Here is a 60,948-nt window from a genome sequence, read left to right as displayed (position 1 = left end):
CCAACGTGACATACCGAAATACTCATCATAAAACATTTTTGAAAAATACATGGTGTATAGCAAATGAAAGACAAAGATCTTGTGAATACAGCCAATATTTCCGATTTTTTAAGTGTTTTACAGCGAAAACACAATATAGCATTATATTAGCTTACTACAATAGCCTACCACACTACCGCATTCATTCATCAAGGCACGTTAGCGATAGCAATAGGCACGTTAGCGTTAGCGAATAAACCAGCAAAAGATATTAAATTTCACTAACCTTCATAAACCTTCCTCAGATGACAGTCCTATAACATCAGGTTATACATACACTTATGTTTTGTTCGAAAATGTGCATATTTAGAGCTGAAATCCGTGGTTATACAATGTGCTAACGTAGCATCTTTTTCCCAGAATGTGCGGATATTTCTATTAGACTCTCACCTATTCTGACCAAATAGCTATTCATAAACATTACAAAAAAATACATGTTGTATAGGAAACGATAGATCCATTAGTTCTTAATGCAATCGCAGTGTTAGAATTCTAAAAATATCTTCATTACGACATAAGACTTAGTTATGGTAAGGGAATAACCAAAACCTGAGCGCAAAGCTACTAGTACACAGTTCGACAGATATATGAAATAGCATCACAAATGGTTCCTACTTTTGCTGATCTTCCATCAGAATGTTGTACAAGGGGTCCTTTGTCCAGAACCGTCGTTGTTTGGATTCAGAACGTCCTCTTTCCCTCTTGAATTAGCAAGCACACTGGCCATGCGGCGCTAACCTCTCCTTCGTGAACAAACGCAAACGACGCAACACGCCTAACGTCCCGAATAAATTTCAATAGTCTAATAAAACTATATTGAAAAAACATACTTTACGATGATATTGTGACATGTATCAAATAAAATCAAAGCCGGAGATAGTATTCGCCCATAACGACAGCTTTCCAGTAGGCAATAACAGGTCCCACCACGCGCCTTGCAGAGAACAGAAAATGGGGGACACGTCGTTCCAAGAGGGTTTATTCAACTTCAGACCGAGATAATCAACTCCTTTCTACTCTCACTTCCTCTTGACATCTAGGGGAAGGTGTATGACGTGCACGTATAGTCATACGTATCATGCCCATTTATAGGCAGACACTTGAACACAGCATCAATTTCAGACTTTCCACTTCCTGGTCAGAAAGTGTGCTGCCAAATGAGTTGTGTTTTACCCACAGACAAAATTCAAACGGTTTTAGAAACTAGAGAGTGTTTTCTATCCAATAGTAATAATAATATGCATATTGTACGAGCAAGAATTGAGTACGAGGCCGTTTAAATTGGGTACGATTTTCCCCCAAAGTGAAAACAGCGCCCTCTGGTCCTCATTGTGCTACTTTAGAAAAGAAAAAAAACGGTAAAATTGTTCCTTCTTTTTCCTTTCCCATAATGCCTTGATGTGAGACGAGTTCTCTTAACTTGTGCCCTGTGAAATGCTCTCACTGAATGGGGTGAATTAATATGGCGACCAGCAAGTTTTTTTTTATTGTAGAGAGGTGCTTGCCTCCAGTTGAAGTTCACTTGATGCTCCAATTATGTTTGTTCTCGACTTATCACTGTTTTCGTCACAAAAACGATGGTCCTCCGTGCGTAAAAGTCAGATATGGCATTAGCTGGCTTTATGATTTGCGATATAGCAGGGATAGGCTGCACGGACCATTTGCATGGGTATATTTTGAGTACCATGTATGAGCCTTAACAAATAGCCATTTTTGTCCTCAAAATGGTAATATGAATGAGTCCATAATGGGCCAAGGGATCTGACGGTGTCTGCCAGGTGCACAAGAAGGTGAATATTTTCAGTTTGGTAATGCTCACCATAGAGATTACTAATTTGAGAGCAAAAGTCCCATAGCATTTTCCCATGTGATGGTTGCAGGGACGAGGTTGAAAAAATCCTCTGTGACAAGGGAACGATGGAGGAAGTAATTTTGAGAATAGGTAAGTAATTCATATCATGCCACCTATCAAACTTTATTTTGTGAAGTTGAATTGTAATTCATTTTGAGAAACTTCTCCAACCCCATTTCTGTTGTGGTTCTTTTTGTTGACATTTGGAACAGTGATTGGGCCTTGAACACATAATAATGAATGACCTGTATGTGCTATTGTCTCCTCTCAGACCCAGTCCAGATCCGAGAGCTGCACGCTCTCATTGACATCGTTGGAGAGCAACACTGTGAGCTACAGGAGAGAAGGCCATCGGTGCCGTCCGGCGAGCAAGAGTTGTTTCCTGACAGTGGCATGTTCTTCTCATCGTTCCGCCTTGCTGCCATCCATCAGGCATCTAGGCAAGATCACTTGCATCTGTTTCATTTGCTTTTTGACAATTTCTTTCTCAGTGGAAGAATGTGTCAATTCAGTTGCCTTTGGACGCCATGGCAACATCCCCGAGGGGAAGCGAGTCCTCGACCGGAAGGTCAGCCGAATTCTAAGTAAGAATTTTCTCAAAGCTAGGTTACTTAAAAACTGCCGACAGCAAATCAGGATTGATTCTTGATGAAAAGGATTTACGTATGTTATTTGCTAATTCATCACTGCAATCAAGTCAAATCAAGTTTCTGAAAACTGTTTCTTAAATACCTCTAAAACAAACCAAAATCCCCAATGTCCTTTTAAGATGTTTGTCTTTCGCATACTGTGAATTGTCACGTGTTATTTAAGTGTTATTTGTCAAAATATTCATAAAATGTTTTATATACTTTATTTCAGCCTACGTCTTGCGATGTGCTACCTTGGATGGTTGGACCGGAATCGATGAAAGGCATTCATGAACAAATGTAGGACCAGAGCAGGACAGAGTAGTGACTCAAATATTTTTGTTTGTGTACAATGTGTAATGTTCAAATTTGCAATACGGTTCATTTAAGAACCTACTGTTATGTGCTTGGTGTCACATGTAGGTTAGACTTTTTGTTGACTACATCTGGTGGGTGACAAATGCCTATTTTCGTCTCTACAATATTCTTTTGGGGTTTACCTAATGTTTCAAATCAGGTACACGAGCATATGCTGTATATTCACTTTATTTACGTTCGTACAGTTAATGGAACCCAATCTGTGCTGGGAATGAAAAGTTAGATGCTTTGTTAATATAATAAGCACTGTTGAATACTTTTGTTGAACTGTATCAGTTTTCATTCTTGTTTTTAGCAGCTAATCATAATTAATACTACAAATTAATGCTAACAAATTAAATTCTCAATTGTGTCTCATATCTCATTAATCAAGCTCATGTATAGCTTCTGTGGTAATTTTAAGAGAAATAGATGAGACATGGAGGAGATGTTGCACATACAATGTAAGATATTTCTGAAATGATCACCACAGACAGATCCTTAGCCTAATAAATGTCTCAAACTTGTCTCAGGAACTCATCGTTATTGCTCCAATAAAATAACAGAGGCAAGAATGAGCTCAACGGTATACAATGACGAGACCTCCTCTGCTGATCGTACTTCCCGAATACCGCTAAAACGATAATCTCAGTTCAACTTCATGTGTCCTAGACATGTCTCATAGAAGTCTCTAACTTCGTCTCAATATTTCTCCTGAGGGGCCTTTAGGAGCAATAACCCAGACACAAACGGTCACAGAATGATTCGAAATTGAGAAGCTCTAGGTAGTCTCAAAAGATCTGGAGGATATCCGAGTGAGCAACATATTTTTTTCCTATGGGTTAGCTCCTCCCTCTCAAACATTCATTCTCCTCCCTTCTAAAGGGAATATTATTCAGTATACAGTAGAAGTCAGAAGTTTACATACACCTTAGCCAAATACATTTAAACTCAGTTTTTCACAATTCCTGACATTTAAACCTTGTAAAAATGCCCTGTCTTAGGTCAGTTAGGATCACCACTTTATTTTAAGAATGTGAAATGTCAGAATAATAGTAGAGAGAATTATTTATTTCAGCTTTTATTTCTTTCATCACATTCCCAGTGGGTCCGACGTTTACATACACTCAATTAGTATTTGGTAGCAATGCCTTTAAATTGTTTAACTTGGGTCAAACATTTTGGGTAGCCTTTCACAACAATTTGGGTGAATTTTGGCCCATTCCTCCTGACAGAGCTGGTGTAACTGAGTCAGATTTGTAGGCCTCCTTGCTCGCACACGCCTTTTCAGTTCTGCCCACAATTGTTCTATGGGATTGAGGTCAGGGCTTTGTGATGGCCACTCCAATACCTTGACTTTGTTGTCCTTAAAGCCACTTTACCACAACTTTGGAAGTATGCTTGGGGTCATTGTCCATTTGGAAGACCCATTTGCGACCAAGCTTTAACTTCCTGACTGATGTCTTGAGATGTTGCTTCAATATATCCATATAATTGTCCTTCCTCATGCCATCTATTTTGTGAAGTGCACCAGCCCCTCCTGCAGCAAAGCACCCCCACAACATGATGATGCCACCCCCGTACTTCACGGTTGGGATGGTGTTCTTCGGCTTGCAAGCCTCCCCCTTTTTCCTCCAAACATAAAGATGATCATTATGGCCGAATAGTTCTATTTTTGTTTCATCAGACCAGAGGACATTTCTCCAAAAACTACAATCTTTATCACCATGTGCAGTTGCAAACCGTAGTCTCGCTTTTTAATGGCGGTTTTGGAGCAGTGGCTTCTTCCTTGCTGAGCGGCCTTTCAGGCTATGTCGATATAGGACTCGTTTTACTGTGGATATGGATACTTTTGTACCTGTTTCCTCCAGCATCTTCACAAGGTCTTTTGCTGTTGTTCTGGGATTGATTTGCACTTTTCACACCAAAGTATGTTCATCTCTAGGAGACATCTCCTTCCTGAGCGGTAGGACGGCTGCGTGGTCCCATGATGTTTATACTTGCATACTATTGTTTTTACAGGTGAACGTGGTACCTTCAGGCACTTGGAAATTGCTCCCAAGGATGAACCAGACTTGTGGAAGTCTACAATTGTTTTCTGAGGTCTTGGCTTATTTCTTTTGATTTTCCCATGATGTCAAGCAAAGAGGCACTGAGTTTGAAGGTAGGCCTTGAAATACATCCACAGGTACACCTCCAATTGACTCAAATGATGTCAATTAGCCTATCAGAAGCTTCTAAAGCCATGACATCATTTTCTGGAATTTTCCAAGATGTTTAAAGGCACAGTCAATTTAGCGTATGTAAACATCTGACCCACAGTGAATTATAAGTGAAATAATCTGTCTGTAAGCAATTGTTGGAAAAATGACTTGTGTCATGCACAAAGTAGATGTCCTAACCGACTTGCCAAAACTATAGTTTGTTGACAGACATTTGTGGAGTGGTTGAAAAACGGTATGTAAACTTCCGACTTCAACTGTATGTTCTGTTGATGATTTCCATCTTAATAAATTTAAAAAAAATTAAAAAATGTAATAAAATGTGAGCCCAGACAAATCTTGCTAATGGAAACAGGTATGCCTACATTTTTCAGCTTACTTTTTACTTGTTTTCTGTTGTATTTTGCTTTGATAAAGTTGAAGAAACTGATGTTTTTATGTTGAGGTTTCGGTTAATTGGTTAGAGGTGTTGGGTTACAATCACACAGTAAGTCATTATCAAAAGGGTGGAGGGAGACCAGTCGTATTATTGATGATACAGGTACAAGCCTTTGCTTGCAGTCTAGTTCACCTTGATCTGCTTAAAAATGTTGTACATATATGTTTTTACATATTTGACATGGGTATTTTACAGTATTTGGGTTGTCGTAATTTCTTATCAACCTCATCAATACTGTGCTAAAGGTATATGGATGATTCAAGATACAAAATAATGTAATAATAACATACTCCCTCCCCCCCAGAGATTTCATCATTGAATGTTGACAGAAGCCTTCTGCCAGAAGAGCAGTTCCAATGCTCTATCTGCCTGAATGTGTTCACTGATCCAGTTACCAGTCCTTAAGGCCACACGTTCTGCAAAGCCTGTATTGGTGGACATTGGGATGACAGTGAGATATGCCAATGTCCAAAATGTAAGAAACGGTTCTATGTGAAACCTGAGGTCTCCACAAACACTGTTAAATGGCTGGTGATGTTTGTACTACAAGGAAGCTCAAGGCCCCTAAGTCCTGCCTGGCGTGTCTGACCTCTTACTGTGAGATTCACCTGGAGCCTCATCAGAGAGTGGTGACTCTGAAGAGACACGAGCTGATTGACCCTGTGGAGAACAGGATGTGTAAGAAGCATGAAAGACTCCTGGAGCTTTTCTGTAGGAGTGGCCAGAACTGTGTGTGTATGTTTTGTGTACTGAGACAGACCACAAGTGTTACAATACCGTGCCCATTGAGGAGGGAGTCAAACAAAAGGTAAGAAATGTATTAGATTTATTCAATCATTATTTTCTAGATCTCTCCTTAAAGATAAAATGAAGGCAAAAAACAAGTTATCTGGTAGAAAACGGCATATGTTGCATCAATGTTAGTCAAACATTCTAGTATTAAAATTGACTACAAAGTGTAAATAGGATAATTTTGGTAACAAAGTCAATCTCATCCAAAACGGAGATTTGTAAAATGATTAGGAATAACTTATATGTCACAGAATGAAGGGGACCATAACAGTTTTCCTTAGGTTGGGTTTATTTCAAACCTGCCCACAGCTGGGGGCACAGCTGCACCCCATCTGATCATAATGCCCATGGTTTAAAAAAATAATAAATGCCAATAGCTCCAAATGTCAATTGCTTAAAAACCCCAAACCATCTATAAGTTGTAGAAATGCATATACAAATGTTGAAAGCATTTGAGACAACAAAAAGATGTGAAAATATTATCCCATTTACACTGTGTAATTTATTGTCCGTTTCTAACTAGCCCCAGAGACAGGCTATCCAAAGTGAAACCAACTTTGCCATGGTTGCACAGCGGCCGGCTGAAACTGGCGAAAAAAGTTGGCTAGCTTGCTAGCTAGTCTAAACTCCTTCCAGATACAAGACCTGGTTAGACTTGTTCAAGTTATCTGGAAGGATGAGTGACTGTAACTGTGTAGTGTATTGGTAGAGTGAAAGTACAAGCGCTTCCCACATCGAAGAATGCCTCCAAAACCCAAATCTCGTTCTCAGTCGCATTTCCGAATGAGAATTGAAACCAAGCATAAAGCAAGAAATTCAACCCTCTAACAGTTGTCTTCGTGCATAATTTACATGCATTTCCCACAGGTTGACCATAGGTCCACGAAGGCAGAGGTGCATTAGATCATCCAGGAAAGACACGAATAAAGTAAACCAAAATATCCCAGACTGTGTCTGACAACCCAAAAGGTTTTGACTAACAACTCAGCGGTCTTGGGAGAGAAGGGCTTCAACTCTAGACGCCGTTGCTGGGAGGCGGGAAGTTGGAGTTTCCAAGAAGAGTTGGGGTTTCCAAGAAGACTGTCAACCGGAAGAAGGCGGTCAAAAAGACTTACCACCACCTACCTGAACCCCAAGCCGAGAAGATTCGGTGTGTGTGTGTGTGTGTGTGTGGATTACGAGAAAGGACAGGTGTCTTTTTTATGACGTGCTGGAAAAGTCACACATCTACTTATTCTTTGGCATGTTCTCCGCCGGGAATCTTTACCCTTGTGTTTAACTCTACAGCATGATAAAGAAGTCTGAGACGTTGGTCATTTTCATAGATTGGATAAAGAAGTACAAATACAGGTTGAGAGCTCTATCTAGTACTGCGAAGTGAAGATACAGACACCATAAAAGGTGTTAACTCAATATCACACAAAATTAAAGGACGTGGCACACCTTACTAATTTCCTCTTATACAGTATATTGAAATCCGGAGGTGTAGAATCTGTTTCCTCATAACCTAACGTAGCAGACGTAAGAGAAACGCATGAAACTAGATCCTGTACAAAACCCGGAAAATCCAGTTGTTGGTGACTCGGCAGAGGTTAGTTTCCTCATAACAAGCAATGATAAAGGTTAGAAAGGAATTACAAGTTGTCACTGCTGAGATCACATGTGTGTGAAATGATGCCTTATTTACTTTAAAAAAAAATTTGTATATGTAAGATTTGCAAGAGGGTAAAGTACAACTGATTAGAGTGAACAAGGAAGGAACAACTCCACTTTAGGGAATGTTTACAAGAACATGTTTATAAGAATGTGGGATAAGGATGCTGCAATACTGCTCGTTCAGAGTCCAAATGTACCTCCCCTTTACCAGCAGTGACAAGGCGTACCCTCGCCTTGTGAGAGCACTAGTTTATAGCACATACACACTTGTGCCACTGTAGGCCTAGGACCTGACTTGACAATTCGTCATCCTTGGTACAGAGCTGGTAGGTAAAATGAGTTTTGGATAATTTATATTATTAGATGAATATCACTAGTATTAATAAATGAAAGTACTTTTCATTTTATGTTTTTCTACACTGTGGTGTCATGCTGTGTGTGCCTGTAGAAGGAGTTAGAGCCAGAGGTGGAGGAACAGTTGATAAAAGTAAGCTGTCAATCTAACATGTGTATGTGGTCATTTGGTTCTATTGTGGTTGATGATGCTGTGCCTTTTTTGAAGCCTAGTTCAGAACTAAAATAAATGTTCTGTGGAGATTCTCCATTAAAAGTACTACTTAGTCCAGGACTCGGTTTAATCTGTGTTCGGGAAACCTGCCCAAAAAGTGTTACTATTAAAGTAGTCTCAAGAGTCTCAGCGGTTCTGTGGTATGTTTTGTTTGTATGAATGGCTATGGACAGTTTACTGTACAATGGCCTCTAGTCACTAATGGGTTAACTATCTCTGTTCCAAGTCACAGAGGAAGCAGCATTATCACTAATGTTCAGATTACACTGAGGATTTATAAAGTGTTACACAACGCACAGTTCCCGGGAACACTTTTTCTTTATATGGGGCTGCATGCATCCTAAATGGAACCCTATTCCCTTTATTGTGCACTACATTTGAACAGGGCCCATAGGGAACAGGGTGACATTTGGGACTCAGCCATGGCGTTTTATAACCATCACTATGATGACATTGTGATCTTGCACTCCTGTGTATGAGTGTGTCAATTCCCAGATGCCGCCTTCCTTTATTTATCTGTACAATAACTATAAAAATGTAGCCAATATCCTCCAACTGATATGCTTCCAAACAGTAATTTATCCCGGAAATTGTTTTCTATACCCATGTACCATACCATTTCCTGATTTCACTCCAAAAAAATAAGTTCCTCCACGGGAAAAATCCATTTATTCTGTTCTATTCTCAGGGATGTCTGCACTGCCTCGATGCTGCATCTGTCTAGATGACTTCACCAGTCCAGTCTCTATCCCCTGTGGCCATCGCTTCTGCTTGGGCTGTATCGGGGAGTACTGGAGACTCCATGGTGCCTGCCAGTGTCCCCTCTGTATGACATGTTTCCCCATAAGGTAAAAAGCACAAATTGACACACACACACAAAACAGTAGGAGAGGTGCTGACTGAAGAAATAGTACAGTATATAATAAAAAGAAAGTTGCACACTTAATATAATGCTCAACTCCCAATAGTTGAATGTGTATAAAATGGGTACATAGCTATAGAGTGTGTACAACTTTTACACACTTTTACACCATTTCCCCTATCAGGCCACAGCTAAAAACGAAGCCAACCCTACATAATGTTGCCCCGTGGGAGGAAAACCAAGCCGCACTCAGAGCAGGTGAGGTGCCCTGCGATATCTGTCCAGAAAAGCGGTGTAGAGCAGTGAAGTCATGTCTGGTGTGCCTGGCCTCGTACTGTGAGATGCACCTGGAGCCTCACTACAGGGACTCGGCTCTAGGGCGCCATCCACTGGTCACTGTGTGGAAGAACCTGGATGAGCCTGTCTGTAGACTCCACGGGAGGAGGTTGGCCAGGTTTTGTCGGAGCGATCAGACCTGCGTCTGTGCTATGTGTGTCCAGACTGATCACAGGGGTCATCGGGTGGTCACCATCGCCATGGAAGCAACAAAAAAGAAGGCAAGGCAAATACATTAATACGTTTTTTTGTGGAAAATTATAGTTAGCATGTTGAGTTTTCACATTGCATTCATTCAACAGTTGTATGTACCAAGTCTGTCACGTAGAGTAGGCCAGAAGGCTAAACTGAAAAACCTTAACTCAAACCTATATTTAACTTAAACTCTACCAAATAAAACGCTGGCTGAGCCGCAAAAGCACTTCCGTGCAAAGGGTGTTTGTTTACATAGTGATTCCGAAAGAAAACAGTACTGCCACAAAAGTATACATTATGGGGACAGCTAACCAGTACTCAATGAACAGCTTCATGAAAAAGGTCCACCCCTTGAACTGAAAGAGAGGCTCATTTTGTAGGGGAAGCCCCTCCCATCAGAACATACCGAACTCGTTAATTAATTAAGCCTACATTTTCCACTCAGCTAAACATATCAAGAAATATCTTCATTGAACCTTTGCAATTCGTTTATCATAATACAATATATCACAATATAACACATTTACATAACCCTATAGCTACTGACATTTCAACACCCATTCACATGAATCGGGCTGGCACTACAAAGCCAGCCCGATTGCCGTAGTTCAGGTCATGGAGTCATGTATTACTGGGTCTTAGTTATTGTGGTAGTACTACAATGGAATGCTCAAAGCCTGTTGGCTAATGGGCAGGAGTTCAAGCAGTTCATTGTAGACATGCCTGATGTGATTTGTGTGCAGGAAACATGGCTCAAATGTACTGTGGAGTTTATCATACAGGGATATGTAGTGGTTCGTAGGGACAGAGATGTGGGGAGGGGGCACCTTCATAAAGCAACGACTTCCTTACAGGATGCTAGGCAAAGGTATTGAACAGGAATATGTGGTGGTGGAGGTGTGGTTGAGATGAGGGGTGCTAGTGGTAGTGAACTACTACAATCTTTGTCAGATATTGGACCTGGAAGTGCTGGAGAGGGTAGAGGGCCAGGATATAAATAAGGTCATGTGGTGTGGAGATTTTAATGGGGGGGGGGGGGGGGGGTGGAAATGGCCAAGTGATGGAGAATCTGGTGTGCCTGAATGATGGCTGAGGGACCAGGATGGAGCCAGGGGGGAAAAGTCTGTCTTGGACCTCACTCTGGTATCTAGTGCCATGGCAGGAATCTGTGAGTGGGAGGTATGGGGAGGAGTTGACAGTAGGGAGTGAGCATTACCCTATAGTATGCACAGTAGGCTGGAGGGAGCAGGTGCTGTCAGTGGATGGAGTAGGCAGGTGGGTGTTTGGAAGGACAAAGTGGGATCAGTTTCAGGAGTTGAGTGAGCAGGTGATGGCTCGGGTGGATGTGAGAGGGGATGTGGATAGTATGAATAATTGGGTGAGAACAGCTTTAGTGGGGACAGCTACTGAGGCTATACCTAAGAGTTCAGGGAGGACGAGGAGGAAAGCAGTCCCATGGTGGATGGAGGAATGTGGGGCATTGGTGAGGAGTAGGAACAGGGCATTTAGAGTACTGAAAAGGACACATAACTTCCAACATCTGATTCAGTATAAGCAGGCCCAGGCCCCGGTGAGGAGAACTGTCCATCAGGCAAAGAGGTCACGTTGGTTCTGTGACACCATTGAAAGGGCGACGGGTAGATATGAGGGGGGGAAATTGTGGGGGGATGATTAAGAGGATGAGTGGGGTCAGAAGGGCGTAGGATTATCCAGTGTTGACGAGAGGGAAGGATGTGGCAGTAACAGACGAGGAGAAGGCAGAGATGACAGCATAGCTTGGCACATTTGGCAGAGGAGTGGTAGGCGGAGAAAGAGAACGAGAGAGGAGCATCCTGGAGTGCTGGATAGGAGAGAGGATGTAAATGATGCGTTGAATGCACCATTTGACATGGCTGAGATGAAAAGGACAATAGGTAAGGCTGGGTTAACTCCACCTGGGAAAGATGAGGTGTGCTATGTTATATTGGCCCATCTTAGTGATGAGGCACTGGATAAGGTATTGGTGTTGTACAACAGAGGGTGGGAGGAGGGGAAACTACCAGGCAGCTGGAAGGAGGCAGTAGTGGTACCGATCCGGAAGCTAGGGAAGGAGCCAACAAGGCCAACAACCTATCGGCCAATAGCTTTAAAATCACATGTATGTAAGACTATGGAACGTCTGATTACGGAGAGCCTAACTTACTTCCTGGAGAGCAGGGGGCTAGTATTACCAAATCAGAGTGGGTTCAGGAAGGGTAGGGAAACTATGGACCCAGTGCTCTGCTTAGAAGCGGAGGTCAGGAAGTCTCAGGTGAACAAGGAGACTTTTGTAGCTGTCTTTTTTTTATGTGGAGCAGGCATATGATATGATGTGGAAGGAGGGGTTGTTAATCAAGCTTGATATTATGGGGGTAGGAGGAAGAACATACAACTGGATAAAGGATTTCCTGTTTGGAAGGTCTATCCAGGTGAGTTTGGGGAAGTCTCTATCAAAACAAAGTTTATTTGTCACGTGCACCGAATACAACAGGTGTAGACCTTACAGTGAAATGCTTACTAACCAATAGTGCAAAAAAAGTGTTAGGTGAACAATAGGTAAGTAAAGAAATAAAAACAACAGTAAAAAGGCAGTGAAAAACAGTAGCGAGGCTATAAAAGTAGCGAGGCTATATACAGACCGGTTAGTCAGGCTGATTGAGGTAGTATGTACATGTAGATGTGGTTAAAGTGACTATGCATATATGATGAAAAGAGAGTAGCAGTAGCGTAAAGAGGGGTTGGCGGGTGGTGGGTGGCGGGACACAATGCAGATAGCCCGGTTAGCCAATGTGCGGGAGCACTGGTTGGTCGGACCAATTAAGGTAGTGTGTACATGTGTACATGAATGTATAGTTAAAGTGACTATGCATATATGATAAACAGAGAGTAGCAGCAGCGTAAAAGAGGGGTTGGGGGCAGCTACCTGGTGGACAACGGTACACCACAGGGGAGCATGATTAGTCCTCTGTTGTTCTCAATCATGATCAATGACGTTTACTCTCAGGTACGGCCAGATATTGGGAGGTCGTTATTTGCAGATGATGGGGCCTTATGGAAGAGAGGATTTTTTCCCCCCCATACATAGTCAGGAAGGTACAGGAAGCAATTGATGAGGTAGAGCGGTGGGCATTAATGTTCTGTACCAGGAGGAAGGTGAGAGATGAGGTATGCTTGAGGTTATATGAGGAAAAACTTGGAGAGGGCGGTTTCTTTTAGGTTCCTTTGGGGTATAATTTGACACGAGACTGACCTGGGCAGAACACATTGAGAGAGTGGTGGGGAAGTGTAAGAAGGTGCTGTTTGATGGGGAAGGTGTGGGGGGCTGGGCGTTCCTCATCGAGAACCATGTATGTTGCATTGATCCGATCTGTAATAGACTATGGCAGTATAGCGTATGGTTCGTCAGCCCGCACCTCATTGGAAAGGCTAGATGTCATACAGGGGCAAGGACTCAAGAGTATGTGGTGGGACATTTCAGACCTCCCCATTGGCTGCACTACAGGTGGAGATGGGGGATATGCCATTGCAGATTAGGAGACCGCAGCTGGCAATTTAATTATTGGGTCAACCTACCGGGACAAGGGGTGTCTCATCCTGCGAAAGGGATTTTACAGGCATGCAGGGAACATGAGCGAAGACGGAACACAAGCTTTGGGTGGATGGGTAATACCCAGGCGAAGGAGATGGGACTGTATGGATGGGAGTTTAGTCTAAAGGTAGCTTTTCCTATCAATCCGCCACGGCTACTCCCACCTCCGGTAGTTGATCTAGAAGTGTTGGAGAAACTATAGGAAGATGAGGAGGGTGTTGATCTGTCTGATTTGTATAAGAGACGTCTGGATACTGTGTATCAAGATTTTGTAGCCATTTACACAGATTGCTCAAAAGATCAAAGGACAGGACTCACTGGGTCAGCATTTGTATTAGTCCTTATTCCAGCATACCCGGAAGCTACAGAGACGGAGAGAGAAACCGAAACAAGTAGAGCGGTGATCCAAAACATTGAGTACAAAAGTACAAAAAAACATCACTTAAATTAAACATGAAAGCTTGTCTGCGAATTCTGTATACCATACCAAACTGTTACTGAAGGGAGGTAAGAATGATGTGTGTAATGAATGAACTGAGATCGCTAACTTAACTTGTGTCGACCCACATTGCTAACGTAGCAGGGATGGGGAGATGAGTGTGGGTGTGTTAGTTGACCAAATCCTGCCCGCTGCCAGTGACGAACTTCTCCGTCACAGTCATTACATCATTTTTTATAAACATACAAAACATACACCTAACATTCAGAGATACTGTATCTGTAAGAATCTGTACATACATCCGTACATACAGTATGTACTGTAAGCAATTCAGGGTTTTTAAACATTAGGCCAAAATGCAGATTTGATTTAACTGAGTCCATAGATATTTTAAATGTTTTTCCAACTTAGAGGGTTGACTGATATTGTATGTTTTTCTGATTGAATTGCACTGATTCATCCACAGGTTAAGCTAAAGAAGTCCATGATGAAGTTTCAGCAGATGATCCAGGAGAGACTGAAGAAGATGGAGGACCTCCAACAGTCAGTGGAGCTCGTTGAAGTGACTGAAGAGAAGCAGAAAGCAGCAGAGAGGCGGGCTGAAGGGTTCGTCAAAGAGATGGAACAGGAAATCACTGAGCTACAGAGGAGAAGCACTGAGCTGGAGCAGCTCTCACACACTGAGGACCACCTCACCCTTCTACAAGTCAGTGTCCCCATTTCCTGTCTTTATAAATCAAATGTTAACATTTTTGGCCAACATATATATAGAGATTTAATTTCACAACACAAACAAGCCCAAACAACAAGTTGTTACTCTTTTTGACGGGTTTCCCCCCTCTACATATAGAGATTTCCATCACTGTCCACTCCTCTACACTACAAGGATTGGTCACACATCATCAAGTCCCTGATCCAAGAACTACAGGAGAAACTAGAAATATCCTCAAAAGATAGTAGAAAACTACATTGAGCCTCCTCTAAAATAAGACATGTCTTTTTACTCAGGAACATTTTTGATTGTTTAACGTGATTCAACCTTTTTGTCTGTCCTCAAGTGATTTTTACAATGAGAAATATCGGGAACTATTTATTTATTGTGACCTTGACTTTTTTACCAAAGGAAGTGCGACTTTAATGGGTATCGTTTATGTTTATGTCGAGTTCATCATTGTGCCTATCCTATCCACAGTGTACAGTCATGGTTGATTATTTATGTCTTGTTACAATTTGACCAGAGTAAAAGTGAATGTGATTTATTCAAATATATATATATATATCATTTATCTTATAATTTATTCAAAATGTTTAGTACTGTGCCAGAGAAAGTATAAATCAAGTATTATGCAGGGTTGTACCAATTTGTGATTGTGCATTTTTGCAGAGTTTGTCATTGGATTAAGTAAATAGTGTAGCCTGTCGTTAACCTAATGGAAAGGTGTTTGACTTTCAATTCTCAAGTAAAAGAAACAGAGGAAACTGATGGAAGTAGCTATAGGAGGACGGGCTCACTGTAATGGCTGGAATGGAATACATGGAATCGAGTCAAACGTGGTTTCCATATGTTTGTGTTTGATACCGTTCCATTTAACTCCATTGCAGGCATTACAATGAGCCCGTGCTCCTCCCACCAGACTCCTCTGAAACACACACATAAACAGGTTTTCCACACAGACATGCATAGGCCAAGTCTACTACCGATGAAGACATACCTCCTTCACGGAAAGGGAACTGGTCATTATTTTAGCTGAAATGAAACTCGAGGGAGAAAAAGAACGTGACAAAGTAAAGGATGCCCATATGAGCCCAGAGTGAAGGAAGTTCACATCATCTGAAAGGTACTGGCAATATTTTTGTTGTTGTTGCATATATAACAGATTGTATTACTTTTAAGTGTACATCATGCTACTGTCAAGAAATTAGGTATACATGTCATTTGTAATTGATTGTTGTTGGTTGATGATGTACAATGTAAGTATGATTGACATGTACAATGCTTATACATGTAATAAATGAGATGAAATAAGGTACTGTACCATAGGTATACTTATTGTACATTTTGACCCATTACAATAATCACTTCAATGTTTTTCTCATTTCTGTATCAAGTCCAGTCCACAATTTCCCTTATTTAATAACTCCTTAAAATATAGTCAAAACATATAAAAAAGTACACTTCTATCATATACTGTTATTATGTTTCCTGTTTGTGGTTGTTTTATTCTTTATTGTGTTCTGATTATTGTGATACGGAAGTTACTGTAGGTACACAAGTGCCTTCGGGCTTGTCTCATTACCTAGGTGTGCCAGTCAGACCATCTGTGGGCAAACCCACATGTCTGTGTGCTCACTGCTCACTCTCATTTGGCTAATTCAAATACCTTCAATAGACAATGTACTCTAGAGTTTACCTTACTCCTACCACCAGAGGGCAGTAATTCACTGTAATTCAGTGGTGCACTACCTTCCAGAATCTCCAAAATTGTGACTTGTGGGTAGTTAAAAGTAAGACCAAGAATGTACATAAACTCCTTCCTTTCATCAAAACTTGAGAGCTCACATTGGAAAGAGATGACGTCGCTGATATGCTTTTAGTCTCAGTGAATGATGAATACTTACCCTGCTGAAAAAAACAGCATATACCCGACTAAGTTTCAAGATGGTCTATGCTGGTCCATGCTGTTCTGATGCTGTTCAAGCTGGTATGACCAGCATGTTCTAACTGCTTATGCTGGCCGACCAGCATCATCTAGCTGGTTAGGCTGGTCGACTAGCTGGTCAAGCTGGTATGCTGGTGACAAGTTTAGGCTGGTGATGCTGGTCCATGTGGGTCTATACTGGTCCAGCATGGTCTAACACGGAACCCAAACCGGCTGCGCGAGTGCGCCATCGTGCATAATTTTATTTTCTCCCCCCACACCAAACGCGATCACGACACGCAGGTTAAAATATAAAAACAAACTCTGAACCAATTATATTAATTTGGGGACAGGTCGAAAAGCATTAAACATTTATGGCAATTTAGCTAGTTAGCTTGCACTTGCTAGCTAATTTGTCCTGGGATATAAACATTGAGTTGTTATTTTACCTGAAAGGCACAAGGTCCTCTACTCCGCCATTTAATCCACACATAAAATGGTAAACCGAATCATTTCTAGTTATCTCTCTTCCTTCCAGGATTTTTCTTCTCTTGACTTTATATTGCGAATGGCAACTTCCATAAATTAGGTGCATTACCGACACTGACATCGTTCATCTTTCAGTCTCCCACGTGGGTATAACCAATGAGGAGATGGCACGTGGGTACCCGCTTCTATAAACCAATGAGGAGATGGAAGAGGCAGGACTTGCAGCGCGATCTGCGTCAGAAATAGAACTGATTTCTATTTTAGCCCTTGGCAACGCAGACGCTCGTTAGCGCGCGCGAGCAGTGTGGGTGCAATAATTTAATAACATAGATTTTTACATTTATTTTGCAACGCTCGCGCACGTGACACGAGCGGTGTGGTCAGCCTGTAACATAGAACCCAAACCGGCTGTGCGCATGCGCCATCGTGCATAAATGTATTTTGTCCCCCCACACCAAACGCGATCACGACACGCAGGTTAAAATATCAAAACAAACTCTGAACCAACCACACCGCTCGCGTCGCGTGCAAAATAAATTTAGAAATCTATGTTATTCAATAAATGCACCCACACCCACAAGTCCTGCCTCTCCCATCTCCTCATTGGTTTGTAGAAGCAGGTACCACGTGCCATCTCCTCATTGGTTAGACCCATGTGGGTGACTGAAAGACAACGATGTCAGTGGCGGTAATGCACCTAATTTATGAAAGTTGCCAATCGCAATATAAAGTCAAGAGAAGGAAAAAGCCTGGAAGGAAGAGAGATGACTAGAAACGATTCGGTTGACCGTTTTATGTGTTGATTAAATGGCGGAGTAGAGGACCTTGTGCATTTCAGGTAAAATAACAGCTCAATGTTTATATCCCAGGACAAATTAGCTAGCAAGTGCAAGCTAACTAGCTGAATTGCCACAAATGTTTAATGCTTTTCGACCTGTCGCCTAATTAATATAATTGGTTCAGAGTTTGTTTTGATATTTTAAAATGAGTCGTGATCGCGTTTGGTGTGGGGGACAAAATACATTTATGCACGATGGCGCACGCGCGCAGCCGGTTTGGATTCCAAGCGACCAGCATGGTCTAGCTGGCAAAACCACACCTATCATTCTCATATTTCCCAGCATGCTCTTTCGGAGCTAGATTTTTTTTTAATTGTTTGTTTCAATATCTGTTTTTATATGTATATTGATTAATTAATTAATTCGTCTTGTGCTACACAACGATAAATAACATACATTTTTCTAAACTACCATCTACCAGCATCACCAGCATATGCTGGTCATCATTGTCTAAAACACAGTGAAGTCACAAGAATCCGCTTGCTACCAGCATGATCAGCTGGTCAATGCTGGGTGTTTTTCAGCAGGGTATTATTGATAAATAGTGTATCTCCAACAACCCCAATTTCAACTGAAGATCCAGCCTCCAACAGTCTGACTCCAACAGTCCAATCAACTGAAGATCCAAATTGCAGACAACAAACACTCTCTGAAATATTTGATATTGACAGGTTAAAGGACTCCAGCTCCAGACATGGCCTCGTCTTCCTTACACTCCGTCAACATGGACACTCCTATTCTGATCAAGCACCATCTCTACTGCTCTATTTGTCTGGACCTGTTTGAAAACCCCGTCACCACCCACTGTGGCCACAGCTTCTGCCAGTCCTGCCTGGGCCGCAACCTCCACTTGAATGACCTCGCGTGCCCCCTCTGCAAGGAGCATCTGAGGAGTAACCCGCAGGTGAAATATTACTCTTCTTCTTCAAGATGCATTTATGGAGAAACCCACAAGTAACAAGGCAGTCCAGGCATTTTAAGTGCTAGAAAAACTCAATATAACACATCCTGTCTCAGCCATTTTCCCCACTAGTTGGCAGTATTTACATCAACATAAATACATCAAATGTGATTGGGGAGGATGTATTGTATTGGGGAATGATGTCTGTTGTGTACAAAAAAAATTATGTGGAGGATGTGTTGATAATGACACTTGTAACCTTCGTTGAATTGAAATTGATACGTAATGCAGGTAAAACCAAGTATATGGACTTTTTCAAATCACAAAAATGTGTCTGATGATTTATGCATACATACATTGGATGGTTCCCTCATTGATCGTGTCACCGCTTATACATATCTGGGCGTCTAGATTTATGATAGGCTTTCCTTCCAAAAGCATGTAGATGAGTTAGTTGAGAACGGGCTTCTTTTAATGGAATATGTCATACCTTTCGTTCAATAGCAGAAAACAAATAATTCAGTCGACATTCACTCCTGTCTTAGACTACGGCGATATCATCTATATGAACTCAGCTGCCACTCTATTGAAGCCACTGGATGCAGTTTCTGCATTACACTTTTTAATTACGGGTGATAGTTTCAGCACACATCACTGAACTCTGTACCAGGAAGTAGACTGGCCATCTTTGAAGTTTCATAGATGCATTGCAATTTTTTTGGTTTATATATCCCTCTTGCGTAAACGATCACCGTACCTCACTTCTCTGTTATCCTACAGAAATCAGACACGGTCTCAGGGATGGCTCACCCTGGAGATCCTTTAGATCTCGACAGAGTTAGGTAAATCTGCCTTTAGCTATTTTGACCCTTGCTTATGGAATGGTCTACAGCCCTCGAACTCAACTCTGGACCTCGAAGTCAGTTCCATTGCATTTTTACATTGTTCCCCTCTAACCAGGGACTGATTTAGACCTGGGACACCAGGTGTGTGAGATGAATTTTGAGGTAGAACAGGAAACCAGCGGTCTCCGGACCTCCTAGGGTAAGAGTTGAGTACGCCTGAGTCTACCGAGTTCGCTGAAATTGGAGGAATTGGTGCCTCTGAGGCAGTTCAGACGGCTACCTCAAATCAAATCAAATCAAATTTATTAGTCACATACACATGGTTAGCAGATGTTAATGCGAGTGTAGCGAAATGCTTGTGCTTCTAGTTCCGACAATGCAGTAATAACAACAAGTAATCTAACCTAACAATTCCGCAACTACTACCTTATACACGCAAGTGTAAAGGGATAAAGAATATGTACATAAAGATATATGAATGAGTGATGGTACAGACGGCATAGGCAAGGTGCAGTAGATGGTATAGAGTACGGTATATACCTATGAGATGAGTACTGTAGGGTATGTAAACATAAAGTCGCATAGTTTAAAGTGGCTAGTGGTCCATGTATTACATAAGATGGCAAGATGCAGTAGATGATATAGAGTACAGTATATACATATACATAAGAGATGTGTAATGTAGGGTATGTAAACATTATATTAGGTGGCATTGTTTAAAGTGGCTGGTGGTACATTTTTACATAATTTCCATCAATTCCCATTTTTAAGGTGGCTGGAGCTGAGTCAGTTTGTTGGCAGCGGCCGCTAAATGTTAGTGGTGGCTGTTTAACAGTCTGATGGCCTTGAGATAGAAGCTGTTTTTCAGTCTCTCGGTCCCTGCTTGGATGCACCTGTACTGACCTCGCCTTCTGGATGATAGCGGGGTGAACAGGTAGTGGCTTGGGTGGTTGTTGTCCTTGATGATCTTTATGGCCTTCCTGTGACATCGGGTGGTGTAGGTGTCCTGGAGGGCAGGTAGTTTGCCCCGGGTGATGCCTGATGACCTTTTTAAGGAAGAATGTGTTTCTTATGATTCGATGCTCGATCTTATGTTTCTATTACATTTTCTATTGTTTGTGTTTTTTGCTTATATATTTTGTAGGTTAAGTATATATTTTGACTATGTTTTATAACTTTCCGTCAGTCATTGATGTAAATAATATAGTATTATCAGTCAACTCACCTGATAAAATAAGGAATAAAAAAACTGACTTGCTTTTCTTAATTGTCCCTGAGGTGATCGATAAATTGTATTAGATTGAATAATGAATGGATAAACAAAGCATAATAGCGCAATACAATATTACCCACAGGTGAACATCATCCTCAGGTCCCTAATCCAAGAACTGAAGAAGGCCCAGGAAAGGAAGCCAGGGGAGTATTCCGGAGCCTTGGGCGAGGTGGCCTGTGATGTCTGCACTGAGAGGAAACTCAAGGCCCATAAGTCCTGCTTGCTGTGCCTGGCCTCATACTGCGAGACTCACCTGCAAACCCACACCTCTGCAGACAGGCTGAAGGGCCACAGGTGGACTTTGACTTTGTTGATTCTTAATCACAGTTCATACCAAAAAACTTCAAGAAACTCAACATTTACATAATAGGAAATAACACCAGAAAACACACTTGGATACACTTGTTGTTTATTCTTACTTTTCTTGATTGGAAAGTGTAAAAATGTATACATAGGTTGGTGGCCCCTGTGGATGACCTGGATGGGAGGGCCTGTCTGACCCATGGTCGACCCCTGGAGTTGTACAGCAGGGCGGAGGGGCGTTGTGTCTGTGCCCTCTGCATGGAGGAGGGTCACGAGGTCGTCTCCACAGAAACGGAGTGGGACAAGAAGAAGGTGAGGTCGTAATTCCTAAGGGTTCCACGATGGCTATGTGTATAGTATTGGGTGAGCCTGAAGGAGAGTGTGTATTGAGTGATTATTACATTAAATTACATTAATAAGGATAAACTCATGTATAATTCCTTTTCTTTCCGTGTTTTTTAATTTCCAAGGGTGAGCTGGGCAGCAGCCTGGCTGAGACGCAGGAAAGGATCCTGGAGAGAGAGAGAAAGGTGGAGGAGATCAGGGAATCCATGGACCTCTGCAAGGTGAGTCCTGAGTGATTCAGAGTGAGGTACTACATGTCTACCTGCAAGCACAGAGCTGTGCTGTAACAGTGCTCTACAAGAAGAGCGAGAGAGCGAGAGCAAAGATAGTAAAAAAAAAAACTGGACTGCATGCACAAATACATTAGTTATACGCCTGCAAGTCGAGTCTTGTGTGAGTCAGAGTGAGGTACTACAAGTCCACATGCAGATACGGAGGTGGAGCACCGTAACAGCGAGATAGTTCAACGTGAGACAGAGAGACCTGTTGCACATAGAGAGGGACAAGAGATACAGAGTGTGAGACATGCATACAGAAAGAGAGCTGGAGACATGAGACATACTGTACACGCACAGACAGTGAGACAAGCACGGAGAAAAGTCAAGTGAAAAGTGAGACAGACAGCGAGGGAATGAGATAGACATTGAGGTGATACTGAGTTGTGGTCCACCGTCTATCCCTTTAGGCCCGACTGGACAGGGAGAGGAGGGAGATAGACTCTGTGTTTGAAGTGGTGATGACAGCTGTAGAGGAGACCCAGCGAGAGGCTCTCAGGCCCCTGGAGAAGAGGCAACAGGACGTGGAGCGAGAGGCAGAAGAACTCACCCAAGAGCTGCAGAGAGAGATCAGACAGCTGAGAGACATCATCGTTCAGCTGGAGGACGTTGCTAACCTAGAGGATCACATTCACTTTCTGCAGGTGAGCGACTTTACTTGAACGTTAACCCTTTTGCTCTGTGAGCGGCATAGATCATCCACAAATGATTCCTCCCGGCACTGCACTGTATCACTCTCGTTGACTGAACAGCCTACAAGCTGCTCACACTCTGTATTGGGCTAAAGTGATTGAACAGCCTGCAAGCTGCTCGCATTATATTGGGGAAGATGATTGAAGAGTTTGCAAGCTGCTCGCACTCTGTATGGGGTTAGGTGACTGAACAGTCTGCAAGCTGTTCCTAAGTTGGTTGACGCATGTGTTTGTGTACCAGTATGTGTGAAATGCATGGATTGTACTGGACTGGGTGTCTATTGTCTGCCAAATTGTTTTCCGAATATGATTTATATAATTATACACTATAATATAATGAAATAAAACCGTTGAATCATCTTTCTCTGTGACTGTCTCTTTTTTCCCTCTCTCTTTCCTCTCCATCTGTCTCTCCACCAGACCTTCCCATCTCTGTCGGGGCTGGGTGATGGTAGAGACTGGACTGAGGTCTCGCTTGATACTAAAGTCTCCTTTGGTACCATGAGAAACAGCTGCTCAGCCATGATGGAGAAAATTGAGCAGGAGCTTGAGAAGCTCTCCTCGATCGGTAAGATGAAGACAGTGTTGAAAACCATACATATACGGTGCATTCGGAAAGTCTTCAGACCCCTTGACTATTTCCACATTTTGTTACGTTACAGCCTTTTTTCTAAAATGGATTAAATAAGAACATTTCCTCATCAATCTACACACAATACGCCATAATGTCCAAACGAAAACAGGTTTTCGATTTTTTTTAGCTAATTTATTTGTACCTTATTTACTTAAATATTCAGACCCTTTGCTATGAGACTCGAAATTGAGCTCAGGTGTATCCTGTTAGAATTGATCCGCCTTGAGATGTTTCTACAACTTGATTGGAGTCCACCTGTGGTAAATTCAATTGATTGTACATGATTTGGAAAGGCACACACCTGTCTATATAACGTCCCACAGTTGGCAGTGCATATCAGAGCAAAAACCATTCAAAAACCAAACCACTCATGGTTATGAGGTCGAAGGAATTGTCTGTAGAGCTCCGAGACAGGATTGTGTCGAGGCACAGATCTGGAGAAGGGTACCAAAAAATGTCTGCAGAATTGAAGGTCCCCAAGAACACAGTGGCCTCCATCATTCTTAAATGGAAGAAGTTTGGAACAACCAAGACTCTTCCTAGAGCTGACCGCCCAGCCAAACTGAGCAATCGAGGAGAAGGGCCTTGGTCAGGCAGGTGACCAAGAACCCAATGGTCACTCTGACAGAGCTCTGGAGTTCCTCTGTGGAAATGGGAGTACCTTCCAGAAGGATAACCATCTCTGTAGCACTCAACCAATCAGGCCTTTATGGTAGAGTGGCCAGACGGTAGCCAATCCTCAGTTAAAAGTACATTTCAGCCCGCTTGGAGTTTGCCAAAAGGCACCTAAAGGAATCAGACCATGAGAAACAAGATTATCTGGTCTGATGAAAACAAGATTGAACTCTTTGGCCTGAATGCTAACCGTTACACCTGGTGGAAACCTGGCACCATCCCTACGGTAAAGCATGGTGGTGGCAGCATCATGCTGTGGGGATGTTTTTCAGCGGCAGAGACTGGGAGACTAGTCAGGATCGAGGGAAAGATGAACGGAGCAAAGTACAGAGAGATCCTTGATGAAATCCTGCTCCAAAGCACAGGACAACAACCCGTAGGACGCAGCCAAGATAACGCAGGAGTGGCTTCGGGACAAGTCTCTGAATGTCATTGAGTGGCCCAGCCAGTGCCTGGACTTGAACCCGATCGAACAATAAATGTGATATTTCATATTTTTTGGGCAAAAAAAACAGAAAACCTGTTTTTGCTTTGTCATTATGGGGTATGGTCCCCCCATTGATTAGGGGAAAAAACAATTGAATCCATTTGAGAAAAATGCTGTAAGGTAACAAAATGTGGAAAAAGTCAAAGGGGTCTGAAAACTTTTCGAATGCACTGTACATTTTAGACATATAATCTGCATACATTGCTGTATTCTTTGTTTAGCTTTGTCATACTACAATTGACCATGAAGGCCCAAAAATGTGTTTCTTCCACAGAGCTTGAGAGGATCCTGAAGTTTGCAGGTGTGTATTGTTACATTTCAGGGTAGAGATACATTAGTATATAAAGACTTCAATCTTCATTAGCATACATATACATATTTTTATCTCAACCACATTCACTTTGTAGTAGGCCACATTTTAACTTCATTCAGGCCAACTGATAGGCCTTGTACATGCCCAAATACTGTGCTGTATCTTGTCATAACAATAACGTCTATATCTCATATTATTCAGTTGATGTGACCCTGGACCCAGACACAGCCAACATACAGCTGGTTCTCTCTGAGGACGGGAAAGAGGTGAGAGACGGAGGGAAGATACAGGACCTCCCTGACCGTCCGGATCGCTTTGATCACTTCGGCAGCGTCCTGGGGCACAACATGTTAACGTCTGGGAGATCATACTGGGAGGTGGATGTCGGGAACAAGACGGGTTGGGATCTGGGAATTGCAAGAGGAGATGCCAACAGGAAGGGGCAACTCTCTGTGAATCCTACTAATGGTTACTGGGCAATAGTGCATTATAATGGGGCCCAATACGGAGCCTTGGGGGACCCTCCTTTTCTCTTGTCACTGATGGAGAAACCCCAGAAGGTGGGGGTGTTTGTGGATTATGAGGAAGGGTTGGTGTCTTTTTATGATGTGGAAGCTAAGGCTCATATATATTCTTTCACTGGGTATTCCTTCACTGGGGAAATGTATCCATATCTCAGCCCACATCTTCTGAATGGGAAGAAGAACTCAGATCCACTGGTCATCACAGAAATAGGCTGATCACTCATTGTTTGGCCTTGAAGGTGAAAGACTTGTTTCAGGCTAGGATTAGTGCTACAGCTAGGTTTAGGGTTGGGTTAGGGTCAGATACAAATGTGGTACTTTATTACACATATAAATATTTGAATTAATAGTTTTGTATACAGTGCCTTCAGAAAATTCACACACTATTTCCACATTTTGTTGTGTTACAGCCCGGATTTAAAATGTATTAAATTGAAACGTTTTGTCACTTGCCTACACACAATACCGCATAATGTCAAAGTGGAATTATATTTTTAGAAACTTTTACAAATGAATAAAAAATGAAAAGCTGAAATGCCTTGAGTCAATAAGTATTCAACACTTTGTTATGGCAAGCCTAAATAAGTTCAAAAGTCAAAATTTGCTTGACAAGTCACATGGACTCACTCTTTGTTAAATAATAGTGTTTAACATGATTTTTTTTATGACTACCTCATCTCTGTACCCCACACATACAATTACAGTGCCTTCAGAAAGTATTCATACCCCTTGACTTATTCCACATTTTGTCATGTTACAGCCTGAATTCAAAATGGATTAAATAAACAAAACATTCTCAGCAATCTACACACAATAACCCATAATGGCCAAAATAAAATACAGAAATATCTCATTTACGTAAGTATTAGCACCCCTTGGTCAATACTTTGTAGAAGCACCTTTAGCAGCGATTGCAAGTGTGAGTCTTTCTGAGTAAGTCTCTAAAAGCTTTCCACAACTGGATTGTGCAACATTTGCCCATTCTTTTTTGATGTCATAAATACACAAACAAGAAAACGGCGAGTTGCAAAAAATAAACGGCTTCCAATAATTTCATTAACCTAACTATACAATTTCAAACCAATGCAGCTGCTCTACAGTTTTTCAAATGTACTATGCAACAGTATTTTACTTTATAAAGTTACTAGTAGCAGTGTTCTCATTTTTGTATAATGCAGGATGTACTGTGAATGTACTGTAAATAAGTGTTATCACAGAGAGTTCCCAGCCCATACAAGTACTGGGAAAGGTGAAGATGACGTTCGATAATAATACACACATCAGTGTTATAATCTTCCCATAACTGTTTACAGTGTTGGAAAACTCCCAGATGGTGTCAGTGCTTCCCCTCTAATAGTAAGGAGGCACTTCCACAAGGTCAAATGGGTTATGAGCAAGAAGAGGAGAATCAGAATCCGACTGAACAACTCCAGTTAACGTTTGGGGGATGGAGAGAATGTTTAGAATTAGGAATAATTGAATAGGATCTCTATGAGACAACGCTTAAGTATTCAGATGTGATTTCATGTAGGCCAGGTTTGGGGTCAATTGGAATTGGAAATGAAGGCAGTCAATTCAGAAAGTAAACTTCCAAATAAACATTTTTATTTTTTAAAAGGTCATCTACTTTCAATGACTTCTCGATAACTATACCGAACAAAAATATAAACGCAACATGCAACAATTTCAAAGATTTTACAGATTTACAGTTAGTAGGAGAAAATCTGTCAATTGAAATACATTTGTTAGGCCCAAATCTCTGGATTTCACATGACTGGGAATACAGATATGTATCTGTTGGTCGCAGGTACCTTAAAAAAATGGGCCTCACAATGGGCCTCAAGATCTCATCACAGTATTTTTGTGCATTCAAATTGCCATTGATAAAGTGCAATTGTGTTCGTTGTCCATAGCTAATAACTGCCCATACCATAACCATACCGCCCCCATGGTGCACAGCAGCAAACCGCTAGCCCTCACAACGCCATACACGTGGTATGCGGTTGTGAGGCAGGTTGGACGTACTGCCAAATTCCCTAAAACGATGTTGGAGGCGGCTTAAGGTAGAGAAATTAACATTAAACTCTGGCAACAGCTCTGGTAGACATTACCGCAGTTAGCATGCCAATTGCATTCTCCAAAACTTGAAACATCTGTGGCATTATGTTGTGTGACTGCATATTTTAGAGTGGCCTTTAATTGTCCCAGCACAAGGTGCACCTGTGTAATGATCATGCTGTTTAATCAGCCTCTTGATATGACACACCTGTCAGGTGGATGGATTATCTTGGCAAAGGAGAAATGCTCACTAACAGGGATGTAAACAAATTTGTGCACATTTGAGCAAAATAAGATTTTTGTGTCAATGGAAAATTTCTGGGATCTTTTATTTCAGCTCATGAAACATGGGACCAACACTTTACACTTTGCGTTTATATTTTTGTTCAGTGTAAGTAGAAACAATCATTTTAAAAAGTTTTCAATTTTTTTTATTTTAAATTAACATCACTTCTTGAATGGGCCTCCCGAGGGGCGCAGTGGTCTAAGGCACTGCATCGCAGTGCTAGCTGTGCCACTAGAGATTCTGGGTTCAAGTCCAGGCTCTATCACAGCCGGCCGCAACCGGGAGACCCATGGGGCGGCACACAATTGGCCCAGCGTCTTCCGGGTTAGGGTTTGGCCGGCAGGGATGTCCTTGTCCCATCGCACACTAGCGACTCCTGTGGCGGGCTGGGCGAAGTGCACGCTGGGCGAAGTGCACGCTGACACGGTCACCAAGTGTACGTGTTTCCTCCGACACATTGGTGTGGCTGGCTTCCAGGTTAAGTGGGCATTGTGTCAAGAAGCAGTGCGGCTTGGTTGGGTTGTGTTTTGGAGCATGCACGGCTCTCGACCTTCACCTCTCCCGAGTCCGTGTGGGATTGGCAGTGATGAGACAAGACTATAACTACCAATTGGATACCACGAAAAAGGGGTACATTTTTTATTTTTTTATTAAAATAAAATAAGAAAAATAAATTACAAGAAAAACCAAAAAAATCATCACTTCCTGAATTAAGTGCCTTCAATTCAAATTGACTGCAACCCTGATGAAGGCCTATCACCGTTTAACATGCTTTCATTTACTTAATTTAACTCTCTTACATAAATATTCAGACCTTTTACTTAGTACTTTGTTGAAGCACCTTTGGCAGCAATTACAGCCTTCAGTCTTCTTGGGTATGACGTTACAAGCTTGGCATACCTATATTTGGTGAGTTTCAAAAAAAAATCTCTGCAGATCCTCTCAAGCTCTGTCAGGTTCGATTGGGAGCATCTCTGCACAGCTATTTTCAGGTCTCTCCAGAGGTGTTCGATTGGGTTCAAGTCCGGGCTCTGGCTGGGCCACTCAAGGACATTCAGAGACTTGTCCTGAAGCCACACCTGCACTGTCTTGGCTGTGTGCTTAGGGTCGTTGTCCTGCTGGAAAGTGAACCTTCGCCCCAGTCTGAGGTCCTGAGCACTCTGGACCTCGATCATGTCTAGTCTCCCAGTCTCTGCCGCTGAAAAACATCCCCACAACATGACGCTGCCACCGCCATGCTTCACCGTAGTGATGGTGCCAGGTTTCCTCCAGACGTGATGTTTGGAACATGGCGCCGACAGAGATGGTCGCCTCCCTTCGCGTTCTTAGGACACTATGCAGCATTTCGTTTTATTATGTATTATTTCTTACATTGTTACCCCAGGAAATCTTAAGTCTTATTACATATAGCCGGGAAGAACTATTGGATATAAGAGCAATGTCAACTTTCCAACATTATGACCAGGAATACGACTTTACCGAAGCAGCTCCTCTCTTCGGACCACCACCCAGGACAATGGATCGAATCCCAGCAGCTGGCCGAAAACAGCTGCGACATAGAAGGGGCAGACGGAGCGGTCTTCTGGTCAGGCTTCGTAAACAGGCACATCACTCACCGCTCCCGAGTATACTACTCGCCAATGTCCAGTCTCTTGACAACAAGGTAGATGAAATTCGAGCAAGGGTTGCCTTCCAGAGAGACATCAGAGATTGTAACATTCTCTGTTTCACAGAAACATGGCTCTCTTGGGATATGTTGTCGGAATCGGTCCAGCCACCGGGCTTCTCTTTGCATCACGCCGACAGAGATAAACACCTCTCTGGGAAGAGGAAGGGTGGGGGTGTATGATTTATGATTAACATCTCATGGTGTGATCATAAGAACACACAGGAACTCAAGTCCTTCTGCTCACCTGACCTAGAATTCCTTACATTCAAATGCCGGCCATTCTATCTACCAAGAGAATTCTCATCAGTTATAGTCACAGCTGTGTACCCCCTCAAGCAAACACCCCCCACTCAAGCAAACACCAAGATGGCCCTCAAGGAACTTCACACGACTCTATCTAAAATGGAAATTATATACCCGGAGGCTGCATTTATTGTAGCTGGGGATTTTAACAAAGCAAATTTGAGATCAATGTTACCTAAATTTTATCAGCATATTGTTTGCGCAACGCGAAGGGCTAATTCTCTTGACCACTGCTACTCTAACTCCCACGATGCATACAAAGCCCTCCCCCTCCCTTCGGCAAATCCAACCACAACGTCATCTTGCTAGTCCCAGCTTATAGGCAGAAACTCAAACAGGATGTACCAGTGAATAGAACCATTCAACGCTGGTCTGACCAATCGGAAGCTCCGCTCCAAGATTGTTTTGATCATGCGGACTGGAATCAGAGAATGACATTGACCTATACGCTGCCGGTGAGTGCGTTTATAAATAAGTGCATTGGAGATGTCGTACCCACTGTGACTGTTAACCTACGCTAACCAGAAACCGTGGATGGATGGCGGCATTCACGAAAAACTGAAAGCCCGATCCCTGCATTTAAAACTTCTTCGGGACCGGTATCCCTTCCACGGGACGGTTGAGCTAACGTAGGCTTTTGCGATTAGCATGAGGTTGTAAAGAACAAGGACATTTCCGAAGACATAGACATATCTGATATTGGCAGAAAGCTTAAATTATTTTTAATCTAACTGCATTGTCCAATTTACAGTAGCTATTACAGTGAAAGAATACCATGTTATTGTTTGAGGAGATTGCACAATTTTGAACATGAACATTTATTAATAAACAAATTAGACACATTTGGGCAGTCTTGATACAACATTTTGAACAGAAATGCAATGGTTCCTTGGATCAGTCTAAAACTTTACACATACACTGCTGCCATCTAGTGGCCAAAATCTAAATTGCAGCTGGGCTGGAATAATACATTATGGCCTTTCTCTTGCATTTCTAAGATGATGGTACAAAAAAACTACAAAAGAATGGTTGTTTTTTTCTTTGTATTATCTTTAACCAGATCTATTATGTTATATTCTCCTACATTCCCTTCGCATTTCCACAAAATTCAAAGTGTTTCCTTTCAAATGGTACCAAGAATATGCATATCCCTACTTCAGGGCCTGAGCTACAGGCAGTTAGATTCGGGTATGTCATTTTAGGCGAAATTGAAAAAAAGGGGCGGATCCTTTTAACCATGGAAAGAGGTCTGGTGATATGGCTGAATATAAACAGTGTAGTTATTCCCTCCGCAAGGCAATCAAACAAGCGAAATGCCGGTACAGGGACAAGGTGGAGTCGCAATTCAACGGCTCAGACACGAGACGTAAGTGGCAGGGTCTACAGGAAATCACGGACTACAAAAACAGCCACGTCACAGATACCGACATCACACTTCCAGACAAAGGAAACACCTTCTTTGCCCGTTTTGAGGATCATACAGTGCCACCGTCGCGGCTCACTAACAAAGACTGCGGCTCCCCCTCTCCTTCTCAGTGGCTGACGTGAGCAAATCATTTAAACATGTTAACCCTCGCAGGGCTGCTGGCCCAGACGGCATCCCTAGCCGCGTCCTCAGAGCATGCGCAGACCTGCTGGCTGGTGGTTTTACAGACATATTTAATCGCTCCCTATCCCAGTCTGTTGTCCCCATATGCTTCAAGATGGCTACCATTGTTCTTGTACCCAAGAAGGCAAAGATAACTGAACTAAATGACTACCGCCCCGTAGCACTCACTTCTGTCATCATGAAGTGCTTTGAGAGGCTAGTCAAGGATCATATCACTGCCACCTTACCGGCCACCCTAGACCCACTTCAGTTTGCAAACCGCTCCAACAGGTCCACAGATGACGCAATCGCCATCGCACTGCACACTGCCCTATTCCATCTGGACAAAAAGAATACCTGTGTAAGAATGATGTTCATTGACTACAGCTCAGCATTCAACACCATAGTACCCTCCAAGCTCATCATCAAGCTGGAGGCCCTGGGTCTCAACCCCGCCCTGTGCAACTGGGTCCTGGACTTCCTGACGGGCCGACCCCCAGGTGGTGAAGGTAGGAAACAACATCTCCACTTCACTGACCCTCAACACTGAAGCCCCACAAGGGCGTGTGCTCAGCACTCTCCTGTACTCCCTGTTCACCCACAACTGCGTGGCCATGCATGCCTCCAACTCAATCATCAAATTTGCAGACGACACAACAGTAGTGGACTTGATCACCAACAACGACATGGTGAGGGCACTCGGTGTGTGGTGTCAGGAAAACAACCTCTCACTCAACGTCAACAAAACAAAGGAGATGATCATGGACTTCAGGAAACAGCAGAGGGAGCACCCCCCTATCCACATCGAAGGGTCAGCAGTGGAGAAGATGGAACGTTTTAAGTTCCTGGGTTTTAAGTTCCTACACATCACAGACAAACTGAAATGGTCCACCCACACAGACAGTGTGGTGAAGAAGGCGCAACAGTGCTGTTGGAACTTAGAAGCACAAGCATTTCACTACACTCGCATTAACATCTGCTTATCATGTGTATGTGACCAATACAATTTGATTTGATTTGATTTGGCATTCAGGTTAAAGAGTTGAATCTTGTTTTCATCAAACCAGATAATCTTGTTTCTCATGGCCTGAGAGTCCTTTAGGTGCCTTTTGGCTAACTCCATGCGGGATGTCATGTGCATTTTACTAAGGAGTGGTTCCGTCTGGCCAATCTACCATAAAGGCCAGATTGATGGAGTGCTACAGAGATGGTTGTCCTTCTAGAAGGTTCTCCCGTTTCCACAGAGGAACTCTGCAGCTCTGTCAGAGTGACCATAGGGTTCCTGGTCACCTCCCTGACCAAAGCACTTCTCCCCCGATTCCTCAGGTTTGCCAGATGGCCAGCTCAGAGTCTTGGTGGGTCCAAACTCTATCCATTTAGAATGATGGAGGCCACCGTGTTCTTGGGGACCTTCAATGCTGCAGAGATTTTTTGGTACCCTTACCCAGATCTGTGCCTACGGATAACTCCATCGATCTCATGGTTTGGTTTTGTCTCTGACATGCACTGTCAACTGTGGGATGTTATATAGACAGGTGTGTGCCTTTCCAAATCATGTCCAATCAATTGAATTTACCACAGGTGGAGTCCAATCAAGTTCTAGAAACATATCAAGGATAATCAATGGAAAGAGGATGCACCTGAGCTCAATTCTGAGTCTCCTAGAAAAGTGTCTGAATACTTATGTAATTAAGGTATTTCTGTATTTTTAAATGTCTAAAAGCCTGAAGGTCTACCGTAGCCTCAACAGCACTCTCTGGGGAAGCACCATGGTGCAGCTGGAGGACAGCTATTTGCTGTACTTCTCTGGGTACATTGAGTTCAATACAAAACCTAGGAGGCTCATGGTTCTCACCCCCTTCCAGGACTTCCTCCAACCTATCAGAGCTCTTGCAGCATGAACTGACATGTTGTCTACCCAATCAAAGGATCAGAGAATGAATGTAGTACTGAAAGCATAAGCTACAGCTAGCTAGAACTGCAGTGCATAAAATGTGATGAGTAGTTGACTCAAAGAGATCAAAAGACAAAAGTTGAACAGTTTTGAACAAATTAATTTCTTAAAAAATGAAGGAGAAGCAGCAGAGAGAGAGAGAGAGAGAGAGAGAGAGAGAGAGAGAGAGAGAGAGATACATTTCATTGTTTGCTGTACACTGTACTGCGTGGATGTAGCGGGTTTACTAACGCGTTACTTCTAGTAGCTATGTTCTAGTAGCTATGCTGTTAACTAATATGGTGACAACGATTTAGGCTGTTTGTAGCGGTTAGCGGTTATGGTATGAAAGTTTGGCTTGGAAAGATTTTTTCACCTGGTCACAGACAGCTGTTTTGTTGTGCACTGAAGTCCACAAGCGAAGGGAAAAGGTGAGAGGAGGAGAGTGCGTAGATGCAAGATGGAATTATACAAAGAGCAAAGAGATGATGCTGTTTGTATGTGGCTGCTCTGAAAGTGTACTGTGTGTGAAAGTGATCAGGAGTGTGTTCATTCTGCTTATTCTGTTGAAAAATGTTTCTTAAACAGAAGCAAACAAATCAAATCAAATGTATTTATATAGCCCTTTGTACATCAGCTGATATCTCAAAGTGCTGTACAGAAACCCAGCCTAAAACCCCAAACAGCAAGCAATGCAGGTGTAGAAGCACGGTGGCTAGGAAAAACTCCCTAGAAAGGCCAAAACCTAGGAAGAAACCTAGAGAGGAACCAGGCTATGAGGGGTGGCCAGTCCTCTTCTGGATGTGCCGGGTGGAGATTATAACAGAACATGGCCAAGATGTTCAAATGTTCATAAATGACCAGCATGGTCAAATAATAATAATCACAGTAGTTATCGAGGGTGCAGCAAGTCAGCACCTCAGGAGTAAATGTCAGTTGGCTTTTCATAGCCGATCGTTAAGAGTATCTCTACCGCTCCTGCGGTCTCTAGAGAGTTGAAAACAGCAGGTCTGGGACAGGTAGCACGTCTGGTGAACAGGTCAGGGTACCATAGCCGCAGGCAGAACAGTTGAAACTGGAGCAGCAGCAAGGCCAGGTGGACTGGGGACTGGAGCAGCAGGGAGTCATCATGCCAGGTAGTCCTGACGCATGGTCCTAGGGCTCAGGTCCTCCGAGAGAGAGAAAGAAAGAGAGAAGGAGAGAATTAGAGAGAGCATACTTAAATTCACACAGGACACCGGATAAGACAGAAGAAGTCCTCCAGATATAACAAACTGACCCTAGCCCCCCGACACATAAACTACTGCAGAATAAATACTGGAGGCTGAGACAGGAGGGGTCAGGAGACACTGTGGCCCCATCCGATGATACCCCCAGACAGGGCCAAACAGGAAGGATATAACCCCACCCACTTTGCCAAAGCACAGCCCCCACACCACTAGAGGGATATCTTCAACCACCAACTTACCATCCTGAGACAAGGCCGAGTATAGCCCACAAAGATCTCCGCCACGGCACAAGATCACGTCAGTGACTCAACCCACTCAAGTGACGCACCCCTCCTAGGGACGGCATGAAAGAGCACCAGTAAGCCAGTGACTCAGCCCCTGTAATAGGGTTAGAGGCAGAGAATCCCAGTGGAGAGAGGGGAACCGGCCAGGCAGAGACAGCAAGGGCGGTTCGTTGCTCCAGAGCCTTTCCGTTCACCTTCACACTCCTGGGCCAGACTACACTCAATCATATGACCTACTGAAGAGATGAGTCTTCAGTAAAGACTTAAAGATTGAGACCGAGTCTGCGTCTCTCACATGGGTAGGCAGACCATTCCATAAAAATTGAGCTCTATAGGAGAAAGCCCTGCCTCCAGCTGTTTGCTTAGAAATTCTAGGGAAAATTAGGAGGCCTGCGTCTTGTGACCGTAGCGTACGTGTAGGTATGTACGGCAGGACCAACTCGGAAAGATAGGTAGGAGCAAGCCCATGTAACGCTTTGTAGGTTAACAGTAAAACCTTGAAATCAGCCCTTGCCTTAACAGGAAGCCAGTGTAGGGAAGCTAGCACTGGAGTAATATGATTAAAAAAAATTGTTCTAGTCAGGATTCTAGCAGCTGTATTTAGCACTAACTGAAGTTTATTTAGTGCTTTATCCGGGTAGCCGGTGAGTAGAGCATTGCAGTAGTCTAACCTAGAAGTAACAAATGCATGGATTTATTTTTCTGCATCATTTTTGGACAGAAAGTTTCTGATTTTTGCAATGTTACGTAGATGGAAAAAAGCTGTCCTTGAAACAGTCTTGATATGTTCGTCAAAAGAGAGATCAGGGTCCAGAGTAACGCCGAGGTCCTTCACAGTTTTATTTGAGACGACTTTACAACCATCAAGATTAATTGTCAGATTCAACAGAAGATCTCTTTGTTTCTTGGGACCTAGAACAAGCATCTCTGTTTTGTCCGAGTTTAAAAGTAGAACGTTTTCAGCCATCCACTTCCTTATGTCTGAAACACAGGCTTCTAGCGAGGGCAATTTTGGGGCTTCACCATGTTTCATTGAAATGTACAGCTGTGTGTCATCCGCATAGCAGTGAAAGTTAACATTATGTTTTCGAATGACATCCCCAAGAGGTAAAATATATAGTGAAAACAATAATGGTCCAAAAACGGAACCTTGAGGAACACCCAAATGTACAGTTGATTTGTCAGAGGACAAACCATTCACAGAGACAAACTGATATCTTTCCAACAGATAAGATCTAAACCAGGCCAGAACTTGTCCGTGTAGACCAATTTGGGTTTCCAATCTCTCCAAAAGAATGTGGTGTTCGATGGTATCAAAGGCAGCACTAAGGTCTAGTAGCACTAGGACAGATGCAGAGCCTCGGTCTGACGCCATTAAAAGGTCATTTACCACCTTCATAAGTGCAGTCTCAGTGCTATGATGGGGTCTAAAACCAGACTGAAGCATTTCGTATACATTGTTTGTCTTCAGGAAGGCAGTGAGTTGCTGCGCAACAGCTTTTTCAAAAAAATTTGAGAGGAATGGAAGATTCGATATAGGCCGATAGTTTTTTATATTTTCTGGGTCAAGGTTTGGCTTTTTCAAGAGAGGCTTTATTACTGCCACTTTTAGTGAGTTTGGTACACATCCGGTGGATAGAGAGACGTTTATTATGTTCAGCATAGGAGGGCCGAGCACAGGAAGCAGCTCTTTCAGTAGTTTACTTGGAATAGGGTCCAGTATGCAGCTTGAAGGTTTAGAGGCCATGATTCTTTTCATCAATGTGTCAAGAGATATAGTACTAAAACACTTAAGTGTCTCTCTTGATCCTAGGTCCTGGCAGAGTTGTGCAGACTCAGAACAGCTGAGCTTTGGGGGAATATGCAGATTTAAAGAGGAGTCCGTAATTTGCTTTCTAATGATGATGATCTTTTCCTCGAAGAAGTTCATGAATTTATTACTGCTGAAGTGAAAGCCATCCTCTCTCGGGGAATGCTGCTTTTTAGTTAGCATTGCGACAGTATCAAAAATACATTACTTATTTTCAACAATTAAGTTGGAAAAATAGGATGATCGAGCAGCAGTGAGGGCTCTTCGATACTGCACGGTACTGTCTTTCCAAGCTAGTCGGAAGACTTCCAGTTTGGTGTGGCGCCATTTCCGTTCCAATTTTCTGGAAGCTTGCTTCAGAGCTCGGGTATTTTCTGTATACCAGGGAGCTAGTTTCTTATGACAAATGTTTTTAGTTTTTATGGGTGCAACTGCATCTAGGGTATTGCGCAAGGTTAAATTGAGTTCCTCAGTTAGGTGGTTAACTGATTTTTGTCCTCTGACGTCCTTGGGTAGGCAGAAGGAGTCTGGAAGGGCATCAAGGAATCTTTGTGTTGTCTGAGAATTTATAGCATGACTTTTGATGCTCCTTGGTTGGGGTCTGAGCAGATTATTTGTTACGATTGCAAATGTAATAAAATGGTGGTCCGATAGTCCAGGATTATGAGGAAAAACATTAAGATCTACAACATTTATTCCATGGGACAAAACTAGGTCCAGAGTATGACTGTGGCAGTCATCATGCCAGGTAGTCCTGACGCATGGTCCTAGGGCTCAGGTCCTCCGAGAGAGAGAAAGAAAGAGAGAAGGAGAGAATTAGAGAGAGCATACTTAAATTCACACAGGACACCGGATAAGACAGAAGAAGTCCTCCAGATATAACAAACTGACCCTAGCCCCCCGACACATAAACTACTGCAGAATAAATACTGGAGGCTGAGACAGGAGGGGTCAGGAGACACTGTGGCCCCATCCGATGATACCCCCAGACAGGGCCAAACAGGAAGGATATAACCCCACCCACTTTGCCAAAGCACAGCCCCCACACCACTAGAGGGATATCTTCAACCACCAACTTACCATCCTGAGACAAGGCCGAGTATAGCCCACAAAGATCTCCGCCACGGCACAAACCAAGGGGGGGGGGCCAACCCAGGCAGGAAGATCACGTCAGTGACTCAACCCACTCAAGTGACGCACCCCTCCTAGGGACGGCATGAAAGAGCACCAGTAAGCCAGTGACTCAGCCCCTGTAATAGGGTTAGAGGCAGAGAATCCCAGTGGAGAGAGGGGAACCGGCCAGGCAGAGACAGCAAGGGTGGTTCGTTGCTCCAGAGCCTTTCCGTTCACCTTCACACTCCTGGGCCAGACTACACTCAATCATATGACCTACTGAAGAGATGAGTCTTCAGTAAAGACTTAAAGATTGAGACCGAGTCTGCGTCTCTCACATGGGTAGGCAGACCATTCCATAAAAATTGAGCTCTATAGGAGAAAGCCCTGCCTCCAGCTGTTTGCTTAGAAATTCTAGGGAAAATTAGGAGGCCTGCGTCTTGTGACCGTAGCGTACGTGTAGGTATGTACGGCAGGACCAACTCGGAAAGATAGGTAGGAGCAAGCCCATGTAACGCTTTGTAGGTTAACAGTAAAACCTTGAAATCAGCCCTTGCCTTAACAGGAAGCCAGTGTAGGGAAGCTAGCACTGGAGTAATATGATAAAAAAAAATTGTTCTAGTCAGGATTCTAGCAGCTGTATTTAGCACTAACTGAAGTTTATTTAGTGCTTTATCCGGGTAGCCGGAAAGTAGAGCATTGCAGTAGTCTAACCTAGAAGTAACAAATGCATGGATTTATTTTTCTGCATCATTTTTGGACAGAAAGTTTCTGATTTTTGCAATGTTACGTAGATGGAAAAAAGCTGTCCTTGAAACAGTCTTGATATGTTCGTCAAAAGAGAGATCAGGGTCCAGAGTAACGCCGAGGTCCTTCACAGTTTTATTTGAGACGACTTTACAACCATCAAGATTAATTGTCAGATTCAACAGAAGATCTCTTTGTTTCTTGGGACCTAGAACAAGCATCTCTGTTTTGTCCGAGTTTAAAAGTAGAACGTTTTCAGCCATCCACTTCCTTATGTCTGAAACACAGGCTTCTAGCGAGGGCAATTTTGGGGCTTCACCATGTTTCATTGAAATGTACAGCTGTGTGTCATCCGCATAGCAGTGAAAGTTAACATTATGTTTTCGAATGACATCCCCAAGAGGTAAAATATATAGTGAAAACAATAATGGTCCAAAAACGGAACCTTGAGGAACACCCAAATGTACAGTTGATTTGTCAGAGGACAAACCATTCACAGAGACAAACTGATATCTTTCCAACAGATAAGATCTAAACCAGGCCAGAACTTGTCCGTGTAGACCAATTTGGGTTTCCAATCTCTCCAAAAGAATGTGGTGTTCGATGGTATCAAAGGCAGCACTAAGGTCTAGTAGCACTAGGACAGATGCAGAGCCTCGGTCTGACGCCATTAAAAGGTCATTTACCACCTTCATAAGTGCAGTCTCAGTGCTATGATGGGGTCTAAAACCAGACTGAAGCATTTCGTATACATTGTTTGTCTTCAGGAAGGCAGTGAGTTGCTGCGCAACAGCTTTTTCAAAAAATTTTGAGAGGAATGGAAGATTCGATATAGGCCGATAGTTTTTTATATTTTCTGGGTCAAGGTTTGGCTTTTTCAAGAGAGGCTTTATTACTGCCACTTTTAGTGAGTTTGGTACACATCCGGTGGATAGAGAGACGTTTATTATGTTCAGCATAGGAGGGCCGAGCACAGGAAGCAGCTCTTTCAGTAGTTTACTTGGAATAGGGTCCAGTATGCAGCTTGAAGGTTTAGAGGCCATGATTATTTTCATCAATGTGTCAAGAGATATAGTACTAAAACACTTAAGTGTCTCTCTTGATCCTAGGTCCTGGCAGAGTTGTGCAGACTCAGAACAGCTGAGCTTTGGGGGAATATGCAGATTTAAAGAGGAGTCCGTAATTTGCTTTCTAATGATGATGATCTTTTCCTCGAAGAAGTTCATGAATTTATTACTGCTGAAGTGAAAGCCATCCTCTCTCGGGGAATGCTGCTTTTTAGTTAGCATTGCGACAGTATCAAAAATACATTACTTATTTTCAACAATTAAGTTGGAAAAATAGGATGATCGAGCAGCAGTGAGGGCTCTTCGATACTGCACGGTACTGTCTTTCCAAGCTAGTCGGAAGACTTCCAGTTTGGTGTGGCGCCATTTCCGTTCCAATTTTCTGGAAGCTTGCTTCAGAGCTCGGGTATTTTCTGTATACCAGGGAGCTAGTTTCTTATGACAAATGTTTTTAGTTTTTATGGGTGCAACTGCATCTAGGGTATTGCGCAAGGTTAAATTGAGTTCCTCAGTTAGGTGGTTAACTGATTTTTGTCCTCTGACGTCCTTGGGTAGGCAGAAGGAGTCTGGAAGGGCATCAAGGAATCTTTGTGTTGTCTGAGAATTTATAGCATGACTTTTGATGCTCCTTGGTTGGGGTCTGAGCAGATTATTTGTTACGATTGCAAATGTAATAAAATGGTGGTCCGATAGTCCAGGATTATGAGGAAAAACATTAAGATCTACAACATTTATTCCATGGGACAAAACTAGGTCCAGAGTATGACTGTGGCAGTCATCATGCCAGGTAGTCCTGACGCATGGTCCTAGGGCTCAGGTCCTCCGAGAGAGAGAAAGAAAGAGAGAAGGAGAGAATTAGAGAGAGCATACTTAAATTCACACAGGACACCGGATAAGACAGAAGAAGTCCTCCAGATATAACAAACTGACCCTAGCCCCCCGACACATAAACTACTGCAGAATAAATACTGGAGGCTGAGACAGGAGGGGTCAGGAGACACTGTGGCCCCATCCGATGATACCCCCAGACAGGGCCAAACAGGAAGGATATAACCCCACCCACTTTGCCAAAGCACAGCCCCCACACCACTAGAGGGATATCTTCAACCACCAACTTACCATCCTGAGACAAGGCCGAGTATAGCCCACAAAGATCTCCGCCACGGCACAAACCAAGGGGGGGGGGGGCCAACCCAGGCAGGAAGATCACGTCAGTGACTCAACCCACTCAAGTGACGCACCCCTCCTAGGGACGGCATGAAAGAGCACCAGTAAGCCAGTGACTCAGCCCCTGTAATAGGGTTAGAGGCAGAGAATCCCAGTGGAGAGAGGGGAACCGGCCAGGCAGAGACAGCAAGGGTGGTTCGTTGCTCCAGAGCCTTTCCGTTCACCTTCACACTCCTGGGCCAGACTACACTCAATCATATGACCTACTGAAGAGATGAGTCTTCAGTAAAGACTTAAAGATTGAGACCGAGTCTGCGTCTCTCACATGGGTAGGCAGACCATTCCATAAAAATTGAGCTCTATAGGAGAAAGCCCTGCCTCCAGCTGTTTGCTTAGAAATTCTAGGGAAAATTAGGAGGCCTGCGTCTTGTGACCGTAGCGTACGTGTAGGTATGTACGGCAGGACCAACTCGGAAAGATAGGTAGGAGCAAGCCCATGTAACGCTTTGTAGGTTAACAGTAAAACCTTGAAATCAGCCCTTGCCTTAACAGGAAGCCAGTGTAGGGAAGCTAGCACTGGAGTAATATGATAAAAAAAAATTGTTCTAGTCAGGATTCTAGCAGCTGTATTTAGCACTAACTGAAGTTTATTTAGTGCTTTATCCGGGTAGCCGGAAAGTAGAGCATTGCAGTAGTCTAACCTAGAAGTAACAAATGCATGGATTTATTTTTCTGCATCATTTTTGGACAGAAAGTTTCTGATTTTTGCAATGTTACGTAGATGGAAAAAAGCTGTCCTTGAAACAGTCTTGATATGTTCGTCAAAAGAGAGATCAGGGTCCAGAGTAACACCGAGGTCCTTCACAGTTTTATTTGAGACGACTTTACAACCATCAAGATTAATTGTCAGATTCAACAGAAGATCTCTTTGTTTCTTGGGACCTAGAACAAGCATCTCTGTTTTGTCCGAGTTTAAAAGTAGAACGTTTTCAGCCATCCACTTCCTTATGTCTGAAACACAGGCTTCTAGCGAGGGCAATTTTGGGGCTTCACCATGTTTCATTGAAATGTACAGCTGTGTGTCATCCGCATAGCAGTGAAAGTTAACATTATGTTTTCGAATGACATCCCCAAGAGGTAAAATATATAGTGAAAACAATAGTGGTCCAAAAACGGAACCTTGAGGAACACCCAAATGTACAGTTGATTTGTCAGAGGACAAACCATTCACAGAGACAAACTGATATCTTTCCAACAGATAAGATCTAAACCAGGCCAGAACTTGTCCGTGTAGACCAATTTGGGTTTCCAATCTCTCCAAAAGAATGTGGTGTTCGATGGTATCAAAGGCAGCACTAAGGTCTAGTAGCACTAGGACAGATGCAGAGCCTCGGTCTGACGCCATTAAAAGGTCATTTACCACCTTCATAAGTGCAGTCTCAGTGCTATGATGGGGTCTAAAACCAGACTGAAACATTTCGTATACATTGTTTGTCTTCAGGAAGGCAGTGAGTTGCTGCGCAACAGCTTTTTCAAAAAAATTTGAGAGGAATGGAAGATTCGATATAGGCCGATAGTTTTTTATATTTTCTGGGTCAAGGTTTGGCTTTTTCAAGAGAGGCTTTATTACTGCCACTTTTAGTGAGTTTGGTACACATCCGGTGGATAGAGAGACGTTTATTATGTTCAGCATAGGAGGGCCGAGCACAGGAAGCAGCTCTTTCAGTAGTTTACTTGGAATAGGGTCCAGTATGCAGCTTGAAGGTTTAGAGGCCATGATTATTTTCATCAATGTGTCAAGAGATATAGTACTAAAACACTTAAGTGTCTCTCTTGATCCTAGGTCCTGGCAGAGTTGTGCAGACTCAGAACAGCTGAGCTTTGGGGGAATATGCAGATTTAAAGAGGAGTCCGTAATTTGCTTTCTAATGATGATGATCTTTTCCTCGAAGAAGTTCATGAATTTATTACTGCTGAAGTGAAAGCCATCCTCTCTCGGGGAATGCTGCTTTTTAGTTAGCATTGCGACAGTATCAAAAATACATTACTTATTTTCAACAATTAAGTTGGAAAAATAGGATGATCGAGCAGCAGTGAGGGCTCTTCGATACTGCACGGTACTGTCTTTCCAAGCTAGTCGGAAGACTTCCAGTTTGGTGTGGCGCCATTTCCGTTCCAATTTTCTGGAAGCTTGCTTCAGAGCTCGGGTATTTTCTGTATACCAGGGAGCTAGTTTCTTATGACAAATGTTTTTAGTTTTTATGGGTGCAACTGCATCTAGGGTATTGCGCAAGGTTAAATTGAGTTCCTCAGTTAGGTGGTTAACTGATTTTTGTCCTCTGACGTCCTTGGGTAGGCAGAAGGAGTCTGGAAGGGCATCAAGGAATCTTTGTGTTGTCTGAGAATTTATAGCATGACTTTTGATGCTCCTTGGTTGGGGTCTGAGCAGATTATTTGTTACGATTGCAAATGTAATAAAATGGTGGTCCGATAGTCCAGGATTATGAGGAAAAACATTAAGATCTACAACATTTATTCCATGGGACAAAACTAGGTCCAGAGTATGACTGTGGCAGTCATCATGCCAGGTAGTCCTGACGCATGGTCCTAGGGCTCAGGTCCTCCGAGAGAGAGAAAGAAAGAGAGAAGGAGAGAATTAGAGAGAGCATACTTAAATTCACACAGGACACCGGATAAGACAGAAGAAGTCCTCCAGATATAACAAACTGACCCTAGCCCCCCGACACATAAACTACTGCAGAATAAATACTGGAGGCTGAGACAGGAGGGGTCAGGAGACACTGTGGCCCCATCCGATGATACCCCCAGACAGGGCCAAACAGGAAGGATATAACCCCACCCACTTTGCCAAAGCACAGCCCCCACACCACTAGAGGGATATCTTCAACCACCAACTTACCATCCTGAGACAAGGCCGAGTATAGCCCACAAAGTTCTCCGCCACGGCACAAACCAAGGGGGGGGGGCCAACCCAGGCAGGAAGATCACGTCAGTGACTCAACCCACTCAAGTGACGCACCCCTCCTAGGGACGGCATGAAAGAGCACCAGTAAGCCAGTGACTCAGCCCCTGTAATAGGGTTAGAGGCAGAGAATCCCAGTGGAGAGAGGGGAACCGGCCAGGCAGAGACAGCAAGGGTGGTTCGTTGCTCCAGAGCCTTTCCGTTCACCTTCACACTCCTGGGCCAGACTACACTCAATCATATGACCTACTGAAGAGATGAGTCTTCAGTAAAGACTTAAAGATTGAGACCGAGTCTGCGTCTCTCACATGGGTAGGCAGACCATTCCATAAAAATTGAGCTCTATAGGAGAAAGCCCTGCCTCCAGCTGTTTGCTTAGAAATTCTAGGGAAAATTAGGAGGCCTGCGTCTTGTGACCGTAGCGTACGTGTAGGTATGTACGGCAGGACCAACTCGGAAAGATAGGTAGGAGCAAGCCCATGTAACGCTTTGTAGGTTAACAGTAAAACCTTGAAATCAGCCCTTGCCTTAACAGGAAGCCAGTGTAGGGAAGCTAGCACTGGAGTAATATGATAAAAAAAAATTGTTCTAGTCAGGATTCTAGCAGCTGTATTTAGCACTAACTGAAGTTTATTTAGTGCTTTATCCGGGTAGCCGGAAAGTAGAGCATTGCAGTAGTCTAACCTAGAAGTAACAAATGCATGGATTTATTTTTCTGCATCATTTTTGGACAGAAAGTTTCTGATTTTTGCAATGTTACGTAGATGGAAAAAAGCTGTCCTTGAAACAGTCTTGATATGTTCGTCAAAAGAGAGATCAGGGTCCAGAGTAACGCCGAGGTCCTTCACAGTTTTATTTGAGACGACTTTACAACCATCAAGATTAATTGTCAGATTCAACAGAAGATCTCTTTGTTTCTTGGGACCTAGAACAAGCATCTCTGTTTTGTCCGAGTTTAAAAGTAGAACGTTTTCAGCCATCCACTTCCTTATGTCTGAAACACAGGCTTCTAGCGAGGGCAATTTTGGGGCTTCACCATGTTTCATTGAAATGTACAGCTGTGTGTCATCCGCATAGCAGTGAAAGTTAACATTATGTTTTCGAATGACATCCCCAAGAGGTAAAATATATAGTGAAAACAATAGTGGTCCAAAAACGGAACCTTGAGGAACACCCAAATGTACAGTTGATTTGTCAGAGGACAAACCATTCACAGAGACAAACTGATATCTTTCCAACAGATAAGATCTAAACCAGGCCAGAACTTGTCCGTGTAGACCAATTTGGGTTTCCAATCTCTCCAAAAGAATGTGGTGTTCGATGGTATCAAAGGCAGCACTAAGGTCTAGTAGCACTAGGACAGATGCAGAGCCTCGGTCTGACGCCATTAAAAGGTCATTTACCACCTTCATAAGTGCAGTCTCAGTGCTATGATGGGGTCTAAAACCAGACTGAAACATTTCGTATACATTGTTTGTCTTCAGGAAGGCAGTGAGTTGCTGCGCAACAGCTTTTTCAAAAAAATTTGAGAGGAATGGAAGATTCGATATAGGCCGATAGTTTTTTATATTTTCTGGGTCAAGGTTTGGCTTTTTCAAGAGAGGCTTTATTACTGCCACTTTTAGTGAGTTTGGTACACATCCGGTGGATAGAGAGACGTTTATTATGTTCAGCATAGGAGGGCCGAGCACAGGAAGCAGCTCTTTCAGTAGTTTACTTGGAATAGGGTCCAGTATGCAGCTTGAAGGTTTAGAGGCCATGATTATTTTCATCAATGTGTCAAGAGATATAGTACTAAAACACTTAAGTGTCTCTCTTGATCCTAGGTCCTGGCAGAGTTGTGCAGACTCAGAACAGCTGAGCTTTGGGGGAATACGCAGATTTAAAGAGGAGTCCGTAATTTGCTTTCTAATGATGATGATCTTTTCCTCGAAGAAGTTCATGAATTTATTACTGCTGAAGTGAAAGCCATCCTCTCTCGGGGAATGCTGCTTTTTAGTTAGCATTGCGACAGTATCAAAAATACATTACTTATTTTCAACAATTAAGTTGGAAAAATAGGATGATCGAGCAGCAGTGAGGGCTCTTCGATACTGCACGGTACTGTCTTTCCAAGCTAGTCGGAAGAATTCCAGTTTGGTGTGGCGCCATTTCCGTTCCAATTTTCTGGAAGCTTGCTTCAGAGCTCGGGTATTTTCTGTATACCAGGGAGCTAGTTTCTTATGACAAATGTTTTTAGTTTTTATGGGTGCAACTGCATCTAGGGTATTGCGCAAGGTTAAATTGAGTTCCTCAGTTAGGTGGTTAACTGATTTTTGTCCTCTGACGTCCTTGGGTAGGCAGAAGGAGTCTGGAAGGGCATCAAGGAATCTTTGTGTTGTCTGAGAATTTATAGCATGACTTTTGATGCTCCTTGGTTGGGGTCTGAGCAGATTATTTGTTGCGATTGCAAATGTAATAAAATGGTGGTCCGATAGTCCAGGATTATGAGGAAAAACATTAAGATCTACAACATTTATTCCATGGGACAAAACTAGGTCCAGAGTATGACTGTGGCAGTCATCATGCCAGGTAGTCCTGACGCATGGTCCTAGGGCTCAGGTCCTCCGAGAGAGAGAAAGAAAGAGAGAAGGAGAGAATTAGAGAGAGCATACTTAAATTCACACAGGACACCGGATAAGACAGAAGAAGTCCTCCAGATATAACAAACTGACCCTAGCCCCCCGACACATAAACTACTGCAGAATAAATACTGGAGGCAGAGACAGGAGGGGTCAGGAGACACTGTGGCCCCATCCGATGATACCCCCAGACAGGGCCAAATAGGAAGGATATAACCCCACCCACTTTGCCAAAGCACAGCCCCCACACCACTAGAGGGATATCTTCAACCACCAACTTACCATCCTGAGACAAGGCCGAGTATAGCCCACAAAGATCTCCGCCACGGCACAAACCAAGGGGGGGGGGGGGGGGGGGGGGGGGCGCCAACCCAGGCAGGAAGATCACGTCAGTGACTCAACCCACTCAAGTGACGCACCCCTCCTAGGGACGGCATGAAAGAGCACCAGTAAGCCAGTGACTCAGCCCCTGTAATAGGGTTAGAGGCAGAGAATCCCAGTGGAGAGAGGGGAACCGGCCAGGCAGAGACAGCAAGGGCGGTTCGTTGCTCCAGAGCCTTTCCGTTCACCTTCACACTCCTGGGCCAGACTACACTCAATCATATGACCTACTGAAGAGATGAGTCTTCAGTAAAGACTTAAAGATTGAGACCGAGTCTGCGTCTCTCACATGGGTAGGCAGACCATTCCATAAAAATTGAGCTCTATAGGAGAAAGCCCTGCCTCCAGCTGTTTGCTTAGAAATTCTAGGGAAAATTAGGAGGCCTGCGTCTTGTGACCGTAGCGTACGTGTAGGTATGTACGGCAGGACCAACTCGGAAAGATAGGTAGGAGCAAGCCCATGTAACGCTTTGTAGGTTAACAGTAAAACCTTGAAATCAGCCCTTGCCTTAACAGGAAGCCAGTGTAGGGAAGCTAGCACTGGAGTAATATGATAAAAAAAAATTGTTCTAGTCAGGATTCTAGCAGCTGTATTTAGCACTAACTGAAGTTTATTTAGTGCTTTATCCGGGTAGCCGGAAAGTAGAGCATTGCAGTAGTCTAACCTAGAAGTAACAAATGCATGGATTTATTTTTCTGCATCATTTTTGGACAGAAAGTTTCTGATTTTTGCAATGTTACGTAGATGGAAAAAAGCTGTCCTTGAAACAGTCTTGATATGTTCGTCAAAAGAGAGATCAGGGTCCAGAGTAACGCCGAGGTCCTTCACAGTTTTATTTGAGACGACTTTACAACCATCAAGATTAATTGTCAGATTCAACAGAAGATCTCTTTGTTTCTTGGGACCTAGAACAAGCATCTCTGTTTTGTCCGAGTTTAAAAGTAGAACGTTTTCAGCCATCCACTTCCTTATGTCTGAAACACAGGCTTCTAGCGAGGGCAATTTTGGGGCTTCACCATGTTTCATTGAAATGTACAGCTGTGTGTCATCCGCATAGCAGTGAAAGTTAACATTATGTTTTCGAATGACATCCCCAAGAGGTAAAATATATAGTGAAAACAATAATGGTCCAAAAACGGAACCTTGAGGAACACCCAAATGTACAGTTGATTTGTCAGAGGACAAACCATTCACAGAGACAAACTGATATCTTTCCAACAGATAAGATCTAAACCAGGCCAGAACTTGTCCGTGTAGACCAATTTGGGTTTCCAATCTCTCCAAAAGAATGTGGTGTTCGATGGTATCAAAGGCAGCACTAAGGTCTAGTAGCACTAGGACAGATGCAGAGCCTCGGTCTGACGCCATTAAAAGGTCATTTACCACCTTCATAAGTGCAGTCTCAGTGCTATGATGGGGTCTAAAACCAGACTGAAGCATTTCGTATACATTGTTTGTCTTCAGGAAGGCAGTGAGTTGCTGCGCAACAGCTTTTTCAAAAAATTTTGAGAGGAATGGAAGATTCGATATAGGCCGATAGTTTTTTATATTTTCTGGGTCAAGGTTTGGCTTTTTCAAGAGAGGCTTTATTACTGCCACTTTTAGTGAGTTTGGTACACATCCGGTGGATAGAGAGACGTTTATTATGTTCAGCATAGGAGGGCCGAGCACAGGAAGCAGCTCTTTCAGTAGTTTACTTGGAATAGGGTCCAGTATGCAGCTTGAAGGTTTAGAGGCCATGATTATTTTCATCAATGTGTCAAGAGATATAGTACTAAAACACTTAAGTGTCTCTCTTGATCCTAGGTCCTGGCAGAGTTGTGCAGACTCAGAACAGCTGAGCTTTGGGGGAATATGCAGATTTAAAGAGGAGTCCGTAATTTGCTTTCTAATGATGATGATCTTTTCCTCGAAGAAGTTCATGAATTTATTACTGCTGAAGTGAAAGCCATCCTCTCTCGGGGAATGCTGCTTTTTAGTTAGCATTGCGACAGTATCAAAAATACATTACTTATTTTCAACAATTAAGTTGGAAAAATAGGATGATCGAGCAGCAGTGAGGGCTCTTCGATACTGCACGGTACTGTCTTTCCAAGCTAGTCGGAAGACTTCCAGTTTGGTGTGGCGCCATTTCCGTTCCAATTTTCTGGAAGCTTGCTTCAGAGCTCGGGTATTTTCTGTATACCAGGGAGCTAGTTTCTTATGACAAATGTTTTTAGTTTTTATGGGTGCAACTGCATCTAGGGTATTGCGCAAGGTTAAATTGAGTTCCTCAGTTAGGTGGTTAACTGATTTTTGTCCTCTGACGTCCTTGGGTAGGCAGAAGGAGTCTGGAAGGGCATCAAGGAATCTTTGTGTTGTCTGAGAATTTATAGCATGACTTTTGATGCTCCTTGGTTGGGGTCTGAGCAGATTATTTGTTGCGATTGCAAATGTAATAAAATGGTGGTCCGATAGTCCAGGATTATGAGGAAAAACATTAAGATCTACAACATTTATTCCATGGGACAAAACTAGGTCCAGAGTATGACTGTGGCAGTGATTAGGTCCAGAGACATGTTGGACAAAACCCACTGAGTCGATGATGGCTCCGAAAGCCTTTTGGAGTGGGTCTGTGGACTTTTCCATGTGAATATTAAAATCACCAAAAATTAGAATATTATCTGCTATGACTACAAGGTCCGATAGGAATTCAGGGAACTCAGTGAGGAACGCTGTATATGGCCCAGGAGGCCTGTAAACAGTATCTATAAAAAGTGATTGAGTAGGCTGCATAGATTTCATGACTAGAAGCTCAAAAGACGAAAACGTCTTTTTTTTTTTTGTAAATTGAAATGTTCTATTGTAAATGTTAGCAGCACCTCCGCCTTTGCGGGATGCACGGGGGATATGGTCACTAGTGTAACCAGGAGGTGAGGCCTCATTTAACACAGTAAATTCATCAGGCTTAAGCCATGTTTCAGTCAGGCCAATCACATCAAGATTATGATCAGTGATTAGTTCATTGACTATAACTGCCTTTGAAGTGAGGGATCTAACATTAAGTAGCCCTATTTTGAGATGTGAGGTATCACGATCTCTTTCAATAATGGCATGAATGGAGGAGGTCTTTATCCTAGTGAGATTGCTAAGGCGAACACCGCCATGTTTAGTTTTGCCCAACCTAGGTCGAGGCACAGACACAGTCTCAATGGGGATAGCTGAGCTGACTACACTGACTATGCTAGTGGCAACAGACCAAAATGTAAATAAACCTACCGGAATTTGTCCAATAGAAACTCTTGTTTGCAACTGTTGGACTAATGATTACACCTAGATCAGCTAGATGCAGGCATGAGTGTGCATGGCGGCATTGAATGTGTAACTGTCTGTCAATTTAATTACTCCAATTTGTCTCTCGACCTGTGCACCTACATTATAAACTTTAATTCGTAGGTTAGGTTGTAGCAACTTCATGATGGGTACGGGGAAAATGTTGTATCGTGTAGTAGCCTAAATCTTTTGATGTTACATTGAGCTGGGTGAATGGAATATGAATAAAAGTCATCCAATATTATGTAATAGAAATAAGGCCGTCCTCCCTAATCTTGAACAGTACCTACCTCCACTGTTAGGTACAGTGCATTCGGAAAGTATTCAGACCCCGTGACTTTTTCAACATTTTGTTAGGTTACAGCCTTGTTCTAAAATAGACTGAATAAAGCATGTTATCATCAATCTACACATAATATCCCATAATGACAAAGCGAAAACAGGTTTTTATAAATTGTAGCAAATTCATAATATAAAAAAAACAACAGAAATACCTTATTTACATAAGTATTCAGACCATTTGCTTTGAGACTCGAAATTGAGCTTAGATGAATCCTGTTTCCATTGATCATCCTTGAGATGTTTCTACAACTTGATTGGACATGTTTGGGGAAGGCACACACCTGTCTATATAAGGCCCACAGTTGACAGTGCATGTCAGAGCAAAAACCAAGCCATGAGGTCGAAGGAATTGTCCGTAGAGCTCCGAGACAGGATTGAATCAAGGCACAGATCTGAGGAAGGGTACCAAAAATTCTCCAGCATTGAAGGTCCCCAAGAACACAGTGGCCTCCATCATTCTTAAAGATTCTGGAACCACCAAGACTCTTTCTAGAGCTGGCCGCCCGGCCAAACTGAGCAATCGGGGGAGAAGGACCTTGGTCAGGGAGGTGACCAAGAACCCAATGGTCACTCTGGCAGAGCTCCAGAGTTCCTCTGTGGAGATGGGAGAACCTTCCAGAAGGACAACCGTCTCTGCACCACTCCACCAATCAGGCCTTTATGGTAGAGTTGCCCAAGGGAAGCCACTCCACAGTAAAAGGCACATGAAGTTTGCCAAAAGGCACCTAAAGACTCTCAGACCCTGAAAAAAAAATATTATCCAGAGCACTCAGGACCTCAGACTAGGGCGAAGGTTCTACTTCCAACAGGACAACAAACCTAAGCACACAGCCAAGATAACGCAGGAGTGGCTTTGAGACAATTCTCTGAATGTCCTTGAGTGGCCCAGCCAGAGCCCGGACTTGAACCCGATCGAACATCTCGCCGCTCCCCATCCAACCTGACAGAGCTTGAGAGGAACTGCAGAGAAGAATGGGAGAAACTCCCCAACTACAGTTGTGCCAAGCTTGTAGCGTCAAACTCAAAAAGACTCAAGGCTGTAATCACTGCCAAAGGTACTTCAACAAAGTACTGAGTAAAGAGTCTGAATACTTATTTAATTGTGATGTTTAATTTCATTTATTTTGCAAAAATGTCTAAAAAACAGTTTTGCTTTGTCATTATGGGGTAGTGTGTGTAGATTGATAAGGGGGGGGAAAGATTGAATCCTTTTTTAGAATAAGGCTGTAATGTAACAAAATGTGGAAAAAGTCGATGGGTCTGAATAATTTCCGAATGACCTGTATATATTGTATCAACTATATTCTAGTCAGTGCCACTCCGACATTGCTCGTCCTAATATTTATATTTTCTTAATTTAATTATTTTACTTTGATATTTGTGTGTATTGTTGTGAATTGTTAGATATTACTACACTATTGGAGCTAGGAACACAAGCATTTCGCTAAACCCGCAATAACATCTGCTAAATATGTGTATGTGAGCAATACAATTTGATTTGATTTGATATTGATATTGCAGACTTATTAAGGACTCTTATTGTAGATTGGACCTTTTATTGTTACTAATGGCAAGCTTTGTGAAATCTCAACGAAGATACAGGCTATGTGTTGTAATGATTTGTACCTTGGTTTTTGTCTTGCTGTTGGTTTTTCTTCACAATAATATAGCAGCTGGATTAATATTGTATAATCAAATATGTTTTGGGGGGGAATGACATACAAGAAAATCAAACCATTCAGACCTATTCAATTATTAAATATAGATTATGCTTAAAGATTGTGTATCTTCTCCTTAGCGTAGAAGGTACTTTTTGACCACATTTCTGGTGAATAAATAATGAAATACATGAAGCAATAAAATATCAGAATATAAATGTTTTTATTGCTTTTTAATAATGGTGATAGTCATTTGTCTTGGTCTTAAGCAAGCATACATAACATCAAAACAGCAATCACATCAGAAACCCAAGCCAATTTACAACATTTATTCTGGACAGATTGTGGATGTTTTTTTAGTTTAAAAAATTAAATATATTTTTCAGGTTTCATTCTAGCCATGTAGATATGAAACATATGTATATAAACATACAAATAGTGTGCTTCCTTATGTTCAGAACTAGTTTCAATTAGGTAAATTAATGATCTAGATGTGGTTTACCCTCTTAGGACAGAACACGGGCACAGTTGTGTTGTTGCCACAAAATCTGTTCACATTCACACGGGTGTGCAACCCTGCTAATCATTAACCTTCTGAGATAAAAGGTATCTTTTGGGTGCAAAAATAATTTTCCACAGTTAGTCCTCAGTGCCACATACAGTGCTAGCATCTGGGCAAATAAACATAATGTACTGGTTCGTACAGATGGGAACACGTAGATGGGAACACATGTTCCAGGTCGAGTACATCGCAGGCGTTGCATTCTATCAACCAAGGGTTGTGTGCCACGTCATTGACTGAGCAGACAGGCATCAGATAGCTATACCATAATGATGTGGTTAACTGATTTGTTGAACACATATCCAGGCGTTGTGAGATCTGGCATGCTTCTGCAATGTAGTCGGCAGTGGTGTAGTGGAAGGTACACGCAAGCCTTATACCCATATCACATATTTTCCGTGGGCATTGCGCATACTCACTTCTTAATCCCCACAATGGGTATGAAAGTAGTGCGGCAGAGGTATACGCCATATCAATTAATAAGGCTGATGGAACAGATCAGAATGTTTTGTTTAAAATGTTGATAAATTATTATTTCTTCACAATTTCAGCTCAGCAATGTGCACACTGCGGTAGGCCCAGAACTGTGAGAATGTTCTAAAATACAATTTGCAAGAGGAAACTCTGTTCTAAAATGCGCACCACACGTGCGAGTGGTTTCATGGACAAAGATGGAAATATCCGTTAGTAATTTAGAGGGGAGATCTAAAGATGCAACAACTATCATATGTTGATAATGTGACTAGGATAATGCCTTTGGCTGCTAGACAATGAAAGAAAGTTGAAAGAAAACTAATAGGCTGGAACAGGAGAAATGCATATGAGGAAGTTTTTATAAAATAATTGCTTCCATGTTTCTATGGTGGAAGTTTGGCTATAGGCCACTTTCAATCAAGGTAAGACACCTCATAATATGAAGTATAATGTCCAGGTTGCAAACAATTAAACAACAGGAAAAATATACGACGCTAATGATAGGTCTAACCATCTTATGGTAGATGGAAGGCTTTCCAAAACCTGAATTTAATGTTAACTAGCTACTGTACAAAGTATCCTATGCCTACCAGTGGCCAATTGTTTTGCTTTACTCCAACTCAAACACCCTTAACCAAACAACAGTGCTAGGTGCCTGTGCACTTGAATTATAGGTTAACTACACACAAAAAAATCTAAATGTATTTTATTTTAACCAGAGCTCAAAATTGGTCTAGTGAACGTAACACACCAATGTAAACTCTGATTTTTTTATATAAATATGAACTTTATCAAACAAAACATACATGTATTGTGTAACATGAAGTCCTATGAGTGTCATCTGATGAAGATCATCAAAGGTTAGTGATTAATTTTATCTCTATTTGTGCTTTTTGTGACTGCTATCTTTGGCTGGAAAAATGGCTGTGCTTATTCTGTGGCTTGGTGGTGACCTAACATAATCGTTTGTGGTGCTTTCACTGAAAAGCATATTTGAAATCGGACACTTTGGTGGGATTAACAACAAGATTACCTTTAAAATGGTATAAGACACATGTACTGTATGTCTGAGGAATTTTAATTATGAGATTTCTGTTGTTTTGAATTTGGCGCCCTGCACTTTCACTGGCTGTTGTCATATCATCCCGTTAATGGGATTGCAGCCATAAGAAGTTAACCATTTTTGTGGAAACCAGAAAAAATGTGGAAAAATGTTTGACTTAGTTGACAGCCTCATTTATCTGTTTCAATGGTAAGCCTACTATTAGACTATTTGCACAGTACAGCTTTGGTTGGCCTGACTGTGAAAGACCAATATAGGATTTATCATTTTAGGTAATTCGGAGTGTGTGTCACTGTTTCTCATAGAATCTTTCGCTCACTGGTAGTCAGCCTGGAATTTAGCCATAATGTTGACCCTGGGGAACTTCCAGGCTTGACAGTATCAGGACGTGCAGGAAAACATGCACTATATGACCAAATGTATGTGGACACCTGCTCGTCGAACATCTCATTCCAAAATCATGGGCATTAATATGGAGTTGGTCCCCCCTATGCTGCTATAACAGCCTCCACTCTTCTGGGAAGGCTTTCCACTAGATGTTGGAACATTGCTGCGGGGCCTTGCTCCCATTCAGCGACAAGAGCATTAGTGAGGTCGGGCACTGATGTTGGGCAATTAGGCCTGGCTCCCAGTCGGCCAATTCATCCCAAATTCATCCCCAAGGTGTTCGATTGGTTTGAGGTCAGGATTCTGTGCAGGCCAATCAAGTTCGTCCACATCGATCTCGACAAACCATTTCTGTATGGACCTCGCTTTGTGCACATTGTTATGCTGAAACAGGAAAGGGCCTTCCCCAAACTGTTGCCACAAAGTTGGAAGCACAGAATCATCTAGAATGTCATTGTATGCTGTAGCGTTAAGATTTCCATTCACTGGAAATAAGGGGCCGAGCCCGAACCATGAAAAACAGCCCCAGACCGTTATTATTACTCCTCTACCAAACTTTACAGTTGGCACTATGCATTCAGACACATAGCGTTCTCCTGGCATCCGCCAAACCTAGATTCAGCCATCGGACTGCCAGACGGTGAAGCGTGATTCATCATTCCAGAGAACGTGTTTCCACTGCTCCAGGCTGCTTGGCCTTGGAAACCCATTTCATGAAGCTCCCGACGAACAGTTATTGTGCTGACGTTGCGTCCAGAGGCAGAATGGATCTCGGGTGTGTGTGACAGATGATTTTTACGCGCTTCAGCACTCTGCGTCCCCGTTTTGTGAGCTTGTGTGGCCTACCACTCCGCAGCCGAGCCGTTGTTGCTCCTAGACATTTCCAATTCATAATAACAGCACTTATAGTTCACCATAGCTGCTCTAGCAGGGCAGAAATTTGACCAACTGATTTGTTGGAAAGGTGGCATCCTATGACGTTGCCACTTTGAAAGTCACTGAGCTCTTCAGTAAGGCCATTTTACTGCCAATATTTGTCTATGGAGATTGCATGGATGTGTGCTCGATTTTCGATACCTGTCAGCAATGGGTGTGGCTGAAAGAGCCGAATCCACTCATTTGAAGGGGTGTTCACATACTTTTGTTTATATAGTGTAAGTGGAAAGCCTGTGGTACTTCTCACCAGAGAACCGCAGCCCAGTCACCATTTTATCTCCACTAGCGTTGACCAAACGTATTTCACCATGGGGCTCCGGTGTGAAGTTTTTGTTTTGCTGTTGTTTCCTCTGCTTTCCCAGGGGGAAGTGACCTCGTTCGTAAAATGCAGTCAGTTCTTTCTGAACCATGTTCCTCCTACGGTTCTCAGTGATCCTACGAACAATAATCGCTACCAGCAAATATGCCAGTGTCTCCTGGACAATAATAATAAAGTGCAATATTACTATGCCACACTCTACGACACCAATAATAAGATTCCTGTGTATTCTGCCTACGAGCTTCAACTTGCAGACATTGAACGAAAGGACTATTGGTATATCGAACCTCAGGTAGGCACAGAATTGTATTTACTGACATGTATAACATTTGTTTTCACACCTTAACATTTTTGTAACAGTTTACTTGAAGTGGGTATACTGTACATAAGGCAATATACCTTTATGAGTGTTGCAGTATTTTCCATAACAACCTTCAGTACACATTTATTCAATATCATTCAAAAGGAGTTTTCAAACTAGATCTTTATTCATCCATTTTACAATGTGCATTTTTATTTTTACTGCCACGGAACCCAACCCTCTGACACATAATAATGTAACAGGCTCAGGTTGGCATTTATTGGGATGACTCATGCACTGGAGGCAGCTCTGCAGAGTGGTCACTAGCTTTCATAAAAGTCATAAAATCTGATTTTAAGACCAAAAAGCCCATTTCTGTTTTCATGAATTTTACGACATAGCCAATTCTGAGTTTGCAGCTGACCCATCTAGCGTAAATTGTTCAATTCTGCCTCCAGGGCAATTTTCATGACAATAAATGTCAACATACTTAAAAGGTTGGGAGTTAGCACAGGGTTAGCGATTAGTGACTGTTGTACATCCTCTCTGATATTCTCTCAATTTGGTAGAATGCCACTGGGTAAACATTCCTTAGAATCATCATGAATTATTGTATTAAATTCTGTACTTTTCTTAGACGATATCCGGGAGAAGGCGGATCCGAAGTAAACAGAGTACCTGGCCTAGAGCGAGTTCTGAAGCACTAGGCATACAGCATGTTCTCTGCCAAGATAAGCTAAAAACGTGTATTTATGTTATTTTGGGGGGTTGGGTACTGTGGTTATAAAAATGTAAATGTCTGTTGTACTATGGATACATAAAGATCTACTTGAAGGGACTATTCTTTTTTGAAAACTCCTTATGAATGATGTTGAATAAATGTGTTATGAAGTTTGTTATGAATGAAATTGCAATACCCATGAAGGTGTTAATGTCTTGAGTGTACCCCCTTCAAGTAAAGTGTAACCTAAATGTCTATATATTAATGTCTATATATTTTTGGGAAACATACTGTATGTTGTGCATTCACCAACAAGGTACAGAGACAGAACAATGGTGTAATGGCTGTCGTCGGAATGAGACCAACGCGCAGCGTGGAAAGTGTTCATGATCTTTATTGTCAAGAATCACTCAAACAAAAATAACGAATACAAAAACGAAAGCGAACAGTTCCGTCAGGCACAGATACTAAACGGAAAACAACACCCCACAAAACCCAAACGGAAAATGACAACTATTATATGATCCCCAATCAGAGACAACGATAGACAGCTGCCTCTGATTGGGAACCACACTAGGCAAAAACAACAAAGAAATATAAAACATAGATTCTCCCACCCGAGTCACACCCTGACCTAACCAAACATAGAGAATAAATAAGGATCTCTAAGGTCAGGGCGTGACAGTACCCCCCCCCCCCCCCCCCCCCAAAGGTGCGGACTCCGGCCGCAAACCTGAACCTATAGGGGAGGGTCCGGGTGGGCATCTACTCTCGGTGGGGGCTCCGGTGCGGGACGCAGACCCCGCCCCGCTATAGGCTCCCCCCACTTCGGTAGTGCCTCCGGTGCAGGGATCGTCGCCGGGACCTCCGAACCATAGATCATCGCCGGAGGTACTGGACTGCAGACCGCCGCTGGGGGCTCTGGACTGCAGATCGCCGCTGGAGGCTCGGGACTGCAGATCGTCGCCGGAACCCCTGCTGGGAACCCCTGCTGGGGGCTCTGAACTGCAGATCGTCGCTGGAGGCTCCGGACTGCGGACTGTCGCTGGAGGCTCCGGAGTGCGGACCGTCGCTGGAGGCTCAGGACTGCGGACCGTCGCTGGAGGCTCCGGACTGGGGACCATCGCTGGGGGCTCCGGACTGGGGACCGTCGCTGGAGGCTTCGTGCCATGGATTACCACTACAGGCTCCGGGCCATGGATCATCACTGGAGGCTTCGTGCCATGGATCATCACTGGAGGCTTCGTGCCATGGATTATCACTAGAGGCTCCGGGCCATGAATTATCACTGGAGGCTTCGTGCCATGGATCATCACTACAGGCTCAGAGCCATGGATCATCACTGGAGGCTTTGTGCCATGGATCATAATTGGAGGCTTCGGACCATGGATCATCACTGGAGGCTTCATACGTGGAGCTGGAACAGGTCTCACCGGACTGAGGAGATGTACTGGAAGCCTGGCCCAACACGTCCTGGCTGGATACCCACTCCAGCTCGGTGAGTGTGGAGAGCTGGCACGGGACGCACTGGGCTATGAAGGCGCACTGGAGGCATAGTGCGTAGAGCCGGCGCAGGATATGCTGGGCCGTGGAGGCGCACTGGAGGTCTGGAGCGTAGAGCTGGCACAACGCGTCCTGGCTGAATACCCCCTGTAGCACGGCAAGTGCGAGGAGCTGGAACAGGCCGCACTGGGCTGTGCTGGGGAACTGGGGATACCGTGCGTAGAGCTGGTGCAGGATTTCCTGGACCGAAGAGACGCACCGGAGGCCAGTAGCGCTGAGCCGGCACAATCCATCCTGGCTGAATGCCCACTCTATCACGGCAACTGCGGGGAGCTGGAACAGAGCGCACCGGGCTATGAATGCGTACTGGCGTCACCGTGGCATCACTGCATAACACGGTGCCTGACCAGTCACACGCTCCCCACGGTAAGCATGGTGAGTTGGCTCAGGTCTAAACCCTACCTCCGCCAATCTCCCCGTGCCCCCCCCAAAAAAAAAATTGGGGGCTGCCTCTCGTATCGTCGCCGTTCCTCTTTCGCTTCCTCCGCCTGCTTTATTGGCAGGGTCTTGTCCCCTGCCATTACCTTCTCCCAGCTCCAGGATGTCCTCCACTCCCTTTTCTCCCGGGCCCAGGATCCCTGCTCCTCCTGGCCACGCTGCTTGGTCCTTTTTTGGTGGGGTGTTCTGTAACGGCTGTCGTCGGAATGAAACCAAAGCGCAGCATGGAAAGTGTTCATGATCTTTATTGTCAAGAATCACTCAAACAAAAATAACGAATACAAAAACGAAAGCGAACAGTTCCGTCAGGCACAGATACTAAACGGAAAACAACACCCCACAAAACCCAAATGGAAAATGACAACTATTATATGACCCCCAGTCAGAGACAACGATAGACAGCTGCCTCTGATTGGGAACCACACTAGACAAAAACAACAAAGAAATAGAAAACATAGATTCTCCCACCCGAGTCACACCCTAACCTAGCCAAACATAGAGAATAAATAAGGATCTCTAAGGTCAGGGCGTGACAAATGGTATATATTTTGTATTTTAAGTTTTACGTGCATGTCACACAAATCGCTGGAAAATTCTAACTTTGTGAATTTCCCTTTGCCAAAGGTATCTACAGACTGCTAAAAAAATGTGTTGCCTGTAATCAATGACTTTTCTTGACTCTCACAGCTCGATGGTGGTAGTCGCCTCTGCATGAGCGGACTGAACCAAATCCCGTCCAACAATAGAGGTGACCACCAGGCCTTGAACCGAGACTACGAGAAATCTGGCTACGACAAGGGCCACCTCTACCCGGTCCATCACACCTCCACCCATTCCTCCATGTCAGCCACCTCCACCTTGACCAACGCCGCGCCCCAAGACCCAGGCTTCAACCGGGGCCAGTGGAGGGTACATGAAGAGGACCTCGCTGAATTACTGAATAACGCCTGCTCCAAGGCCTATGTGGTCACAGGTGTAGTGCCTGGTGACACCCAGATAGGTGATGGTGTAAAAGTGGCTAAGTACTACTGGAGCGCATACTGTTGTGTTAGTAAGAGTCACACTACAGAGTCTGCAGGGTATGTTGGTCCTGATAACAATGGCAAAGTGCAAACGCTGACTGTGAAAGATCTGGAGACTAGACTCAGTGGTCCTGGATATTATGGTACACCTTTCTATGTGTTCCAAGGTAGATGCTAATGCTATATCAGCTAGCTAATGCTAATTTAATCTTGAACAACACTATAATTGTAACAATTGTACATTTTACTGTTTTTAACACATGCAAATTGTATTTTTGTTAAATAAAATACCAAATGTTCATCATAATAAGACAGCTGTACCTCCAATATGTGTGAATTAGTTGACTTAGACAATGACAAGGATACTATTTGATGTAAATTAATATTTAATATAAATACTTGTGAGAAATATTCTGTAAATATCAGTAATTGATCATTAACATTTTATTATCTATAACATCATGTGTACCGTTCAGTAGATTAAATTCCTTTATATGTCAATTGACATACTATCAAGTTTCAAGTTTTATTAGTCATATGTACAGGATACACATGGTACTGTATACACCGTCCAACAAAATGCTTACTTGCAGGTTCTTTCTCAACAATGCAACAACAATAACAAATAATGAAAGCTTAGAATATGAACATAAAGTAAATGGCTCAGTAGAATATAATAAATATGTTAGCATAAGTATAATACAGGAAGGCACTATTTATAGTCCACTATACACGTGTTTTGGGGAAGGGGGGGATTGGGGGGCAAGTGTTGTGCACTATTTAGCAATAACAATAAGAGTCTGGTAGCAGAAGTTGTGATGTGTGTGTAGAATGAATGTGTGTCATCCAAAAAGTTATACTTTTGAATATATAATGTCCATAGAACATTCTTCCAAGTCTTCATTATCCTCCAGGTGCCTCCAGGTGCTTTTTGTCAAACTTGAGTAAACTTTTTCGATGACATGGGTACCATTATGCCTGGCAAAAACCAAATACTGCATTCTACAATAAGAACCTCATACCAACGGTCAAGCATTGTGGTATTAGAGTGATGGTTTGGGGATGCTTTGCTGCCTCAGGACCTGGACAACTTGCCTTAATAGAAGGAACCATGAGTTCTGCTCTGTATCAATGAATTCTATAGGAGAATGTCAGAAGCAATGTCAGAAGCATAGCTGGGTCATGCAGCAAGACAATGATCCAAAACACACAAGTCTACATGAAAATGGCTAAAAAGCACCAAATGTTGAGTTTTGGAATGGCCCAGTCTTTAAGGGTCAATGCTGGAGACGAGAAGCAGGTACAGAGAGTGAACATTTAATGAAACACAGACATGGAACAGAACAGGAACAGCGTCTGGACAGGGGAAAAACATTGACATCA

At 43.0% G+C, this 60,948-nt stretch overlaps 2 protein-coding genes and 1 pseudogene across 3 annotated transcripts; all 3 read left to right on the top strand.

Annotated features, from left to right (window-relative positions):
- Positions 1-1,501: 1,501 nt before the first annotated feature.
- LOC139533322 (E3 ubiquitin/ISG15 ligase TRIM25-like) lies at positions 1,502-7,233 on the top strand (annotated as a pseudogene).
- Positions 7,234-8,205: 972 nt separating this feature from the next.
- Positions 8,206-16,028, top strand: LOC139534342 (E3 ubiquitin-protein ligase TRIM47-like). Of its 2 annotated transcripts, XM_071333418.1 has the most exons (6): positions 8,267-8,312; positions 8,435-8,473; positions 9,243-9,402; positions 9,601-9,973; positions 14,460-14,699; positions 14,844-16,028. In XM_071333418.1, exons 3-6 carry the CDS (start codon positions 9,245-9,247, stop codon positions 14,964-14,966), a joined length of 894 nt encoding a protein of 297 aa, XP_071189519.1. In that variant the 5' UTR covers positions 8,267-8,312; positions 8,435-8,473; positions 9,243-9,244; the 3' UTR covers positions 14,967-16,028. The 2 variants fall into 2 exon arrangements, with proteins under 2 accessions (XP_071189518.1, XP_071189519.1); XM_071333417.1 differs by lacking the exon at positions 8,435-8,473 and having other exon boundaries at positions 8,206-8,312.
- Positions 15,695-25,762, top strand: LOC139534341 (E3 ubiquitin-protein ligase TRIM39-like). The gene is made up of 9 exons (XM_071333415.1): positions 15,695-15,831; positions 18,632-18,864; positions 21,062-21,273; positions 21,435-21,594; positions 21,753-21,848; positions 22,313-22,546; positions 23,015-23,162; positions 24,665-24,691; positions 24,905-25,762. Exons 2-9 carry the CDS (start codon positions 18,655-18,657, stop codon positions 25,441-25,443), a joined length of 1,626 nt encoding a protein of 541 aa, XP_071189516.1. The 5' UTR covers positions 15,695-15,831; positions 18,632-18,654; the 3' UTR covers positions 25,444-25,762.
- The last annotated feature ends 35,186 nt before the right edge of the window (positions 25,763-60,948 follow it).

The sequence above is a fragment of the Salvelinus alpinus genome, chromosome 11, assembly GCF_045679555.1.
Source record: "Salvelinus alpinus chromosome 11, SLU_Salpinus.1, whole genome shotgun sequence".
Classification (NCBI taxonomy): Eukaryota; Metazoa; Chordata; class Actinopteri; order Salmoniformes; family Salmonidae; genus Salvelinus; species Salvelinus alpinus.
This window is presented reverse-complemented; position numbering and strand designations above follow the sequence as displayed.

Bases quoted from the DNA above. Each gene is read 5' to 3' on its own strand.
- LOC139534342 (XM_071333417.1), top strand. From the start codon at position 9,245: ATGTCTGCACTGCCTCGATGCTGCATCTGTCTAGATGACTTCACCAGT. The intron at 9,403-9,600 runs GTAAAAAGCACA...TTCCCCTATCAG, and splicing joins ATGACATGTTTCCCCATAAG to GCCACAGCTAAAAACGAAGC. The intron at 9,974-14,459 runs GCAAGGCAAATA...ATTCATCCACAG, and splicing joins TGGAAGCAACAAAAAAGAAG to GTTAAGCTAAAGAAGTCCAT.
- LOC139534341 (XM_071333415.1), top strand. From the start codon at position 18,655: ATGGCCTCGTCTTCCTTACACTCCGTCAACATGGACACTCCTATTCTG. The intron at 21,274-21,434 runs GTGGACTTTGAC...ATGTATACATAG, and splicing joins GACAGGCTGAAGGGCCACAG to GTTGGTGGCCCCTGTGGATG. The intron at 21,595-21,752 runs GTGAGGTCGTAA...TTAATTTCCAAG, and splicing joins CGGAGTGGGACAAGAAGAAG to GGTGAGCTGGGCAGCAGCCT.